The sequence below is a fragment of the Canis lupus genome, chromosome 29 (assembly GCF_011100685.1).
Source record: "Canis lupus familiaris isolate Mischka breed German Shepherd chromosome 29, alternate assembly UU_Cfam_GSD_1.0, whole genome shotgun sequence".
Lineage (NCBI taxonomy): Eukaryota > Metazoa > Chordata > Mammalia > Carnivora > Canidae > Canis > Canis lupus.
In genome coordinates, this window is record NC_049250.1 from 25802711 (window position 1) to 25874799 (window position 72089).

The 72089-nt window shown below is 33.5% G+C and overlaps 1 long non-coding RNA gene and 1 pseudogene across 1 annotated transcript; both read right to left on the minus strand.

Annotated features, from left to right (window-relative positions):
* Positions 1-15784: 15784 nt before the first annotated feature.
* LOC100682635 lies at positions 15785-17485 on the minus strand (annotated as a pseudogene).
* An 888-nt stretch (positions 17486-18373) lies between these two features.
* On the minus strand, positions 18374-28932 carry LOC119866681. The gene is made up of 3 exons (XR_005380889.1): positions 28799-28932; positions 25267-25542; positions 18374-19027 (listed from the first exon to the last, which is right to left on the minus strand). It is a non-coding gene; the product is annotated as an uncharacterized LOC119866681 (long non-coding RNA).
* Positions 28933-72089: the final 43157 nt, after the last annotated feature.

The window sequence follows — 72089 nt, forward strand, 5'->3', positions numbered from 1 at the left end:
AAACAGACACAGAGAACTAAAGACAACCCAAAGAGAATTGACAAAGCAAAAATAAAAGTAAAAAAATGATTGATGATGGTTGATATTCTTAAAAGGTTAAAAATAGTTTTGAAAATAAGTTTACTGTAGGATAAGTTGTGATGGGTTCCACTTAGAGTATACTTAGTTTCTTTTTTTTTTAAGATTTTTTTATTTATCCATTAATGAGAGAGAGAGAGAGAGACAGAGACAGAGACAGAGAGGTAGAGACACAGGCAGAGGGAGGAGCAGGCTCCATTCAGGGAGCCTGACATGGGATTTGATCCCGGGACTCCAGGATCACACCCTGGGCCGAAGGCAGGTGCTAAACCCCTGAGCCACTGGGGCTGCCCAAAATAGAAAATATTCTATTGCCAACTCAGACTCATGTGAATCAGAAATCTTATACAGTATCAAACTTTCCTAACAAATTCAAGGATAAAAATCACAGGGCACTGAGATTTCCAATGCCTGTCCCCAGGTTCTATCCTGCTGCATTAGAAGGCACTTAACCCATATTAACTTGTGAGATCTTTACTAATGCCTACAGTCACATCATTTACTCAGAGGCATCTTGGCCATGAAATCTCTCCATTTTATACTTAGTTACATGGCTTATATGATATTCTTTAGGGATCCATGCAAAAGTATGCCCCATGGATTTGCAGATTTTGGGTTGACTTACCATTAGCAATCCTAGCCAAGCAGGTATGTTCTGATTTATAGACAAGGATTCATAGATAGGGGTTCTCCTGTTAACAAATACCAAATTTTCTTTTACCAAGAGATCTATCATTTGCCTGTTTAAAAGAAGATTTCACTGTGTTGAATTCTTCTATCCTCAGGGCATCATCTTTACCTCCTCTTCAATCAGGAAGAAAATGTAAAACAGAGCTTTCTTTGAACCACTTATTTCGCCTAAGCAGACTGCTATACTCATTTCAAAGTATTCATATATATATACATTGGTAGAGGAACCACATTTAATGGTATAATGAGGAGTAGTTCCACTGGCAGGCAACAATGAGAAGGTGATAGAAGCTTTGTTTCTTTTTTCTCATTAAGGGAAAACTCTAGTTTCATCTCCAAATCATAAAGATCATTGCCTATAAATCATTGTAATGAAATCACTGATATAATTCATAAAACTATTATCTCATTACTACCCCTATGTATCCAGCATGAAATTAATGTAAGGTGATATGAAGAAAATAATTGCATCCAGTTAACATTTCTGTGTAGCTGAATAGAACCTGAGAGACAGGTTGTGTATTGGTTAAGGATCTAACTCTGCAGTCACACTGTCTGGATTAAAATCTGGTTTTACCCCTTAAACAATGTGATTTTAGAATAGTTATGCAATCTCTATTTGCCTTCATTCCTCCAATTACAAAATGAGGATTATAATTTTATTTTATACATAATATTGTAAGAGTTAAATAATATGTGGAGGGCTTTTAGAAGCACCTATTGTCAGAAATAGCACAATAGTATAGGCAGTTTTCTGAGTTTTGATTGTGCTGTAAGGGTTGTATTATTCAAGGGAGCTTGGATGACTTAGTTGGTTAAGCCTCTCACTCTTGATCTCCGCTCAGGTCATGATCCCATGGTCATAGGATCGAGCCCACGTTGTGCTTCACACTCAACAGAGAGTCTGCTTGAGATTCTCTTTCTCCCTCTCTCTCTATCCTTCCCTCTGCTCGTGAACTCTTTCTCTCATTAAAATAAATAAACAAATATTGGGGAATAAAAGACTTGTATTATTCAGTTTCCTGATTTTAACAGACAATTTTGGAGACACAATTATTCTCAGTTAACTATTCTCACATCATTTGCATGCTATTGTTTATGTTTCTTAAATGTGTTTTTTTATGTGGTTGTTGTGCTAATGTATAGTTCTTATTAACCATATAGGTTAATGACTCTAATATCTTTGATTGAAACATAATACTAATGATGAAAATACTAATATAAACATCAAACAGTATTGTGAGCTCAAATAAGAACAGACTCCAGTAAAACTATGGATTGTGAATTTTTGTAAGGATTGTACAATTAACATATATAAACTGTAATTTTATCTTTCACAAGCAGCTGAAAGACCCTAGAAACACAAATAACAAATACAAAATTAGTATCAAAATGCCGTTTTTTTAAATCAAACTAATAATCTGTCTACCCTCAAGGTTCAGGGTGTTTTTTGTCATAAAATATTAATTAGTTGCATCTTCACCTTCAAAGTATATTTCCTAGAGGTCTGAGGCAGCCCAGAATACTTTCAAAATAATGCTTTTTTTTTTCATGAAATGGATGTTGTCCAAAAGGTAAAGAAGAGAATAAAACAATAGCAACATCATTTAAAGTTGCATTCCTTGGAGCAAAAAAGACATATAGTAATTCAGAGGAGCTCATAAAGCTAGTGTCAAGTGGATGGCAAACATGACCAATATTCTCTGGTTATTGGCAAAATCCTTCCCAAGTAACATTGTTGTGCAATGCACAACACCAGTGGCACAGAAAGCAGAAAAGAACTGCCTATGGAGTGGAGGGAGTGACAGATCCACCCAAAGGTTGTGACTCTACTCATGTGAAGAGTAACCTCTCTTGGCAATTTGCCAAAATATCTGGGAGAAAAATGTAGTATGTGAGAGAATGACATTTTGTCCTTTTTCGACTGAAAAGCCTTAGTCTAAGAGATTTTTGTGGTTTTCTGTTTTGTTTTGTTTTTTAATTTCAGTAGAAGTGTGAATAATTATTAATACTTGCGTTTAACTTTGGAGTCATGATGCAGAGTGGGAAAGGCACTTGAATCAGTTCAATGAAGTGGCAATCACTGAAAACATCTGTCCCAATGAAATCTTTAAATTATCCTCCACACAGAACATTTGGAAAGTACCAATGGAGCTTTTTAACGTTAAAAGAAATAGTAAAGTCAATGAATTAGATATGGATGAAATTCCAGTCACAGCTAGTAAGAGAATATTTTTTAGCTTCCAGAAAGTTCAAGATTTTGCTTTTCCATTCTGAAATATGCATCTTATAGAAAATCCACATGCTACTGTGTAAAATGGATAGCATATAAACATTTATTTATGACACTGATATTGTTAGGAAATTCCATTTCTATAGTACATCCAAGAGACATAGCTCAATAATAAATAATAAATATAGCACCAATCACTCTAGGGTTAATATATTATATTTTTAATGTTGACAATTACATTTTGATATTTTATTTTATTTTTTAAAATTATATTAGGTTAGCATTTTAAGGAAATAAACAAAGAGCTTGATCAATGACACCTTAACTCTTCCAAAAAGTTCGTTCTATTTTTCAGTCTCTGGAAGAAAAAAAGAACATTTCATATGTATATATACAAATATATGTGCATATGTGTGTGTATGTGTAGTTAATTGCTACTAACAAATTACTACACACATAGCTCCTGCAACACACACTTATATCAGTTTCTGTGAATCAAGAGTCCAGGCAAATCTTAGCCGGGTTCTCTCCTCATGTTCTCAAAAGGCTACAAAAAATGATCAGCTGGGCTGTGTTCCTGTCTGGAGACTTGACAGGGGAAGAATCTGAGTTTCAATTTATTCAGGTTGTTAATGGAATTTGTTTCCATGTAGCTGGATGATTGAAGTTCTGGCTAAGTATAACACAAGCCAATATGCCTGACTACACTTCTTAATAATTTATACTTTTAGAACAGTTTTAGATTCACAAAAAATGTGAGAGGAAAGTACAGAGATTTCCCATATACCCCTTGCCTCCACACATGAAAATCCTTCTCCTTTATCAATATTCCCCCACCAGAGTGATGTATTCGATATAATTGATGAAGCTACACTGATGCATTATAATCACCCAAAGTCAACAGTTTACATTAGAGCTCACTTGGTTTTATAAATTCTGTGGGTTTAGACAAACGTATAATGACATGTATCCATCATTATAGTGTTTTACAGAATATTTTCACTTCTCTGAAAATTCTCTGGGATCTTTCTATTCATCCTTCCCTCTTTTAGCTCCCAAACTCTGATTTTTTTAATTGTCTTTATAGTTTTGCTTTTCCCAGAATATCATTTAATTGAAATCATATGGTATGCAGCCTTTTCAGATTGACTTTTTTCCCTTGATGATATGCATTTAAGTCTCCTCCATGTCTTTTTGTGGCTTGATAGCTCATTTCATTTTAGGGCTGGATAATATTCCTTTGTCTAAATTATCAGTTTATTTAACCATTCACCTCCTGAAAGATACCTTGGTTACTTCTAAGTAATGGCAGTTATAAATCAAGCTGTTAAAAACATCTGTGTGTAGGTTTTGTGTGGACATAAGTTTTCGACTAGTTTGGGTAAATAGCAAGGAGAGTGATTACTGGATCATATGGTAAGAGTATGTTTAGTTTTACAAGAAACTGTCAAAGTGTCTTCCAAATAAGCAGTATCATTTTGCATTCTCACCAATAATGAATGTTGCTCACTGTTGCTCCATGTCCTTGGCAACATTTGGTATTGTCAGTGTTCCAGATATTGGCCATTTTAATAGGTATAGTAGTATCTGGTTGTTTTAACTTGCCTTTCCCTGATGACATATGATATGCAGCATCTATTCACATGGTGATTTGTGATCTGTGTATCTTCTCTGGTGAGAGTCTGTTAAGATTTGAGCCCATTTTCTAAAGGATTGTTTTCTTGCTATTGAATTTTAAGAGTTTTTGGTATGTTTTTGATAACAGTCTTCTATGAAATGTCTTTTGTAAATATTTCTCCCAATCTGTGGCTTCTCTTCTTATTCTCTAGACATTGCTTTTCAAAAAACATTTTTATTTTATGGTTTTTGGAAGTTTTTAATTTTAATGAAGTCCAGCTTATCCATTATTTCTTTCATAGGTTATGCATTTGGCATTTGCCATAGGTATAATGCTTTTTGGTATTGTATCTAAAAAGACATCACCTTTCCTGAGATCATCTAGGCTTTCTCCAATATTATCTTCCAGGGATTTTATATTTTTTTTGTTTTGCATTAGGTCTTTGATCCATCTTAAGTTAATTTTTGTGACAAGTGTAAGGTCTGTGTCTAGATTCCTATTTTTGATGTATGTGTCCAGTTGTTTCAACACCATCTTTTGAAAAAACTGTCTTTAATCCATTGTATTGCCTGTGCTCCTTTATCAAAGATCAGTTTATTCTATTTATGGGGATCTATTTCTTGGCTCTCTTTTCTGTTCCATTGACCTATTTGTCTATGTTTTACCAATACCAGGCTGTCTTGATTATTGTAGCTTTATTGTAAGTCTTGAAGTCAGGTTGTGTTGATACTCCATTTTTGTCACCCCCCACCCTTATTGTGCTGACTATTCTGAGTCTTTTGCTTCTCTGTATAAACTCTAGAATCTTGTCATTTATGTCTACAAACTAACTTGCTGGGATGTTGGTTGAGATTGCTCTGAATCTTTAGATAAAGTTGGAAAAAACTGACATTTTGAAAATATTGAAACTTCCTATCTAAGAACATGGAATATATCTCATTTCTTTAGTTCTTTGAATTCTTTAACAATAGTTTTGTACTTTTCCTCATATAGATCTTATACAGGTTTTTAGATTTATATCTAAGTATTTCATTTTGGGGGGTACAGATGTAAAAAGTATTGTGTTATTAATTTCAAATTCCACTTGTTCATCACTACTTTTTAAAAGCTCAGGGAAATTCTGCTAGAAATAAACAAAATTTGTTACTTACTTCTTTTCCAAGTACAAATGACCATACACATAAGTATTCCACAGGTACATTTTTCATCTTATCCACATAACTCAAAATTAATAGCCAATGACACAATACTTTTGATAAAGTTCTGACTACTTTTGTTTTGTATATGGATCATTTTATTTTACAAGTCTTTTCAATGTTTTCTCATCTTTAGTATTGTACTCTGTGGATTCTTCTTCCTCACTATTAACAAAGTACATATTTTAAAACTCAAGATCACATGTACTGTAACTCTCCTTCTGAAGAATGTCTACAAATATCAACATATTGAATAGAATGTCTAAAATTCTTAGCATGACATATACGACCCTTCATGGCTTATGTTATTCTACCTTTTCAGACTTTATTCTTTTTCTCTTTCCACCCATGAAGTGGCAATGGTTAGCTTTCTTCTTTCTTCCCCTTTTTCCCTTTCTGAGCAGTCAAATACGTTGCTATGGATATAGGATCTGCTGCTCTTATTTTGCCTTTGTGCTTTTGTGCATATTTTCCTGAATCCCTCTAAATGTTGGTATGTTACAAAGCTTTTGGACCAGAGCTTCTTAAATAAGTTACTTACATAAAAGTACAAATGATATACTCCTCAAAGTATATTATCTTTCCAAGCTACCTCAATCATCACTGATATGAAGTCTCTGGCTACGCTTAGTTTATATTCAGGGAGATGTTTACAATCCATGATGCTCAAATCTAAGATTTTATCACCCTATTCCTTATGAAATGTTTAGAGTTGTTGATGGAAATAAGACTAGACTCGGTAGTAATAACAAAGTACACTAAGCATTTGCATAGAATATTTAAGTGTGTTTAAAAAATATTTACAATACATGGAAAACAAACAATTTACATGTTATCTAATACATAATTATAAACAAAATCATTTTAATAACATCCTTTTTGTATATTTCATTTGACTCATACTTCATTGAAAAGAATCAGGTCTTTCAAAGAAGTATAAAGTAAATTCTGGAGGAAAAAAAAATTATTTTGCCAAGTGATCTCTAGCTACACTTAATATTACTAAAAATGGTGTGCTTTCTTATTTTCTATACATTCACCTTTGTATACCAATGCCTGAGAAAATACCTATTGCATAATAGGCAATATATAAACATGAATAAGATTCATAAATATGTGGATGATTCAAATTTTGAAAAAAATGATGTCTCAGGCCTCCTTTTGAGGCTTTTAGTCTTCACATTGTCAAAGACATAATCTGGCTTTTAGTGATATTCAGCAGATTATATTCTGATTAAATCTTCACTGATTTAGTTTCTATTGATTGTAGTCTCTACATTTGAATTACTGTATTCAAATAAACTCAGCCTACTTACTATGAAGAAGATTTATATTAGAAGTTGTCCATCGAGTCTTTATGAAAACTATGGATATCATTCTCACTGTTTAAAGTTTCTTCTGGAATAAACATTATATCAGATTTGGTTAGACTCAGAGAAACCATTAGTAAATAAGTGGAAGCTGTTTTTATTTTTTTAAACATATTTCTGTGGTTTTTGTTTATGTCAGACAATGTGCTAATTATTTTGCATAAATTGCTTCTTTAAATTCATACAACAAAAATAAATAAAAATAAATTCATACAACATCCATAAGAAGAAGAAAATCACTCTTCATGGCTGTGGAAACTGAGGCTTAGAGTTGTTAAAAAAACAATATTTGGTTATAGATTAATAGGTAGCAGACAGGATTTGAACCCAGGGAATCTCTCTTTAGAAGTGATGCTTTAACTTATTACACTATGTTTCCTCCCTCAGGGAAGATACTTTATATTATTTTCCAAAGTAAATATAGACCCTATCATACTATCTGACACAGATAAGGTGTTCAAATAATTTGTTGGAACAAGATGCTTAATCTAAGGTGAAGTCTGTTATAATAGCAAATACCAGGAATACAAACTCATTTTTCATAGTAGGAATGATGTGGAATTTCTGTACGAATAACTTCAGATATTCTTTATAGCATCTTATAGATGTATAAGATTCACCTAATTGAAAGGTAAAATGGAATGGATTTATTATTATGAAATGTTTTAGTCTAATGCTATCTAGATGGATTATGTGATATCAAGTTTAAATATATGAAATATATTTTTAAAAATATATATTGCTATTATAGGGGAAAATAATAGAAATCTTTCATCCTGTAAGTGGTTTTCAAAGGTTTTGTGTGTGTGTGTGTGTGTCCTCCAAGGTGGGAAATTCTGCTACCAGATGTCTATTTTTCTAGTATGTATTTTTTTCCAACTAAAAAAATTTCTGAAAGTAATTGACACATTGCTGTATTAGTTTCAGGTATACAATATGATGATTCAATAATTCTATACATTACTCAGTGATCATCAGGATAAATGTACTCAGAATCCCCTTTGTCTATTTCACTCACTCTCACACCCACTCCCTCTGGCAACCACCAGTTCTCTGTATTTAATAATTTCTTTTTGTCTGTCTCTTTTTTCTTTGTGTGTATGTTAATTTTTCTTAAAATCCAAATATGAGTGAAATCATTATAGTATTTGTTTTTCTCTGAGTTATTTTATTTAACATTATCTTCTACCGTTTTTGTTTAAAATGGCAAGATCTGATTCTTTTTTATGGCTGGGCAATATGCCATTGTGTATATATACCATGCCTTTATCATTCATCTATGGTTGCGTCAATACCTTGGCTACTGTAGGGATACCTGGGTGGCTCAGTGATTAAGTGTCTGCCTTGGGCTCAGGTCATGATCCCGGGGCCCTGGGATTGAATCCCACATCAGGATCCCTGCAGGGAGCTTGCTTCTCCCTCTGCTTATGCCTCTGCCTATCTCTCTGTCTCTCATGAATAAATAAATTTTAAAATCTTTAAAAAGGAAAGAAAAGAAAAAAGAGATATGCCTACAAAGATGTTTGAACTAACAGACAATTATTTACTCTGACCCCAATTTTTTCCAGGACCTGAGACACCAGTCTTTAATCATCATAAACCTTCAAGTACAGCATTCATAAAATTTACTTTTTGAATATATAAATATTTATATATTTATAAAGTAAATATATCCTTTTTGAGGTGTGCAAATTTGCTCCAGATTTGTGCATATTTCAAATATTTGTCCTGGTAGCACCATATATATTTTTAGATCACACAATTATTTTATATGAGAGGCTACAGACACTCAATTTTTATTTTTTTTAAATTTTATTTATTTATTCATGAGAGACACAGAGAAAGAGAGGCAGAGACACAGGCAGAGTGAGAAGCAGGCTCTACTCAGGGAGCCTGATGCAGGACTTGGTCCCGGGACTCCAGGATCACGCCCTGAGCCAAGGGCAGACGCTCAATCACTGAGCCACCCAGGCATCCCAACACTCAACTTTTAAATTAAGAGGAGGATGATGGATCTTGCTACTGAAGATATAAATAGTAACCTGTCCATAAAAGATAATTCTGCTTATACACAATCAACAACTACTATACTACAATTAACCTCAGAAGGCATTCATAAAAATATTTATTTAAAATGAAATTAAAAAAAAATAATAAAAAAAATAAAAAAATAAAAATAAAAAAATAAAATAAAATAAAATGAAATTTAAAGCAAGCAACTACTACTCTGCTTTGTAACTTTCTTTTTCTTGGTTTACATTTTCCTTTCATTGTCTTCATCAAGATAGTTTGTATGTTTATTTTTTAAAATTAAGAGAAATGTAAGTTTTATCTGTCTTAGGTCAAGAGTTCCATTAAAAAATAGCCCAAGAGGTAAAAATTACACATATCTCTACACAGAGCTATTTTTGTTAGAAACAAATGTACTTAAATTGTGTAAAAACCATAGGAAAAATAAAAAAAAGAATAAAGCACTGATACATGTTAACATGTGTGAAACTAATAAACATTATGCTGAGTGAAGGAAGTCAGCCATGTAGAAACACATATTGTATGATTTCATTTATGTGAAATGTCCAGAAAAGGCAAAGCTATAGAGACGATACAAATTATTGGTTGCCCCGTGCTGAGGGTGGTAATAGGATGTGGCATAAACTTTCTTTTTAGGGTGATGGATATGTTTCTAAAATTAAACCATGGTATGGTTGTACAATTCTATAAATATATGAAAATTCATTGAACTATACATTTAAAGTGGATCAGTCATAATTGATTAATTATATCTCAATAAAAGACATACCATACTCTGCTCATCCTCCACCCCCAAGCTCTAAAACAAAGGCACTAGCCAAAAAGACTAGGACTTAAATATCATTTTCTCTAACCTTAGGCCTTCTCCATGATTCATGCTTGATCATATTCTCAGCTGGAAATGGTGACATTGAAATTATAGGTGAACACCTTGAAGCTATTGAGTAAAAAGATTGAATCTCAAAGGTTTTAAGGTGAAACCCAATATTTAATACAAAAAGTTAACTACCTGGTGTTCTTAGAAAGTACAAAACTATTTTTAAATTATTGTACTTTTCTCTCTTTTTTTATTGATGAAAAAAGCTTTAAAAATTTCGTTGTCCTCAGCATCAGTATGATAGTTGTGTTTTTTTATCTGTTGCCTGCAGAAAGCTCAGGATATAAGGGTAAAGAGAGATGCTGATAGTGCATGATATTGTACAAAGATTGCAGTCTACTACTTAGTTTGTGAAAATTCATATCCTAGTTTGCTCAGGGAGGTAAGTTGGTATAAACTTACTGAATTGGTGAACAGATGATGGAATGGACTAGTCAGTGACCAATGCAGCATATGAAGTTGTGAAGAAGGTAGCTAAGATAATGTTTTTTAAACACTTTTAATTTCTCAAACCAGGTGTCCCATAAATCTAGAGTACTGGATCTGACTGTATAATAATTCAATTCTATAGTGAGAAAATTGCTCACCAAAGTGGGGTGAATTATCTCTTTCTGAAATGCAAAGGTTCCAGTGCACTAATGTACTGGAAGTGATTATTTACCAAACGTCATTCCGATCCTTTGAAGTTAATCCAATTCACATGGTTAAAATCTGTATAACTAGTGACTATTTACATTGGATAATACCATCTTTTCATGTTAAATTTATATTTAAAATATTTGTGTTAGTGCATTTTGGTAGCTGCTGTTTTACAACCACTGAACGTATGCATAGTAAAACATGAAAAATGTTAATAATTAGCTAAGTTTTATCTCTTAATACTTTTGAAATGAAATTTTACACCAGACTTTAAAAGTTAGTTAATTGCTATTCAATAGGCAGAAATAAAAGAAATAGAAAAGCATAAAATGAAAAATATCTTCCATGAAAAATATCTGGTTACTTGTTCCTCTAGAAAATTTGCTAGTTGGGAGTGTCGATTGTGTTAATGGAGAGAGCAATTTTAAGCTGTAATCAGGATTAAGCCTCCATAGACTCTTCATTTTTCTTTTCCATTTGATGACAATTTTCTGTAATTAATATCAGTCCTTTTTTACATACACCAATTGCCTTGATATTACAAATAGAACATTGTGCTGTAGCTTTAGGTAAGGAGTAAATTAAGAACAGATGAATTCTTAATAGCAGTCCTCTCGCAAAACGTTCATGATTATAAAACAATATGAGTAAATAATTGCTGAGGATGTGAAAATATGCCGGAGAAAACTCATCTTAAAATGTTTGATTTTTCTGAAATTCCATTAATTTAAATTCATCTGAGCCTGTGCATTTGTATGGGAATGCCCAAGAATCTAAAAAATGCATTGCAATAAGGAAGAATCAAACACTTGCTCATTTACATATGAATATACATATGTATCTCTTAATATTAGAAATAAGATTTAAAATAAGCATTCAAAATCAACTGAACTTTAATTTTTAATGGATTGTTAGCCATGAACATGTAAAATTACCTTTAATACAATGAACTACACAGTCAACTAATATAGGGAGTTTTGAGAGGTTTCTTCATTTGCAGGAAGCAAAAAAAAAAAATGAAGCTTATATATCAAAATATTGCCAGTGGTTTTGTCTTATCAGAAAAAAAATTAAAATGTATATTCACTCATATAGGTTTTTTTTTTCTTTTACTCATCAATAGTTTCTATTTCCGCATAATACATACATTTTTGTGTGTATTTAAAATAAATGTATTCAAATAAAGCTTTGAGAATCATTCGTATTTGGGGAATTTACTTCGACAGTTTCTACAGGCACAAAAGAATAGAAATATGAGTTTTAAATTAAATAATTATTTTTTAAATCTCAGGTCAAGTAATTAATGATCCTAAAGTCTTTGAATAGATCCAAATGATTTTTCATACTGGAAAACATAAGTCTATCCTTTAGTGAGTAAATGGAATTAAAGCTATTAACAAATTGACTTTAACTAAAATAATACAAATGGAAGGATGAGTGATGTAAATATGAAAAATATCATATAATTCTAATTAACATCCAAAATATGAATATCCTGTCTGTCAATTTTCTTTCAGTCAAAGAAACTAACCTTGATCATTGACCCAGTCAACATCATACTCATTACGTAAAAAGTTATAAATTAGGGTAATAACCTTACAATTCAAACAAATACCCTTGGAACTACAGAATGAGTAATAAAATTCATAACGGGGGTGATGCTTTTTTCAGAAAACTCCACTTTTTCTATTGTATGTTTATATGAAATAAAACTATTTCTTTTAGAAAAGAAAAAAGTCACTTTGAAAAAGATGTCTTCATTTAATAATAAAATCTTCCCTCCATGCAGAGAGTAACGTCATTGCTTTCACACTTAAAATTTAATATTCCTGACAACATTGCTTATTATTATGTTCATTAAATAAGAATAATCACCATAGGAACAAAGGTGTGACCTGGTTACTTCATCATAGTTCCCGAATAAATGTTACCTTGTATAGTAACAAATCTTTAGAAAATGAACATTCACATGAGCACAACTCAATCTTTTATGAACTGAAGTCATACAATCCTTTTGGAAGTGACAATGATGATTCATTAGTTAAAAATCTTTTGTTTTAATTTATTTTATGGTGTCATCTGGTCTTGAGCCAAACTTGCAAAAACTATACTTTAAAATTTTGTTTAACCAACATTGTGAAAAACCTGCCAAGCTTTTTGTTTAAAGTATAAAGTGATTGTAAGTTTTTGTTTTTAGAATTCCTGAGGGACTACAAAAGGAAAAAAAAATCTAAACCTTTTAGTCTTATAAAAAGTTGAAAGTTATGCAGGACATATTTAGAGCAGACTCAGTTGAACAGTTTCAGGTTACTGCATGAGCTTAGTAGAATAACAAAATATTGCTACTGCAGAAATAAGTTACTCTGTCACTTGGGACCACTAGGAGAATCTACTTACATTTGAAAGAATATCAAAGAAACAAAACCCAGAGTTGAAGCACCAACTGAATAAAAAAATAAATAAATAAATAAGTTGCTTCAAGAAAAAGAAATAAATAGGTGAGAGGAAATAATTTAGCTACCATGTTTTTATAATAAATACATACATGAAATGAAATATTTGTATAAAGTTCACAAAATGTTTTTGTTTTTTTCAGTTCAAATAAATCCTATTTTAAGCAGAGAAACACATAGTATGGAATGAACTAAATACTGGAGTTGAATTCCAACACCTTTTAAAAAAAATTAGGTGGTATTTAGTAAGCTTTTAAAAGCATCAAGTGTACTCATTATTAGATGCAAAGCTTTGTTGAATAAATGTTAAACCTCTGTATAATCAAGAATGAATAAAATGTTTGTACATTCAGTTATACATTACCCTTTACAAATAATTTCAAAGCACAACATTTAAATTTTAAGGCTTTACATTTAAAATTCTGAAGTAGAACCAAAGATCATAAAGGTCACATGTCCAACATGTCCAATTTCTCAGTTTTTTAAAAATCAAGGTGCACTTCCAGTGCCCATGAGCTTTATTACTGAATAAATCCTTTTTCAGTTTTGTGTACTGATACACTTATGTCTCATGAAAGAAATATTTACATTTCTCTGTTTATGTATTTATGGAAGGAAGATTTCTGAGTTAAAGACAAACATTTCAAAGGCAATTGGAGTGAATAAAGGTATTTAAGTTATCATTCCTATGCAGGCATGCATATTTTATCAACACATTATTATTTCTCTTTCGAGATATCATTTTGACATTTGCATTCTGTTCTGTAAACACATTTCCAATAATCATTTTAGAGATTATTTCCAAGTTTAACCAGTTTCAATATCCATAATTAATCCTTTAATATGATGGATTTTCCATTCATTAGTTCTTTATTTTTTTACTATGTCAATTGAATAAGTGTATTAGTTTGCTATGATGGCTGTAACAAAGTACCACAAACTGTGTGTCTTTACAGAAATGTATTGCTTTATAGCTCTGGAGGCTAAGAGTTTGAGATCAAGGTGTTGGCATGGTCTGTTTCTTCTGAGAGCTGAAAGGTTCGGGTTTTTTTTGTTGTTGTTTTTTGTTTTTGTTTTTTTGTCTCTCTCCCAACTTCTGGTTATCTGCTGGCCCTCTGGTATTCTTTGGTTTCTGATGTATTGCTCCAATCTCTGCCCTCATCTTCACATGGTATCTCCCTGTATGTGTGTTTTGTGTCCCAATTTCCTCTTTCATAAGGACACCAGTCATATCGAATTAGGGGTCTGCACTCCTTCTGTATGATCTCGTCATAACTAACTACATCTGTGATGATCCCACTTCCAAATAAGATCACATTCTCAGGTACTGGAGGTTAGGATTTCAACATATAAATTTTGAGGGTGATGCAATTCATATTCACATATGGTAAGTATATTTTTAATTAAAAAAAACTATTGGTGGAGTAGTATGGGTAATATGTCCTTTCTAGTCTTTTTCCAGATGAGAATGATTTTTAGTTCTTTCATATGCAAAAAACAATTTTTCTGGTTATAAAATTTTTGAATCATCCTTTGGACAAGAAAACGTTAGGAAGATATTCCCGCAATGATCTGGTTTTGAAGCTAAACTGACTATCACTTTGTGGATATTTTTTTTTCTTGCTTATATATTTGAAGAATTTTTTCCTTATCATAGATATTATTTTTTAAATAAATTACCTCCCAAATAGTAAAGCAATTTAATCTCCAAAATCTGATGGCATCAGTTAGGATGATGGCTTTGCTATTGAAACAAATAGCCATAGTTCACAAGAGCTTATAAACACTCTAAAAGTTTACTGCTATTTTATTTTTTATTTTATTTATTTTATTTTATTTATTTTATTTATTCCTTTGTTATTAAGGTTTGTCTCCATGAAGTCATCGGGGCCCCAGACTTAATCTAGCTTGTTATTAATCACCCTCAATATCTAGTTTTTGTCTTCTGGTCTGAAATGCTTATTCCAGTTTTTGTCATTTTATCCCCATTCCAACTACAGAGAGAAGAAATTGAAAGACATGGTAAATTTGTATTAAGGGCACTGACTAGAAGCTGTACATAAAACCTCTGTTCATATACTATGAATAGAAATTAGATGCATAACCACATTTAGCTGCAGGTAATCTTGAGAAATAGAGCTTTTCTGGAGAGCCATGTGCTCAACAAAATTTTTTTTTCTATTAGTATAGAATAAAAAGCATAGATATTAAGGGCAATTAGTAGATGTGCTACAGCCTACACTTTACTCTCTTAAACATCCATTTGCCACCTTTTTCTCATTCACTGAAAATACTTGCATCTCCCACAGGGAATCAACCTCCATGTCCTATCCAGTTACTGTAACCTACTGAAAGTCTAGAATTTCTGGAAAATATGCAGTCCAACCTGTTAGGTCTGAATTTCATTTATCATGCGGCCAGGAACCTCTAAACTAAAAGAAAAAATTATGTCTTCCTCTCTCCCTCCCCCACCCACCTCCAACACACAAACCCAGTATGTAATAGAACGTGAACATACCAATAAGAAAACTTTCAGAGCTGTAGCAAAAAGACGCCTAATGGGCCTCAGCTGCTCCATGTATCTAGGAAGGTTGTCCTGGTGCAAAGTGCATTTTCTCTGTTAGGGGGGTGGTGGGTCAGTGACAAAGAGCAATGGTTTCCATGGCAATGAAGCAGATGTGCATCTTGCTCTTAATGTCTATTCCCTGCAAGATTCTTAGGAAGTCATTGAAAGTGACTGTCTCTTACACTTGACCATGCTCCATCTGCCCCATGCAGATGCTGGCTACCTCCATCATGGCCCCATCTGCAATGCTGTAGGCAAAATCCTCAAGACCTCTTTGACCACATTTTCATATTCTTCCAGGGTTATTTGGGCATTATTGACTAACTCATACATGTGGAACAGAAATCTCAGCTTTTTTTTCTAGCATAGCTGTACCTATTCTTCTTCCATAGTGGTCTGGGTAGGTCAGAAGTATGACATGATGGGTCAGGAAGTGCTCAAAGTTGATTTTGTGAGCCAGACAGATGGACCCTCTGCCAAAGTTCCTGTTGTCAAAGAAGTCATGGTGAATTTTGGATCACATCTGATTGAGCTCCAGGTCAGGGACTTTGTTGAATTCCTCAGAAATAGAGGGCTAGTCCATTTAGCTGCATAAGTCTCCACTTGAGCCACTGGATCTGGTCCAATGAGAATTCTGCATTGCCCACAAGCCCACTCACTTCCTCAGACTGAGTGGGCAGCAAATATGGTACCCTATGGAGTGGACCTTGAGGAACAAAACCCTTGAAAGGGCCTGGAATGGCGTTGGTTCTGCAGAAGCTGGTCAGAACTTGAACCCAACATGTGCAGACACCAGGGCTTGGTCTGAGCTGCAGGTCAAGCAGTTTAGGCAAGAAAAATAAATATGTTATCCAAATCAGAAAAGAAAAAGTAAAACTATCTATTTGCTGATGACATGGCATTTTCATGTCATGAATTGCCTGAAGATTCCACCATAAAACTAATAAAACTATTAGAACTAATAAACAAATGTAGTAAAGCTGTAAGATGAAAGATTAATATAAAATATGTCATATTTCTGTAATACTAATAATGAACTATCAGAAAGAAAAATTAAAAAAAAAACAGTTTGGTTTACAATTGTATCAAAAAGTATAAAAGACCTAGGAACAAACTTAATCAAGGAGGCAAAAGACCTATACACAAACTCTGAGACACTGGTAGATGACATTGTAGAAGACACAGATCAATGGAAAAAATATCCTTTGCTCATAGATTAGAGAAATTAATATTATTAAAATATCTATACTACCCAAAGTGATCTACAGATTCAGTGCAATCTGTCCCAAAATTCCAAGGACATTTCTTTTATAGAAATAGAACAAACAATCTTAAAAATTGTATGAAACCACAAAAAACCTTGTAAGGTCAAAACAGTCTTGAGCAAGAACAAAGCTGAAGGCATCACACTTCTTAATTTCAAACTATACTAAAATGATATAGTGATCAAAACAGTATAAGAATAAAAACAAACATGAAGAGCAATGGAAAAAAAAGTAGAAAGCCAGGAGATAAACCCACTCATGTATGGTCAGTTAATTTACAGTAAAGGAGCCAAGAACACACAATGGGGAAAGGAAAGTCACTTCAACAAATGGTGTTAGGAAAACTGGACAGCCATATACAAAACCATGAAATAGATTTACCATCTTTTGCCATACTAAAAATTACCTGGAAATGCATTAAAAACTTGAACATAAGACCTAAAACCATAGAACTTCTACAAGAAGACATAGATGGTAAGCTCTTTGAAATCAGTCTTGGCAATGATATTTTGGATTTATTATCAAAAGCAAGACAACAAAAGCAAAAATAAACAAGTGGGACCACACCAAAGTCTGTGCATGACAAAGGAAATCAACAAAATAGAAGGCAATCTAATGAATGGGAAAAAATATTTACAAATCATCTCTCTGATAAGGGATTAATATTTAAAACATATGAAGAACCCATACAACTCAATAGAATAAAGGAAGAGCCCCAAACAATCTGATTAAAAAATGTGCAGAGAGGGGTGCCTGGATGGCTGTTGGTTAAGCATCTGCCTTTGGCTCAAGTCATGATCCCAGGGTCCTGGGATCAAGTCCCATGTCTGGCTCCCTGGTCAGCTGGGAGCTGACAGATAAAGGAAAAAGTACCCAACCTCACTAATCATCAGGGAAATGTAAATCAAAAGCACAGTGAGATGCCATTTCACACCTCTTAGGAGGCTATTGTCAAAAAGACAAGAAATAACAAGAACTGAGAATGTGGAGAAAAGGGAATCCTTGTGCATTGTAGGTAAGAATGTAAATTGATGCAGCCACCATGGAAAACAGTATGGAGGTTTCTGAAAAAATTAGAACTATCATATGACCCAGGAATTTTGCTTCTGTTTTTTTTAATCCAAAAGAAATGAAAACACTAACTCAAAAAGATACATGCACCCCATGTTCATTTCAGCATCCTGTACAACATCCAAGATATGGAAGCAACCTAAATGTCTATTGATGGATGACTGGATAAAGAAAATTATATATAAATATATATATATTATATATATATATTATATATATATAATGGAATATTATTTAGCATAAAAAAAGGAGAGTTTGTCATTTGGGACAAGACAGATGACACTTGAGGGCATTATGCCAAAGGCATAACTAAGACAGAGAAAGACAAATACCATATGATCTTACACATATGTGCAATCTAAAACAAACAAATTGGAAAAACATCCAAAATTACAGACATAAAGAACAGATTGGTGGTTGCCAGAGCCAGAGGGTGGCAGGTGGGCAAAATGAGAGAAGGTGGCCAAAAGGTACAACTTTCCAGTTATAAAATCACTAAGTCCTGCGGATATAATGTACAGCATGGTGACTGTAGTTAATACTGTACTGTATACTTGAAAGTTACTAATAGAAACAGATCTTAAAAGTTCTCATCCTAAGAAAAAAAATTATAACTTTGTGTGATGATGAATTTTAACAGGAGTCATTGTGGTTATTTTACAATATGTACAAATATCAAATCATTGTGTCATACATGTGAAACTAATATATGTCAAGTATATTTCAGTAAAGAATATTTGAGATTGTGAAGTGGGGCAATAAACAAATCCCAAAAAATCCCAAAGCTATATAGCTTAGCATCATATAAGTTTTTTTTTTCTCTCATACAAAGTCCAATACAGGTGGCCTACGGCTTTCCTCCAGGAACAGAGACTTGTAGATCCAGGTTCATTTAATCTCGTGGGGCTGCCATTCTCAACACATGATCTCTGAGGTCACTCTGGAACAACAAAACAAAAACCCAAAAAGCTTTGCATTCATAATACTGAAGCATGAGGACATGTAGGTTTCCTTTTTTAGATCGTGGTAGGTCATTACTTCTGCAAAGTATCTCAGAAATCAGAGGTAAATTATGTGAAAGTAGAGATCCAGGTATATGATCGCTGTTCAATATAGGTAAATTCACCATTTCCTTCAGATTATTTAACCTGGATGATGTGACATACTGAACCAGTCTCAATGATGACAACATTTGTCAGGTTGACAATATTCAGTTGACAATTGTCAGCTGATAAACTAAAACAAGATCCCGAATTTATATGACATGATATAGATAACATATTTTAAGATGAAGAGATAAACAGCTCATAATCACAAATACTGCACAGAAAGTTATTTGATAATTTTCTATAAGTGATAATACATTTTAAATAAATATGAGAAATAGAAGCAGATTGCAAATGGAGTACAAAGGTATTTCTGTGTTGAAACGTAGAAATAGTTCACCCTTAAAAGGAAGATCTTAAAAACGCTATTTTGGAATTAGACTTTTATAAATTTTTATTTATGGATACTCGTTTCCCTAAGAATGGAGACCTCTATAGCTTTTTGTTTATAAATCATTTTGCTTCTACCTCCCTTTCATATTTTATGGCAACATGGTTAGGCCTCATCTCCTGAGAGAAGCAAAACAGTAAAAAAAAAAACCTAAAAGCACCGACTTCTCCATGCCATCAGTCTCTTTCACGTCTAGGTTCTAAGATTTCCTATCTTTGCAAACTTAGATGTGTTAATTAGTGTCTCCATGGATTGGAATGGAATACCTACCCTACCCATGCAGTCCGTTATCAGTCATTCTCAGACCAGCTGATTGGTACTGAACAACTCTTAGAGGGGCGAGCTGGAGGTAGGAGATGTTTCTTTTTGTATGTGTTCATGAAAGAATGGGTAACCTTATAAAAACTTCAAGCAAACCCACACAATCACAGTCTAGAGGTTGATTTTAGGGGACAGTGGTTTGAGAAATTATAAGAGGGAATTTCTTGCATTCCTAAGCCTCTTGGGACCAGTAGAAGTATGGGGACCCTCTGCCAGCTTCCTGAGTTTTGCCTGAAGATGGCATCCTAGCACTGGTTGGGGACAAGGACTGAATTGGTGACCACTGGCCATGCCTAGGAGCTGGGGCCCCCAAATAGGAAACCATTAGCCACACGGGCTGCTTAGTGCCCTCCCTGAGAGGGGCCACTATTTGTCTGGTCTGTCAGTATACTGCCTATGCCAGAGATGGAGAAGTGGGTCCTTCAGAGCTTTGTGCCGGGGCTGACTCCTAGTTAACCTCTCTTTTTGTTCCTTTGTGGCCGCACTTTTTTTTTTTTTTAAGATTTTATTTATTTACTCATGAGAGACACAGTGAGGGAGAAACACAGGCAGAGGAAGAAGCAGGCTCCATGCAGGGAGCCTGAAGTGGGACTCGATTCCGGGTCTCCAGGATCACATCCTGGGCTGAAGGCAGGTGCTAAACCGCTGAGCCACCTGGGCTGCCCCTTTGTGGCTGCATTTTAAAAAACAAAACCAAAAAACAAAAAAGAGAAACTTTATTTATTTAGTGCTTAAAAATCAACTATTTAACTCTTAGTCTTTGTGTGTCAGGTGACATATTTTGGGATCTATGATCACCTGATGACAAAATTACTTTGTTTATACATTTATTAAGTTTAGAATGCCATATATTTTCAAGTAATCTTGATATACTCATCATTTTCTATATATTTTTAAAAGTTTAAGACCATAGTTTTGTATAGTATTTTTTGTACATTTTCTCTAATAGAAAAAAATACATCGATAGAAAACTTCTTTCATTTACTTATGAATATCTATTGATTGTTTGTGTTTTTATATATAATAGGTGATCTTTATGGATGGCTTGACATTTGTTGGAAATGTTTTCATCTCTTGAATGGGTTGTTTTATTTTCATGGTAATTTTTTTTAGGTAAAATATCATTAGCTCCTCTTACTTGGGAGGTTCCAGGTCACACATTTGGGGTTTGTTGGTTTTGTTTTGTTTTACTTTAGATTTTATTTAGTCATGAGAGACAGAGAGAGAGGCAGAGACATAGGCAGAGGGAGAACCATAGGCAGATGCTCAACCACTGAGCCACCCAGGTGCCATCCAAGTGCTCCTCAGGTCACAAGGTTGTAAAACAGAAATCACACTATTTACATATGGCAGAGGAGAGAGGTAGAATTTGCCATGGTAGTACCTTAGAGTTCAATTTTCTCACGGGACTCTAAGAGCTGTCCAGCTGCATAAAACTGCACTTGAGCTCTCCTCAGAGAATCTCCTATGAGTGCTCTGTTAACATGGATGTTTGTGTCTGATCCTGAGCCTTCTTGTGTATCAGACATCCAAGAACTGCTGGAAAAACAGGAGACACTGGGGATCCTTTGCTAGGTGCTGCTGCTAAGAAAGCTATTGCTACAAGAGGCCATTACCCTTGACACCAGCCCTAATGGTTGCTGCAGAAGGCCTCTGGGAGTCAATGACAGCAAGGCATAAAGGCCAAAAATAAAACTGTCATGTAGGTAAGTGGAAGCTAGTATGGTGCTGCTGCTGATTCCCTTAGTCTCCTGTTTTCAAACATCTAATATCAAGGATCTGATTTTAGTTTTAATAAATTTTGCTTTCATTGTATTCTCATTTGAGTAACTTTTTCTCCATGAGGCTGTATGTAGGGGATGGAGGCATTCTGGATAAATAGAAAAATGGGGGGAGCACAGATCAGCAAATTGAGAAGTCTGTTTGAAAGTGTTTTGGCCAAAAGTGAGACCAACTCTACTACTAATCTCTTTTCCTTCTAAATTGATATATGGCATTGATGTTCACAATGTTATATCAGCAGCAATTTATGATGGAAAGATGACAGAATTTCAGAATTTACCCATCTTTTTATTTACTTATTTCACATGACATTCTTTTTTAAATTTAAATTTAGTTTGCCAACATCTAGTGACATTCTTCATGTATTATTTTAGTAGATTAACTTTAATCTGCTAGGTATTCAGTAGCATCCCCTTCCATGGAATCCTGTGATATATTGGGAAGACTGAATCTCTCACTACATATGGATTGGGAATTAATCAGTCATTTGAATCTTTAAAAAGTGTAAAATAAATAGAGATTAGAGTAACACTCCATTATTCACTTATTTATAAATCATACATTTATTGAGCACTTACTCTGTGCTGGGCATTTTAGTAGATGATGAATAGAAGAAGAAATATTTGTACTCTCGGAGAAATTGCAATTTATCCAAAACCTCATGATTAAAAAGTTTCAGAATAATAAAATCAACATTAAAACATAAATACTGTACTAGATGGATACTTAAATGAGAGAACATTTAATTCTGTCCTGGAGAAGAAGAGCTCAGAAAAATAGTACAGGGAAGACACAATACAGTCTATAATTTAAAATACCAACTTAAAAGTTAGTTTAATTATGTGGGTTTATACTCTCGAACATGAGAAATAGAAATATAATAGTTCTATAAACCAAAGATCAAAATTTTCTAAATCAAAGAGAGTAAAAATAGTTTCAAAAATTGCTATAATGAGAATGCCTGAATCATGGTCCTGAATTTAATTAAAGAAGAAAATGTGATGAATTCAGAAGGCCAATCTGACACATTTATGAGTTCACATTTTAGACATTGTAGAAAGCCTATTCAGAGAGAGGAAAATGGGCACTTTACTGATGTTATTTCACAGACCTTTGGTCTTCCATTAATTTTGTTAAGATATCAGCATTTAGTCGTATTTTTCTCCTTTACAGTTCATGTTTTATTTTTTCCCTTTTAGTTGTTTTTAATATTTTCATTTATTTATAGAATTTTGGGTATATTGAAGCTAAATATGATGCTATTTATTTATCTTGTTTTACTGTTATTAGAGGTTCTTGACTATGTAGGATGACATCATAAACAGTGTTGCACATTTTTAGACACTATTTATTTCCATAAAGTTTGTCTTTTCTGTATCTCTTTCCATTCTAAGATTCTACATTTTTAGATATTATTTATTTCCATAAAGTTTCTGTCTTTTCTATATCTCTTTCCATTCATAGATTCCAAATACATGCATGCCAGACATTTTCACTGGGTCCTTGATTATTAATGAATCAATTTATTTATTTATTTATTTATTTATTGGCCTACTTTCCATCATTTTGCCTCTCTGTGCTCCTATTATTTTCTAGTCCACTAATATTTTCTTCAGTGTGTCTAGTATGTTTTAAAGCCCATCTATGGAATTGACTATGATGCACTTTTCAGCTTCTAAAAATTTGTTGAAATCTCTTTACTCACTGACAAAACAGATCCTGTTCTCTTTATGTAAGTTTTACATTTATTAAAACTTTACGTAAGTTTTAGTCTTATTAAAACATAAGCTCTATAATGATATCTCATTTCCTTATGAGAAAAAAAAATTCATTCAAATGGCAGTATAAGGCTTTGAAATGATATTTTCATAGGTAATCTGGTAGTTTGTTGTAATGATATAAACAGTTTTTCTGTAATTCACTAGCATTTCTAAGCTTTCCATTGTCATTATTTCAATAGTCAGAAGTTGTATTTTTAACCTCCAAAATTATGTTACATTGGACATTGTTGAATAAATTATAATACTCTTTGTATTCTTTGTATTCTGTTTTGCATGTTTGGTACTAGATATGTAAAATACTCTTAGTAAATTTTAATGTTATCTAATAGTATAATATTGAAAAGTACTATTTTGTGTATTAAATTTGAAAGTCTAATAATTTAGATAAGCAACATTTCATATTTTTAAAATAATAATTTGTGTTTTTTTTTTAAGATTTTATTCATTCTTTCATGAGAGACACAGAGAGAGAGAGGCAGAGACACAGGCAGAGGGAGAAGCAGGCTCCATGCAAGGAGCCCAATGTGGGACTCCATCCTGGGACTCCAGGATCATACCCTGAGCCGAAGCAGGCGCCAAACCACTGAACCACCCAGGGATCCCCTAAAATAATAATTTCAGTGGATATGTCTCATTTACTTTTAAGATCTCTTCACATTTGTGCATATATATATGTGTGTGTGTATATATATATGTATACATGTGCATATATACACATATATATAATGAAGATTTATAATGTTAATAGCTAATGGAATCCATGGATAACCTTTTTCTTTCTGTTCTATTAGGAGAATTTGCTATTGTGCAACTTATGTACTCTTGGTCTGATCTAATCTAACACTTTCCTATCATTTTATCCTATGTATTTATTTCAACAAGTTTTCAATTTGAATATTATGTTTGAAAAGTCAAAGCATGAAGAAAATAAAATTTAGCGAGCATTGATTTAAAACAAAATGTATTATTTTACATTCCATTTCCCATTCCAATTCTATATAGTGATAGTAAGATAAAATCTAATTAAATTTGAAATCATATTTTCCCTCATTTACCACATTTGCGTAATAGTTGCACTTATTATTTAGTCTGTATTGCTCCAGAACTTTAGGAACTCCCTCTGAAAGGAGATTCAGAACTGAACATGTTGCTAATTAAAAAAAAAAAATCTGAAAAATTATTTTTTGTGCCACACTGTCTCTTAGATGTTATAGAAAAATAAGTCACTTTTCTTCTGACCACAAAGAGCTTACAATATGATTATGGAAATAAAACTGAGAGTGACAATAAAGTCAAAAAACTAATTCCAAAAGGATTAGAATCTAATCAGCTTCATTGTGTTTTAATTGTACTTCTATATTGGAAGAGCAAAATAGTAATACCAAGTCATATATTATAAGTATTAAATATATCTGTGAAGAAGTTGTGGGATTTAAACTTAGACCTTGCATTTCAAAAGACAGGAATTTATAATCTCGCATTATGTAGAAATCATATAAATCATAAAGTTAAGACTGGAAGGGGACAGAAAGTGAAAGATAAAATAGTCTAGGTTTCTCGTAGGTTATAATCAGTACTCAGTTTATGATCAACTATCAGAGTGAAAAAAGTGTATATATGAGAATGATTAAAGATAGAAAGGTAGACACTAAATAAAATAATAGAGTTGAAATCTTTAAAAAGGTATTTTGCTCACTTCTCCTTCTTGATACCTACAAGTAATTCTCTCTCCTTCCTAAAACTAAGTTAATGGCCAAAGGATGTCAACAGAAATGACTACTGTCACTTCTGGGCTGACCTGTTGGATTCCTGATGCAGACTCTTCCACGCTTTCATTTCCTTCAGAGTGGACCGTGGAGAATTGTGTTGAGAGGTAGGTGCCATAAGACTGAAGCAGCCTGGGATTCTGAGCTGCCACATAGTGAACAGCTGCTTTGGAGGGGTGCCCAGACTGTAGGGCACGTTGAACAAGAAATAAACTTCGTTGTGATGAGTCACTGCAAGGTTGTGTTCTTTAATAATGCTGTATAATCTAGCGATTTCTGATTGACACAAAAGAAGCAGTGGTTGGGGCCTAAGTAGAAGAAGAAATCTATTGAGCCTGTCTGAAGATTTAAATAAGTGTAGGGCTAGAAGTAATAAACAAAGCCACCAGAAAATGTATTAACATTCCAAATTATCAGGCAAACAACACAAACTTCCCTTAAAGTAAACAAGCATTGCTTATATTGTGAAAGATTAAAAAGAAGCACTGGGAAAAAATAAATGATATTATTAACCAAGCATATATATGATTTAAATAAATGTTTATGGGGGCTTATTCAACCATTTAAAATAAAAGACTCTTTGGGCATCTGGGTGGTTCTGTCAGTTACATGTCTGCCTTTGACTCAGGGCATGATCCCTGGGTCCTGGGATCGACCCTCACACCCTGCATTGGGCTCCCTGCTCCAAGAGGAGCCCATTTCTCCCTTTCTCTCTGCCTGCCACTCCCTCCTGCTTGTGCTCTATGCTCTCTGTCAAATAAATAAATAAAATATTTTTAATAAAATAAAATACTATTAGAAGAAAGAACAAAACCTAATAATATATTGTAATATATTGTATATGGAATACACACATACACAAAATAAACACAAAATATACACAAATACACAAAATACACACATACACAAAATACACAAAATACAAACATACACAAAATATACACAAAATAACCTGGAAGAGCCAAATATAAAAAAGATATAATTATTCTAGGAATATTATTACAAAACCCAGAAAGTTGGGTTAGTAATTTTAAATCAGCAGAACTTAAATTTAGGGCAAAAATAATTAAAAGACAAATAATAATAATAATAAAATTTATAATGAAGATTCAAGAGAATATTCATTCACAAAATAATACAGAGAGCAAAATCATCAAGAAACCCAGGGAGAAATAGAAACACATTTGTAACAGAAATGTTAAATTTTTATTTTATACTAAATTAAATGATAAAATGAAAATAAATATGTAAACAATCTAAACAATATTATCAATATATAGTATATTTTTTAAGTTTTTGTACACTGATAATAAAAAATACCCCTTTTAAAAAAGTGCCAAAATTTGGCCTTGCATAATTTTACAAAAACTTAAATCAGCTTTGAAAGGTCAAACTAACAAAGTCTATATTCCTTTTATTTAACTGAAGAAAACACAAATTAAAAAATAAAAAAAAAAGAAAACACAAATTATATAGGAAGATATAAAAAGTAAGAGAGTGCAAACCAAAAACTATATATACATTTAGCAACTTATTGAGATATATATCATAAAACTAACTCATTTCAAGTATACAATTTCTATGCTTTTTAGTACTTAATATAGACTGATGTAATAACTTCCATGAATTACTTTCACAGTATTTTTATATCTCCCCAAAAGATTCATGCCCACTTATAATCCATCCTCATTCCCATCCCCATTCCTATCTCCAGCCTCTGTATCTTCTAGTCTACTTTTTATCTCTATAAAATTTTGTTGGATATTTTATATAAATGGGACCATACAATATATAGTCTCTTGTGTCTAATTTTTTTTAAGATTATTTATTTATTTATTTATTCATGAGAGACACAGAGAGAGGCAGAGACATAGGCAGAGGGAGAAACAGACTCCCTGCAGGGAGCCTGATGCAGGACTCCATCCCTGGACCCCAGGATCACCCCCTGAGCCAAAGGCAGACACTCAATCACTGTGCCACCCAGGGCTTCTCTTGTCTCTAATTTCTTACACTTAGAATAATGTTTTCTGAAGTTAATCCATAATGAGTATAGCTAGTAATTCCTTCCTTTTTAATACTCAGTGGGTATTCTATTATCCAGATATACCACATTTTGTCTATCAACTTATGGACATTTAGGTTGTTTTCACTTTTTAGCCATTATGAATAATGCTGCTGTGGACATTCGTGCACAGGTCTTTTTGTAGACTTGTATTTTCATATATCCTAGGAACGCTGGGTCCTTTGGTTATTTATGTTTAACTTTTTGAGAAACTGCCAGTTTCCAAAGTGGCCAAGCTATCTTACAGTCTTCCAGAACTATATGAAATGTTTTATCTCTCCACATTGTCACCAGTGTTTGTCATTATTAGTCCAATTTCATAAAGTTCCTCTAATTGGTATGAAATGGTATCTCAGGGATCCCTGGGTGGCGCAGCGATTTAGCGCCTGCCTTTGGCCCAGGGCGTGATCCTGGAGACCCAGGATCGAATCCCATGTCGGGCTCCCGGTGCATGGAGCCTGCTTCTACCTCTGCCTGTGTCTCTGCCTCTCTCTCTCTCTCTGTGACTATCATAAATAAATTTAAAAAACATTTAAAAAAGAAATGGTATCTCAGTGTAGTTTTAATTTACATTTCTCTGCTTATCATCTTGTCATGTACTTATTAGTTCTGATATGTGTTTTTGTTCAACACTACCAAGCATTTAATCCTGACATCCTGACATCATCTACCTGGAGATAACATCAGATGCCAGAAGTTAATGGCTCAGTCTTATTAGTCTGATCTCTGCCCCCATTTCAGAGACCAAATGCAAGTCCATGTTGTCACCTGTGCCACTGACCAACCTGCTATAAATAAGAGGTTCCTAGGATACCCTCCTCAGGTTCTAATTTCCTAGAGAAGCTCAAAGAACTCAGAGAAACACTTTGCTTACTAGATTACTAGTTTGTAGAAAGATACAATTTAGGAATAGCTAAATGAAAGAGATGCATAGGGCAAGTTACAGTACAAGGGTTGAAAGAGGACTTCAGTTGCCTCCATTTTAATGTCAAACTTTCTAGGTGATTTCTCCTCTCAGCTGATCTCTTGGCTCAGGCAGAAGTCCCTGAGGACAAAGCATCCCTGGATGGGAACTGAAACTACCCCCTCAAGCAATAAGGACTGCCCTGAGCCGGCAAGATTTGCCCCTGACTGACTCCATGACAGTGGTCAACTTGACTTTTACTGCCTATCTGCACATTCCCACTCACTTGTGCCCCACATTTTCCTATATAAACCCGATGGTATATTCAGCATATTGGGAGATGGTTTTTGAGATGATAGTCCACTGTCTTCCTGGTGTTGACCTCACCGAAATAAATTCCTTTCTTGTGTCACCATCACTCATTTCTCTACCTTTGGATTTCACCAGTTTTGAGTGGCCAAATCTGATCTGTTTAGTACACCTGGAACCACGTGCTCTTGTATCCTTGTGCCCTGGCTTCCATCTTCTCTGGAAGAGATATCTCTATCATATCTATCATATCTCTAATCATATCTCTAATCTCTACATGTTCACCCACCTGGAAGCTCTGAAAATGCTTTTCTATTGGGTTTTTATAATAGCTTCATTACGTAGGCATAGCTGACTAAATCATTGACAATGGTGATTGAACTCAATTTCCAGCCCCTCTTTTCCCTCTCTGGAGGGAATGAACCTGCCAGTCCAACCCACTAATCACGTGGTTGGTTCCCCTGGCAACCAATACCCATCCCTTGGTTACCTACTGGCTTTCCAGAGTCACCTCATTAACATAACAAAAGATGCTTTTATTGCTCTCTTCTCAGGAAATTCCAAGGATTTTAGGAGCTCTGTGCCAGGAACAAGGAGTAAGAAAAATACATATTTCTTATTATAAATTACAATATTACATTACCTAATAATATATCTTTCTTGGTATGTTTGTGAATATGTTTTGCTCATTTTGAGATTTTATATATATATATATATATATACATATATATATGGTATATTAGGTATATTATATATATTAGGTATTATATATACCTAATATACCTATATATTAGGTATTATACATTATAAAATACATCACATGTCTTATACAGTATATTATACATACAAATAAGATGTGTAACAATTATGTACATATGTGTGTGTAAATGACAATGGAAAACAATTAAAATCTCCCTATCTAAATTTATAGAATAAAGCCAAAATGTTTTTAGGAAGAGAATTCATGGTCTAAGATAATGGAAAGAAAAGAGAGAAAATAGGTGAGGTAATTATCCAACTAAATAAATCAGAAATTACAAAATTAACATAAGAAAAACTGAAAAGAAACAAAACATGAAGTTATAACAGATAAATTAGTAGACCTAATAAATAAATGATATATTTTGAAAGAAAAAAACAAGACAAAATAAATTGTATTAATTATATTTTAAACTAAACAGGTGAAAATTGATAACATGCAAATACATGACATATACACTGATAACAGAAATAATCACGGATATAGGGATATTAACTAAATTGTGTGAGACTAATTTTCTCCATTCTATGCCAACACATTTGAAAACCTGGAAGATATGTAATTTTTGCTCTCTTTTAGTAAAATATAAACTGCCACTACCAATCACAGAACAGCTAGGTAATCTGAGTTGATAATCTAAGCCTTCAGAGAAACAGATATATCAAAGAGCTATACTCAAAAAATGGACTGTTTCCCAGAGTAATTTATTAAGAAATAGTTAATTTCAAAGCTATTTAAAATCCTCAAGAGCATAGAAAAAAGAAGAGAACTTACAACGTTTTTATGAAGGTGACAAAATACTAACACCAACCAGTGATAAGGGATACACTCTATCTGCTACATAGCTCCCTGCTAGCCAAACAAACAAATAAATATAAAGTGAAATCCAGACCAATCTCATCCATGGATACCAATATAGAAAAACATTAAATAGAATTTAGCAAACATTATTCAGAAGCATATTAATCAAGACTGGGTTTTATTCCATAGACGCACCTGTCCTGCTGTCTCCATGAACATGATGGCTCTAGTACCAACATCCACTACATTCTAGCATTTACATACTAGTTATTGATATCTGATGTTTATTCACTGCTAGTCATAGACTATTTAAAATACCCTAAAATACCCAGGTGACTCAGGCATCTTGAATAACTGTTAGGGGATCCCTGGGTGGCGCAGTGGTTTGGCGCCTGCCTTTGGCCCAGGGCGCGATCCTGGAGACCCGGGATTGAATCCCACGTCAGGCTCCTGGTGCATGGGGCCTGCTTCTCCCTCTGCCTGTGTCTCTGCCTCTCCCTCTCTCTGTGTGACTATCATAAATAAATAAAAATTTTTTTTGAATAACTGTTAGTCTTCAGTAAATGACTTCATGGTGAATGGCTGATTCTCTGATTCTTTTGAGAATCTTGGGACCGTCCAATATGATTTCTATATTACAGTTCACCTAAGCTTTGTTTTGTGCTTGTGAGAGAGAATAGATATTTTCCTAGACCAGAAATAATTGTTAGGTCCTTTGGTTCTACACTAAGTATTTATTTTTGTATATAATTTATTTAACCAAGCAGATATAAAGGGTTAGTTTTGCATTAACCCTTCAGGTTAAACTATACTATCAGATTCCTTTCTGAGGTCAATGGACAGCATTTGATCATCTTATGGATAGAGGTAAATGCCTGTCCTGTTTGAGAGAAAAAAATACCACCACATCATGCCAATATATCACAGTGTAATAAAAAGAGTATAATGTATGGTTTTTATATGCATTTTCTGTTCTTACTGAAAGAAAGTATGCGACCAGAATAGGTGCTGTGAAAGGGCACTAAAAATACGGGGGTTCTCTCTGGGCCTTGCCTGGACTAGCAAAAAGAAGCCTAGATCACATGGAAGCCAAGGTGTTGGCAAAGCACCTCATTAAAGACAGGTTGCCTAGAGAAAAAGAAGGGCACTGTGGCTTTAGAGCCGTGAAGTAGCAAGTCCAGACTTAGAGGAATTCACATACCTGAAGTCTGGAACCATCAACCCAGCTTGAGGCCATCTATCACCATAGCAGTTAGTGTCTGCAGGGGCTGTTTGAACCCTAGATTTCCTGGAGGGAGTACAATACCAGAGTGACTACATCACAGAGCTCCTGACCCTGAGATCCAATAAGTAGATGTTCATAAAGCAAGGATCAAGAGGTTTGGTTCTCCCTGGGCATTTGGCTCTGAGGGTGAACAGGCATTCATTAGAGAGATAAGGCTCAAGTTTGAGAGATAGGTCTTAGGTATTAGCGAGAGCCTCTCTGAGGCCTCCTAAAGCAAAACAGCAGGCCACCCACCACAGTGGAGAGGGCTCAGAGAAGGCACAGCTGTGGCCGTCATAGAAGGCTAGGACCAAGGCAGAATTATTGTAAATCGTAGTGATTCCAGGAAAATAAAAATGTACTAGGTGAGATAGTGTTAAACACCCTTTCTTCCTCTTCTAAACATATAATTTGCTTGTTTTTGACTGATTTGAGCACTATTTCATTTCTAGTGTCTCTAAAGAATTAGTATGCAAATTTTAAAGTTTATATTTTGAAAAACTTGAGCGCCAGAAAGGATTGTGGAGATAATATATTCCATCACATACCCACAAAAACCATTTCCAAATGAGAAATGTGACACTCTGGGAGATTTTCTAACTTGCCTACAGTCATGAGTGGTAATGAAAGAATTAATACTCACATTGCTGATTCCTAGCACAAACTTAGTTTCATTATTATGCAATATAGAATCCTTCTGCTAATAAAGAGTTAATTTGCTAAATAAAATTTCCAGTTTATTTCCATTTTGTAAAACATCAACAGCTAATAGTTTGCTAATTTAAGCTTGGCAAGAACACACATTCTTTAAAGAATAAAAGAAAAAGCTGCTTATGGATATAACTCACAGATGCTGACACCTTCTATATGATTATATAAAATCTATATAATGCCATTATATGCATTTTATATTAGGGATCTATCTATATCTTTCTAGAAAGATAAATGGATATAAAGATGTATAGAAAATATGGATATATGTAGCTTTATATGTAAGCAAATATATGTAAAGATATATGCATGCATATCTATATGTAGACATATACAATTAGTACATAGCTCTTCCTTGAAGATAAAATTTAGGGACATATAATTAGCCCTATTTCTTTGGAGCTCTCAGCTAGTTACCTTTACCTATTGGCTCAGCAGTTACAAACCCATACAGGAAGATGGTGCTGTAAAAATCATACCACACTGGAAGTGACATCAAATGCTGCTTGGTGTACTCCTTTTGGATCTAAAAGTCTCAGAGTATCTTTCATGTCTACAGTGAAAGTCCTGCTCCCTGCCTGCTTATCACTGAATCCACTCATATTGTTAAATAAATCATCTTTTTAAAGAACTATATATGTAGATAAGTAGAAAGATAAGGAGTGAAGTCCTTTTCTAGGAATATGAAAAAGGGAATGCCTTTTGCTTCTTGATAGGAGGTAAGAAGTTACCTCTCTCTTGTCAGAGGGTACAGAATTTGCAATTTTCAAAAGATAAAGACATGACATAGGGTTATATATCCCCCCACTCAGCATGATGGTGGAGAAAATGGCAACTCTGCTTTCCACAATGCTTTTCTGACAAAGAATGTTAATTATTATAATAGAAACAGCTTGAAAAATATAAGACTGGAAAATTATATTGTTTCCTAATATATGTCACCAAAAGTTGAGCAGTTTGAAAATTTGTCTCAACTACTTAGCAACCTATTTTTCCTATCTATTAGCATGAAATTCTATTTTTTATTTTTATTTTATTTTTATTTTATTTTATTTTTGGAAGACAACATAAGATTTTAGCATAATTTTTTTTATTTTTTATTTTTTTAAGATTTTATTTATTTATTCATGATAGACACAGAGAGAGGCAGAGACACAGGCAGAAGGAGAAGTAGGCTCCACGCAGGGAGCCCAATGTGGGACTCGATCCCAGACTCCCAGGATCACACCCCAGGCTGAAGGCGGAGCTAAACCACTGAGCTAGCATAATTTTTTTTTTTTTTTTTTTGAGATAGGGTAGAAAGAATCATAAGCAGGTTTCACACTCAGCCTGGAGCCTGATGCAGGGCTAGATCTTGCAATCCTGAGATCATGACCTGAACCAAAATCAAGAGTTGGACACTTAACTAATTGAGCCACCCAGGTGCCCCAGCATAATAATGTTCTTTTGATGTATTAATTCATTGTTTAATTACATTACTTTATTTTTATCTTTTAATTTTTTGTTTTATTAATTCTTTCTCTTCTTAGGCTTTGGAACAACACAGTGCTTCATAACATGCAGAAAGTAAGACTGAATATGTGTTGAGTAAAAAATATATGATTACCTAAAGTACCTTATGAATATGAAATCAATCAAGTTAGAAATGAGGCAAGTTTTCTAAACTTATTTTCTTTTTAGAAATCACTTTTTTCTCTAGGCTTTATCAATGATCAGAAATCTGTAGCTAAGTCACAATAAAACTACTTTGCATGGTTCTTAATCTTACAACTTCACCAAATTTCCTAATGGAAATATATAATAATAATAACAAAGGAATATATTAAAATAATAACTTTAAGAGACTTCCAGTTTGGACTGAAACAAAATAGCCTCTTCTCTAGTCTTACTCCTCATCACTTAAAAACTTGAGCATAATACCAGTAAACACAGGAAGACTGAATTATGGAATTATGGAAAGAAAAAGATGAACTGACCATGAACCATGGAATTTGAAGAACAAAAATCAGTGAATTCCTTGGTTTGTTTGTTTGTATGTTTGTTTTGCCTTGTTATGTGGCAGTATGAGGAACCAGGACTCAAAACCTAGAGCCACCAAAAGATAGGGACAAAAAAGACCTAAGGAAAGCCTACTTCATCTAGCCAAAGGAGAAGGAAATGGGTAGCCAGTAGATCAGGAAAATTTTTGACAATATTTTTAAATACTAGTGGAAAAACTGTTCCTTCTGCCCCCCTGGTATCAGGGGGATTGAATACAGAGTCAAATTTCCACCCGTTGGCAGCAACAGATAGTGCTCTGATTACCCCATCAGATTGTCCTTAGTTGGGCCAAGCAAAGTGTTAAACTTTCACCCACAAGGCAGCAATAGGGTAGAATCAGGCAGTGCAAGTTGGTGCCAATCAGCACTCTACTGCTTCATCTTTCCCATTGTCAGTGGGGCCCAGTGGAGGCATGAACCTCTACCCCACTGTCCTCCACCCTGTCAGTAATTAGGCAATATGAGGTGGTATGAGGTAGTGCTAGTGGGCACTCTGCTTTTCCTGATAGGGAAGTATTAGGGACCACAAGGGAGCTGAGTTTCTATACCCACTCAACAGGAAGAAGCTAATGCAATGCATGCTCTATTTTTTCAGGAGTAGAGTCAGTGGGGCCCAGTAGGAACATGCACATGCAGACGTGATTTCATTACACCAAACCTGTGTGCTACAGCTAAACACAGTGAATTGTGGCTGAAAAAGAAGATGAAATGAGCCTAGGATCTTACAACATATCCTAGATATCTAGAATGCAATCAAAAATCAAAAATCATTCCATGAACCAAAATAATTACAGCTTGAATGAGAAAAGACAATCAGTAGATGCCAGCAGTGATATCAAAATCAGGTTTTTGAATTATTTGGCAAAGTTTCAAAAGCAGAGCAATAATAAATTTGTGACAATAAGCTATTATGAACTCCCATATAATGAGTGAAAAAATAGAAAATCTCAGCCAAAAAATGTAATGTATTTAAAAAACAGAGAGAGAGAAACTAGGGAACTTGAAAAAAAGTAAATATAAAAAAATGAAAAAAATTCTCACCGGACCAGCTCAATAGTAGTTTGGAGATGAATTCAGTCTCAGATGCAGGGAAAACTAAGAATTTGTCCCCAACCTACCTACCCTTAAAGAATGATTAAAGGAAATTCTCCAAAAAGAAAAGAAAAGAATAATTTTCACCTTTTGTCTGTACTTCATGGCTGAATCACTTACAGGTTTATCAGCCTAATGCTATCCTAATGTTCGTTCTTTCTGTGGGAGTTCATTATGTATTTATTCATTCATTCACTTACCTACCACCATATACCAGGTATATGATTATGAGGCTTCGCCAGGCACTAAGGTAAGTACGTGGAATACAGTATTGAACATGATAAATTGCCCATGTGTACAGAGAATATACAATTTGGTGAGAAAAATTCACATTGAGCAAGTAAGGAGACAAATGTATGTGTATTTACAATTATTTCAAATCCTATGAAAAGGTACAGGACTCATGAGGATATATGTCAAAGGAGCCTACCTCTTCTACTGGATCCAGCAGGGAGGGCTTTCTAAGAACATGTGATTTAAGATGGTATTGAAAAAGGAAGGTGATAACAGGGCTGTAGGTGGCAGGAGCAAGGAAGAGTAGAGGAAGAGCATTCAAGGTCAAGGGACAGCATGTACCTGAGCCTGACAAGGGAAGGAAGAAGTTTAGGGCGTTCTAAGAACTAAAAGAAAACCAGCACAACTGGGACTCGGTGTTTAATAGGGAAAATGAAACTTTGGAGATTGACGGAGCCTGAGAGTCATGTGACCCATTTCAAGGATCAAACTTTATCCATGAGCGATGTGAAGCTGCAGCAGTGCTTAAAATGGGAGAGTATTATGATCAAAATGCTATATTCTGAATATGTCACATAGTTCCATATGCCAGATGGGCAAACTCAACTTTAATAGAAACCAATTAACATAGTCCGTGAATCAACCTATAAAACAACAGAATGTTTATTTTGTTTGTTTATTGATAGTGTTTTCCTAGAGCCTTTCATAGAGAAAGTAGGTCACACAGATAACTCAAGTGTAATTTACTAGTCACAATTAAGGAGTACCTAGGTGTTGACATTTATTTCTTTTGTGGAAATTTTGCCCTTTTTGTATCTTGACATCATTCTCATTGGCCTAGATTCTTATCCTCTCAGGACTCCATCACAACTGAGTAACATATTTACAGAGAATCAATCTCTCTTCCTTCTAGATACTATACTGTCCTCTGTATTACCACATCTGACTTAAAAACCAAATTCTGACCTGACGGTTTTATTGGGCTTTATCTCTTCCTTAATATCTGAACTCTAAAGGAGATCAGTGTGGGGTTAACATCTACTTCCCAGAGTTAAACCTCCCAAGTAACCAGAGTAAGCCCCAGTGCTTTCCATTTGAAAATAAGCACAAAATAGTGATGGCATTTCCACTCTGTCAAAGGTAATTTTTTATTAAATTGTGATTATTTCTTGATAATCTGACAGCTTGTTCTATAAAAATTCCACAGACTTCCCTTACCAGATTTGTTTCATCATTCTACAAAATATATTTAGGGGATGCCTGGGTGGTTCAGAGGTTGAGCATCTGCCTTTGGCTCAGGACATGATGCGAGTTCTGGGATCAAGTCCCTACCTGTGGGGAGCCTGCTTTTCCCTCAGCCTATGTCTCTGTCTCTCTCTCTCTGTCTCTCATGAATAAATAAATCAGAAAAATTCATTTAGGAGACATTTAAACAAAATTCAGAGAAATAATAAGATTTTAAAATATAATAATTTTTATACATGGTGGCACTATAATAATTTTCATAATTCCCTAAATTTAAATATACTTTTAAGATAAAAAATAAGCACCCAGTATAAAAATATTAATAGATTTTTTAAGTGTTCACTCTGTCAGAAATATACCAAATGTATTATTTCTTTTTATCTTAAAAGCATCTCTATGAGATATATATAATATGCTCATTTTAGAGTGAGCAAAATAAGACTTGGGAAGGTTTAAGTAGTTTAAGTTTACATAACTAATAAGTGGTGCAGCTTTGATGGAAACAAGTTGGCTTGGAAGCCCTGTTCTGGGTTCTAGTTCAATATGGTAAGATGTTAGCTTTTGGCATATATACTACACTGACGATTTTATGTAGCAATAAAAAAAAAAAACAAAAAAAAAACACTGACACAGAAATTCCAATGAGAATTAGTACTGCTTAAGGTTACAGTCACACACCTTGAATTTTATTTGAAAACACACATAGAAAACACTTTTAAACTCCTAAAGAAGCCTGGCTATGAATTTTTTCATTTTGTTTTTAAAAGACTTATAGGTTCTTGGAGATAAATATGATCAATCATCATGTTTGTTTTTCAGAATTAAGTAGTCATTTATTCCCATAAAATTCATTACATGTTTAAGAGATATTATACATTATAGCTGTAACTATAATTATTAACCTTCTTATTTTCCAGATTTTGGAAACTATGAATAATTTATTATTTGATTTGTACTATACAAATTCCAAATTTGTGAACCAGGTTTTGTAATACAGTCTCTTTATGGATATTTCTCCAAATACAGGAATTTGGTGTGTGTTTAACATGCTGTTATCACTATTATTATTGCTGCTGAAGACATCAATTCAATCCAACATGCATTTGTGCGCAAGTATTATATGTTAGAGCAGAGCAAGGGCCACTGAATAAAAATAAATAATATAGTCTCTGGCCTCAATCAAGTAATGGCTTAATTAGTCTACATTGTGTAGACTAACAGTTATTGACGGGGGTTCTTTTGACTCTCAACAATCAATAATGATCAGCTAAACTCCTGATAATAGGACTGGTTAAATTTATAATTTTCTGATTTTATTACATATGAAGCAGCAGTAAGTTTCAAGTAGAATCCTTTGCAACATGAGATTTAGAGGAAGCGCCACTTTTTACTTATGACCCTTGGTATTCACTGCCTACCATCTAGTAGCTCTTGATTTTAACTTATAATTTTTGGTGTTTTCTGCCTACAGTCTAATATTCTAAGATTTCATCTTACAATCTTTTTGCTAACTGCCTATAGTTCAGTTTTTCTGATTCTACTTTATGACACACAGGTCTGACTGCTTATTGTTTAGTATTCCTAATTCTTCAGGTCTCCTTGAATTAATCTCTGCTATTATGCATATTTCCATCCCTACTTACTGACTGACCAAGAACACAATCACAATATGGGCAAACTAAACACTAAGAGCTAATAGTGTTATCTGGTTTTTAATCATGATTGCATTTGTGCTTCTGAGGAAATCCTCCACTATGCACAACTGCCTTCTCTTGATGCAAATGGGAAAATCCAGCTGCATTAAAAAAAAAAGAGAGATTTATTTTCCATTGCAAAGCAAGGATTATTTGTTACTCAAAATAAGTGGAATGTAAAGAGTTCAAATTGCAATGCCAAAACTTTAGAGATGACTTCAATAGGTCATTATACTGATTTGCAATTTACATTGAGATTAGTATTATCATTACCATGGTGTATATTATGATTATTGTAATATAAACATATTTTTAATTTAAAGGTCAGTTTGTTAACGGGGCACCTGTGTGGCTCAGTCGGTTAAGCATCCAACTCTTGATTTTGGCTCAGGTCATGATAGCACTGTTACGCGATTGAGCCCTGTGTCGGCTCCATGCTCAGCAAGGCGTCTGCTTGAGATTGTCTCTTTCTCCCCCTCCTAGCTCATGATCTCTTTCTCTAAAATCAATCAATCAATCTGCTAAAAGGGTCATTTCATTAATTCATCAGTGTGGATCATAAAATTCAAATCACTCAAAAATAATAGCATGGTATAGTAAAAAGCACAAAGAATATGGAGTTTAGTTTATTTATAAAATGGAATGATAATACTTTACATTTACAATAGTGGTGAAATGAGAAAATTCATATGAAATTCTTTTTTTAAATATTTTTTCATATTAAATTCTTTTGTAAAATGCAATAAAAATTTTAAAGTAATTAAGTACCTGGTAATTAATTGTAAAAATAAGATATAAATTGACAAAGCATATCAGAATGAGTATACTATGATTACATAAAACAGGTATGTAGAATTCCTGCTTTTAGACTTGTTAGAAAAACATTATAGCTTTTTGATTCCCTAAGATGTGTAACCAGTGTTTGTGAAAGTACCCCAGGGCTGAGATAATTGGTTTCACTTTGCTATTCCTCAGTTTCTACAGTTACACTAGCTGTACTACCAGAGAGACATGCTTGTTTATTTTTTTCTAAGCTGGTCTATAATTATGCCCAGAGAATATAATGAACAGAATATATCTGGTACCATGAACATTAATTTCTCACTTTAACCATGATCTTAAATGCAATGCAAACATCGATGGAAGTTTAAGAATATGAGTAGATCACAGAGGAAGAAAAAGCCTCAACAGCTAATACATTTGACTGATATGTGGGGGAGAAAGCTGTTCTTGCAATTGAAATGCTAGAAAAGAGCTTGCAGTCATTGCATTTGGATGTAATAGCTACCCAACAGAAACACAAAGTGGAACTTGCTCAGCTAGAACAGCAGATAACACAGCTTGAAAGCGACTTTGCAGCCGCCAGGAAACTTTGTAGTTAGAAAGATCAGCTACACCCTTGAGATTGTGAGAAACAGGCAAATAGATATCTGTTCAGCGATCTCATTGCTATTGATAAGGAGAGGGAACTGGAAATATACCACTTCGTACATGTTTTTGTGAATTATTGAGAAATATCTATTTTACCTTAAATTCTGGGAATCCATCTTTTTCTCATTGTTTGTCTCTAAATCCAGTGTATCCCTTAAGTGTTGGTGATAGAAATGCCATCAAGTTTCATTTAGGTAGAGATTAAAACTGAATAAAACTAGTATTTGTTAACTTATGCCTGTAGATGGCTAGAAGATAAATCTGCCAAAACTGTAAGCGTAAATCCTTCCATATTCACGTTGTATTTCAGAGGCAAAGCAAAGGACACGTTTTTCCCAGTGAGGAATCATGTGTTTGACAGGTGAAATTAACACCATCTATCCAATTCAATTCAGTAGGTGCTTATTATATAGAGAGGTATATAAGACTTGGTGCTAAATACTGGCAACACATAGGTGGATAAATATCTACATGGAACTCATAGCCTGCTGGGTGCTCACAGAGTGAACCACTGTGATACATGGGCTCCTACTATGTGGTTCACTGAAAAGTATATTCCTGTTATAAAATATGTAATTTTTATTATTCATTGTTTTCTTTTTTAAAATATTCACATGAAAGCCAAGTATTTGAAATTGAATCAACAAGTATGTATTCTTTATGTCCCAGAATTTTTCAATTTCTAATTGTTCCAACATACATTCATAAAACATGAGTAGTGAATTCTACTACCTTAGACTTTTTAAACTCCTATTGTTTTATAAAATAGTGTTTTTCTTTTGAATCCAGATATTTGTAGAACCTGTTTAGAATTGAGGCCATTGAGAGTTCTAGGACCTTTAAGTTTTCCACTGGAAAGCAAACAAACAAAACTATGTAACTCTTCAGTTAGTAAGAACTTTTGAGGTGCTTCATTATCTAGAATTAAAGACATCAGCAATAATAATACCGAGTTTTTTGTTGTTGTTGTTTTTTGAGTCCGGTTTACAATTGAACAATTCACTGGGGGAAAAGCCATTTAGAATTGAATGGGCCTAAATCCATACCTTTTATTAATAGTGACAGAAACGATGGAATGTTGAAATCTATATCTATAAGAAGATATCACATGCCATTTATTAAGTTTTGTACACCTGAGAAAATATGTTAATATAAATAATTGTTGTGTTCAAATTATAGCCAAACATATCTGCAGGTTTTAAGCTGTCTAAAGTAATTCAACATTCTCAATGAATAATGTTTAACATTTGAACCAAAAACAGTTCGGCACGAATAATTAAAGGCTTAAGTTAAATACATAGACAGTCATTTAAATTTAGATCTGCAATAACATTTACTATTATTCTCCAAGGCTTTGACTGCTTGACAGAAACAAAGTACTCTGGGATTAATTTCAAGAAATGGTGCCAACTGTGCCGCAATTTGCTGTAATTAAGACATGAAAGAACACTAAATATTCAGATTAAAAGAAGCATGATGGAGCATGATAGAGAGTCAAGGTGTGGCAGAGAGCCAATAAAAAAACCCAGCCAGGAATACCATATTGATGGATACAAAATCAGCACCAGTAAAGTTTAGTGCATTTTACTTTAAGAAGCATATTCGTTTATCATTTTGTTCTTTGATTACATGTAATGTCTTTTCCCACCCAGATTTAAAGCTGAGACATGGTATGTTAAAAAGATAATAAAATTGAAAAAGAAAGTGACAAACATTGTATTCTTATAAAGCTAATTAGTTTAAGTGGTTTGGAGAAGTCATTAGGAGGGTATCATAATTATCTTTATGGTGAAGGGATTTCCCTGTGTCACATTAGTTTGCTTTAGAGCTAAATGAAAGAGCTACATAGGTATTAACTCAAAGAGATCAAATACACTTTTTGTATTCATTAAATTTTGCTTCAGATTTTAAAGAGAAAGAATTCATTTTGATCCAACTAGTCTCCTTTTTAATTCCCTAAGAATTATGGGAAATATTTTCTTTAGCTTTTGAACCTTTACGTATTGATTAACACTGCATTTAAGCTAATAGTGACTCTTCCTTCCAACTGACTTTTTTTTTAAGAGAGTCCCTTTAAGGTTTGATCCTAAAAGAAATGCGGATACTTGACCCAGTTGCTAATGAGGGGCTGTATAATCTCCAGTATCCTATAGCTCAAAATAGCAGGATGCAATATAAAAAGTACATCATAAGAGGCACTATTGGAATGCTTTTTGTCTTCACAGGCAATACGCAAAAGATAGGACTTTCTAAGAAAGTCAGAAGCTGGTCTCCTGCAGGCGCAGGAAGCCATCAAAGTCAAAGTGGGTAGGGTGATGAGCCTCGACAGTGTGGTCAGGAGACTGAAAGCGAGCATCCAGGACATACACAGGGAGGAAAGCATCCGAAAGAGCAATCTTTGTCATTAGATCAGGTCTGCAGCAGCCAGATGGGGACCTGCAGAATCTGCATAGCGCAGGGCTTTGTGAGAGAGACCAGTGTACCCCAAATTGTGAGCTTTGCCAGAATGTAATCTGTTCTAGGCTGATAAAAGAGAGTTTCACATTACAGGTATGTGATTAGAAACTCACAATAGGAAATGTGGATCTTTTCAGGCTTTGAGATAGATGCTGCAAAGAGTCAGCATCTTCAAGAGAACCATAAAAACAAAACTGAGTTGTTTCTACACACAGAGATCTTTGCAGAAAATGTGTAATGTCTGTTGAATGTAGACTGTACATCTTAGCCCTTTCCCTGACATTGCAAATCTTCGTTTGGGGCGGGGGGAGGGGAAGGACTTAAAATAAAAGGCTTAATATACAGTGCTCGTGAACAATTCTAGTTGATTCTCAGTCTAGAATTTTACCATTCTAGTAAAAAAAAAAAAAGTAGTTGAAGAGGCATCCAAGTATTTCATATCCACAAGTATTTATATAACTTAGATAAGATAGAAATACAAGAATTTATTTCATAGCATAATCAATATTGCTTATAATCTGTGGCATATTCACACAACATTGAATCTCTCTAACGTCCGTATGTTCATTAAGGTTTTTTGTGCTTCTTCCACAGAAACAAATGATATGAAGCCGTGAGCATTATTTTCATTATTACTTTTGAGCTTGTTTGTATAAACTTTTTAATGCAATACTTTTATGAAATAAAATATTAATGAAGTTACTGGGTACATAATAGACAGTGTTTGTCAACCCTTAATTTTTCCTTCCACTATTCACAACATTGCCAGATACGTGTTTCTGGATAAAACCCCCTAGAGGTCTCCTGCAAATTCTTTTTCAATACAACCAGATCATTGCAGATAATTGTATTACACAGTATATCGATCCAAAATCGTTGTGCACCGGAAACATCTGAAAAAACATGATTATAGCTTTCTGTTTATTGTTCGTACATCATATAAGCAGGCTTTTGTGTGAATCACCTGTAAAAAAGGCAAGGTGGAAACATCAGAGAAATTACCTCTTTACAAGAATCTATTGATCACTTTAAATCAAAGAAGTATGTTTGACATAAGATTACCTGCCAGTTTGAACATTAGGTACACTATGTTATAGCCTGGGGCAGTTGTAAGTCTGACAAAGGGATTGTAAATAAAGCATGCAGCTGCGAGCGCCTCTGGCTTGGGATCAACTCGGGCTCAAGTCCAAGGCATAGGTAAACTTAAAATAATTTACCCCCTTTAACCAGCACATAATGAATTAGAGTAGACTCTTAGGAGAACCGTGAGGCATAAATCTCTTAGTCATTTCAAAATCGGCAAACTTCATAGAAAATTCACATCATGCATTGTTGACAAAAGGTCTTTTCTGTGTATGTGCCACAAGGTGACTCAACTAGTCTTGAAGTCAGTCTATTGGTACAAGTAGATTCTTCAAAAAAGAAACTTCCTGAAGCGTTCTCATATCCATAATTTGTATGTGGCTTGATCGCTCGAAGTCCTTTTAACTTCAAGACTATTAACCTCTCAATTTCAATGTCTGAAAATTCTCCTGAAAACTCATTTTAAAAGTTTTGGTGTGGTTTTCTTTTTTCATAAGAAATATATATTTTGAAAGGTGAAAAAGCATGCAAAATGAAATACTTCACTCAAATTAGTTTTGCAACTATATGAATGAGGCTAAAAACATATCATTACAGAGGTATCAATTGTTTTCATTTGATTACATTTTTTATTGGTCAAGAGCAGGGAAGGCTAGAGTGCCAATACATATTTTTTTAAGCTTGAAGGATTTTTTTTTTTAATTTTGAAAGCAAACTCATTGTAAGTCCGTTATTGGATTTTCCCCCCACACTTTAACATGTGTTGAAATTATTAAACATTTAACTCATTTGTTCAGAGAGATTTCGATGTACTTGGAATTTAATAAAGATGAGCTCTGGGTGATGCATTCTTCCTTGTTAAATATTTAGCTGTTTGCGTTAGCTCTGTGGTTTCCTGAGGCAAAAATTTAAACTGTTAATATATAGCAGGTTTAAGCTATAAAAATAGTAGATGCTGTAATTTCTTCTGGGGCAAAACTGGTCATTTTGAACACTTGCAAGAAAACAAAGTGAACATGCATGCACATATTTATTAAAATATAAGCAGTTAATTGCTCAAAATCTATAAAGAGAAACTGAGAATCAGATATTCTTAGATCTAATTTATAAGGGAGACATCATTCAACTTCAAAGATGAGTGATAAATGCAGAATATTTATATAAAGTATCTTCTTTATGAGGTTGCCTGTAAAAGATACCTCTGATGTAAGACTGTAATACCTTGGTTTCTAACTTTATTGAAGCTTAGTATAAACACCACTTTTTTGGACATAAAATGAGACTCATTAAAAGAGAAGATGCTCTTTTTATAAAAATATGGCCTTCTCCATTTCTGTTTATATTGATTTGGAGATCTTAACAGTATTTCTCTTTATCTTCATTTTGGACTGATTTTCATAAAATATCATGATCTTTAATGCAATGGATTATACATCCAGTGAGATTTAAAAATACCTCCAAAAATGCCCATTATAACATAATATGTATACACATATATCCAAACATATGATTAAAGAAATTAAAGTAAAAAATCCTACATTTACATTTGATGGCATGCATTTGAGGCACGTAGGAAAAAAAACCAGATAAATATTTTTACAAAGGGGGAATATTCTAATACAGTGTACAGATCTATATCTCTAGGAATACGGTCAACAAAGAACAAAGGAAAAATGTCTTTGTCTTAAATCACTTATTTTTTGAGAGCTTGAAGCATACTGCCTAAGTCTGCTTTGGTCTAATGAAAGAGTGCCATCTATTGGATGACCTTGAAAAAGTGCTTAAATTTCATAAATATTATACATGAAAATAAATCAGTGAAGAGCTATCATTTTGGCATAATTTAGAACATATCAGTCTTTGTCTATGTGAATATATAAAAATATTCCTGAGGTTTATGTAAAAGAAAGAAAAGGAATATTTTGCATGAATATTCTGTTATAATACACTTATGTAGCAATAGAATTGTCACAATTAAAGGCAGCAAATTATTGTCTGATTAAGACATTGAATTTTTGAATTCAAATGTTTTATAAACTTGCGATTAAAGACATGCATCTTGTATTCCTTCATACATACCTTTGTTTACTTGTGCTTTTAAATAAAGGAATCTGAAAATTGAATGCATGATCTTGTATTTTGACAAGAAGGATCTGTTTAAATCTTCCTCAAAGTTGCATTGCATAAAATTTAAACCAAAAACAAAAGAAAAAAAACACATTAACTTGGTTTTTTAAAAGGCAATGTTCTTGTTTTATCTTTCAGCCCAAGAACTTGCCAGTCAAGATGAAAAACTTCTTCTAATGGAATCCAGCTTGAAAGCTACTCAAGAGCAGCTAACTGAGCAAATAGCAGAAACAGTTCGCCAAGAACAGAACAGTAGAAAACCCCAGGCAGAGCTGAAGACAGTGACAGAAGGGATTATTGCTTCTGAAGAAGAAAAAAATGATTACAAGTGAGTTGCTTTTTAGTATTTCAGAAAGTTTTACTTTACATACTAAAATCCAGTCAATCCTTTGACTTTCGTTGCTAAATATTTAACTCTATCTGTCTTGCAAAAGGTTCTGTGTAAATGTGCTAGCTTGTTCAATAAATTGTTGGTTCCAAAAGAGATAAACTTTAAATTTGCATCATTTCTTAACCGAAATGGCACATGCAGAGCATTGTAACTGTCCTATTCCGGTGCTAAATAATGATATGGTGGTCAACTTTCTTGTTAACTACCAAGAAATGTGCAAGGTAAGATGCAAGAGAAAGAATACACTGTGTTTCTGTAGCACCTATCTGCCAATGGCATTCTCATCTTTCTCCTTTTGGAGTCCAAAGGTTACATATGGCTCTTGTTGCCTTTCTTTTTTGTTAAAGTAGCAGCTCTAAGCAAGACACTGTTAAATTGAGAGACATTTAGAGTTAGAATTTTTTGGTCAGACCATTGAGGCATGTAAGGAACTATGAAGAAAAGTAACAAAGATCTGTGCTGTTTTGAAACATTCATGAACATTGTTTTAGTGAAACATCTTCCAGTAGTTAATTTCCGCTTTCATCATCTAAATCTTTATGTAATTATTATGGTTAATACTATGTTTTCAAATGTTATCATTCACTTTTCAAATAAACGTTGGTTTCTTTTTTGAATGTTCTGATAATTAGATTTTCTATCCTCTGTGCCTTTTGCTTGATTTTCTTAGCATTTTTCAAGAATAATTTTTAAAAGTAGCATAGCCCAGATGAATCCCCTCTCCCTCTTTTCCTCTCCCCTATCCTCCCCCCCCTCTCTCTCTCTCTCTATTTTTCAAAAATTGTTCTTTACTTACCGAACACTGGTTAAATTGAGTAATCACAGTTAGATAAAGCACACATAGCTAAACTTTTTTTTCTTCTTTTCATGTAACTTATACCTATGAGCACAATCCTGAGGCAAGAGCTAAACAGGCATTTGATATTAACTAATCTTTGTAAGCTAAATTCTAAACTTTCATTACTCATTGCATATCTTGATATATCTATCAATAGGACTTCAAAATATTGCATATGATGAATGCTGAAACATTTTTTTTGATTTATGGTTTATAAAGCTAACCAAAAATGCTAAAATGTAAAAGTAAAATTTTTGAAATTTATTCATGAGGAATTTATTTCTGTGTTTTAGTCCTATGGTTTAATATCAGAAGATACTAAAAATAATTTTACAATCTAGGATGACATTTTACAGGCTTCTAAATAAAATTAAACACTCAGATAAATCCTGTTTGCGATTAACGTAACTTTAGTCAGCTGCCAGAACTCAGACAACAAAAAAGCCACATTAACAAATATTGAAAGGTAGAAATTGGTACCAAGAATTAAAAGCACATTGGGCAAAGTTTCTTTGGGAATGGCTATAGTAATGTACTATTGTTGTAAATATTATGGTCTTTTAAAAAGCTGAATTGTATTAGGGGAATAATATACTTAAGATATATTTAGATAACAAGAAATATATAAAAATGTTTGTGAACACTAATATAAAGCTAATGATAGTGGTCCATGTGAACTTAATGTTATTAAAATAATGCCAACATTTTTTTCTACAGTTACATGCCAGATAAATGCATATTATTCAGTGCACTCATAGAAAATACCATTTTTGATCAGAAAACTGGCATGCTAAGATCTGCTTCCAATCTTGAATTTTAATAAGTAAATAAACCAAGCAGTGATTCGTCCAGTTAAATAACAATGAAAGACTAAACTTAAGTTCTATATACTTGATCTGTATTTATCTATCTTATTTTCCAATATAGCTTGATCATGAAATTAAGTACACTATTCTCTCTCAATATGAAATTGTTGGTAAGGTGTACAAATATCACCTAAGAGAGTATTTAAGATTGTAACTACTTTTTTTTTTGCCTATTTGGAATTTTTTTAGCAATTAAATATCTTAGAAATCCAAAAAAATTATAAATATTATTATGACATGTTACAAGAACATGTTGAATTTAAAGAGACTGACACATGATCATAATCAAACCAATGATTATTTCTTAAGAGAAGCAAGTTCATCTTTAAAAAATATATATAGACTCAATATACATAGTCATGGGGTATGCCTACATGCTAGACATGTGTCTTGACATGAAAAAATAAAACATGCTACTATTTAAATATAAAATAAAATCAAAGCCTTTTTGGCCTAGCCAAAAAAAAAAAAAAAAAACCATGTTATAGTTTATTTTGGGGCTCCACTCAATCGACAGGTGGCATGAATTGATCAGATTTACCAATTGATTTGGAATTGGGCAGTTCCAGACACCATTGTATTCACCAGCAAGAAGAAAGAAAAGTCACATCAGGTGTCATATGGCATGGGAACATTATAGTGAGTTCTCTTACCCAGTCATTCCTTTATTTGAAAGTCTTTGGATTTGACTAAGTGATGTAGGGTGAAATGTATAGAAAGTTAAGTTCAAAGACTTGCATAGTTTCTAGAGCTCTCAATTACAGTTGAATTTTGCTATAAAGAACAGAAGATCTCACCAGAGCAAAACATTCTGGGACCCTTTTTTTTCTCTTCTTCAAATGGGGAAACTTAATTCTGAAATCATGATTTTTTTAACCTCATAAAAATAGAAAAAAATAAAAACCTGAAACATATTTTTTTAATGTGCTAATTTAAGTCATAAAAACTAGAATGTAGGGATGCCTGAGTGGCTCAGCGGTTGAGTGTCTGCCTTTGGCCCAGGGCATGATCCCGGATTCCTCAGTTCGAGTCCCACATCAGGCTCCTTGCATGGAGCCTGCTTCTTCCTCTGCCTGTGTTTCTGCCTCTCTCTCTCTGTGTCTCTCATGAGTAAATAAATAAAATCTTAAAAAAAAAAAAACTAGAATGTATATTTTTAGAAACCTGTTACAATTTGAAATGTATGTCAGGTTTCTACATTCATCCTTATAGTGATAATGTATCCAAGTGCCTTTTTGATAAGTAAATATCTCATAATGATTTCCTCTATTCATTTACTTTAGAATAGTCATTCAGGGCTAGCCAGGTTCCAATACCAAGATCTATTACTAAGTTAAGTAATTTCTTAACTAAATGTGAAACAGTTAAAAAAAAGTAGTAAAACATTTGGCAATCAAAGGGAAGATTGTTTTTAACTTGAAAATATACCTTGTAAGTTATTGGTTCCATAAAGCTTAATGTTTTAATGAACATATAGGATTTAGATTTTATTTTTCTCCTCTCTTTTTGAACTAAATGTGAAGAACACACACCATATACTCAGTATAAGCCTGTTACACTTGAAAGATTTGTTCTGAATGTCCAGTGGGAACCTGGAAATCGTAATAATTTGTAGTATCGATTGAGTGAAGCTATGCAGCTGGGGCCTCCGGTGAATAGACAGGAATAGACATTTTATTGATTAACTTTTACAGTCATATTTTCAAGACTCCGCTGCAACATAATTTTCACTTCCCAGCTTTGTGTTGCTGCATCATGAAACTTGGATTCTTCTCTCTTAACATTTACCCACTTGAGGAAAAACGTATGGACATGCCTTGCCAGGGTTGTGATCTACAGAGATGCAAAACTTTCTGGAAAATGATTTCTCTTAAGTGCTATTCTACCAAAAACGGTAGAAAGGAGCTGGTTATAAGAGTTTTGGGGGAAAATCATTAGAGCAACTACTGGGTAATTAAACTTCTTTCCTCATTCTTTTCATGTTTACGCATCTTACTTTTCCTGTCCTAACATCATGCTATAACGATTAAAATGGATTATCTCGTGATGATTTTGTTTTTTATTCACTAACACTTTCTGTCTTATTTAATGTGAGCAGCAGAAAAAAATTAATGTACTAATACTCTCTAGTCTGAAATGAAAATTATTAAATATTAAGTCATTTTGGCCGATAATTTCAGAGTATGAAAATGTGTATATATACCTATTGGATATGCATGATTTTCCCTAGTCCTGTGAGAGTTTTTAAAAATCATTTAAGCAGAAAAATGTTGTATTTGTACAGGTGAACATATGACAAATACTCTGTATATAATCATATATTTATTTACCTCAGGTTCTTGACTGCTTGAATTTTTGGTCACTGGAGCAAACTGCAGATTTTATACTTTATTTTACATATGTGTAAAATATGTAACAGAGATAGTTAGACATTAGATTTGATTTGAAAAATGGGATTTTTAAAAAGAAGTTTACATCAATTCCTTTTTTAGCTCACATCTGCATTGCTTTTATTTGTTATCTTGAAAAATCATGTTAGAATAAGTTGATCCAAATATAAAATTCAAGAGATTCATGTGACTACATCAGCCCAGAAGATATAAGATGTAATTAAATTAGACCAAAAGTTTAGCGAGTGCTAATAGTTGTGTGTAATAAATCATACTCCATGACACCGATGCCTTATACAGTTAATTTTAGGAGTTTATTTTTCATTTAATATTACTGATAATTGCTATGGAATCTTGGTTCTAAGGTTCATAGATTTGATTTTAAAAGTATGCAAAGCATTTTAAGCTTCCAATTTACTGCTGTTTTAATCCAAAATTAAAAATTGTATAAAACTAGTATTGAGTGTATGAAACTGACAAATTTTTCTTATTACATTGAATATTAAATTTTTAAATTATATTCAACAAGTTTATAGTTTTTTTCTATTGATTTTCAAAGATGTAATTATTGAGAATTCTGTTTGGTTTTTCTTCTATGATGCTTTAATTTCTTCTGCAACAAGTTTTATAAACACATTGATGTGCGATATATATGTAAAAATAGTGCTTCTTGAAGTCCCATAGTTAATGTGCCACGATTAATGTGGCACATTAATGTGCTTCAAGATTTTTCAATTACTTGCTATACATAATTGTTTTTCTTCTGATGGGATAGGTCTTTATTTATAATGAAAAGGGATTTGAAGAAAATATCTAGGAATTAATTCTTTCCTTTTTCACATTAAAAGAATGAATAAAATAATGTATAAAGGATGCAGGTTATTTTTATCACATGTGGGGCTCTTAGAAGACTCTTACTTGCATAATTAAGTATGTGTTTTCAACTTCTTTGCCAAAATAAGGAATGCAATTAAGACAGATCAAGTAATAAACATAAAATACAAAAAGTCTGAATTGAGATTGATTTCAACATAATCCTGTAGAGGAATCCCCACTTATTGATCATTTTAAAGCCCATGCATAGCACTTAGAAAGATAAAGTAAGCAAGGTCAGATAATCAAAGCATTTAAATAGTAAAAACAGCAACTGCCACTGTAGACTGCTAAAATAAATCCATAATACAAATTGCTTTAGCAAAAAGTGGATGAGCAGCTGATCTTCCTATTGAACTCTGATGCCGTTCAGTGACCACACTGGGAAAAGGATTGGGAGAAATGCCTTAAAGATCAATATTGAGTGAGATGTAGCAGGGATTCATTTTGAACATGAAAGCATTACAGGTGTGAGAGTAGAGACATCTTTAGGAGATGTCATCAAGTGGAGATTGTTTAATACAGGTAAAAAATGCCATCTATGCCTGATATGGCCAAACACCAGTCACAGAAATGCTTTCTTAACTGTTTCAAGAAATTCTTTGAATGGGTTTTAAGACAGTTCTCAGATTTGAAAGTATAGAAAGCTGACTCTATGCTAAAATAGCAGTACAACTACTTACCAAAGTAAGTTAATCTCTCTCTGTAAACATATTCTACGCATATCACGAATGCATATTTTTGGAATATCAAATAATTATGTGATTGTAGTCTGCAGTCCTTGGTGGAGGTATAAAAATTAATTATAGAACAAGGCTGGAAGGTGTAGTTTTCAAATTGTATGAAAATGGAATGTACTTGTTGTGAGTCTCTTTTGGAAACTTGTTGCAATTTGAGGAGTCCTATTTTTAATGAGTGTTTGAACTCTACTGGCTAATTATATTCTTGGCTCCAGGGAAACTCCAATGGGAGTTTTCAGCATATAGATGTATGACGAGCAGAATTAGGTTTAACATATTTAATTACTTTTCTTATAGAATTTGAGTTTAATTTCTACTTAATGAGACACCTTCATGGCTATAATGAAGTTTTGTGGCCAACTGAATATGATTTAGCATAAGTACATGCAGTTTTATTGTATTTTAGAATAAAGTGGTTCTTCAGTCAAAATGGACAATAATGTGATTTAATTACTTCCACCTTTTCTCAGGTTCCCATAGGTGTCATCTTTATGTCATTATGTTTTCATAGCCTCTAAAGTCATCTTCATGTTCACTGCATGAATATTGTTGCCTTGATAAGTACACCAACAGGGTTTGCTGCACATATATTTCCAGCAGGTGTTTCTCATGGAAGATAACCATAGTCTCCTAATAATTTGAATGTAGTACTTAGAGTTTCACAGTATTACTGATTGATTCCATTTCATTTACAAAAACATTTCAATATTGAACTTCTCCATTAAATGGCATAAAACATTGTCTCATTTTAAGCTCTTTTTTTCCCCTAAGATAGAGAAGAAAGAACTAAAACGAAGATTGGTTACATTTAAGACAATTTCCATATCAAAACAAAACATTAAAAAAATGAAGCTCCAGGCTTAAAAGTTGCATAACTCAGGCTCAGTTTTCCCCATTCCCTTCTTTCCATAATGAATAGTTATTTACAACTATTGTTTAGTCTCCATGTTTGCTGTATGAATTGCTGATGGCAGCGATTTCAATGGTGAAATTGTGAAATAATATTCATAGTTGTCAGAAAAAGGTCATTCTATTTGCATTCATTAGGAACCTGGAGGACCGTGCAGTGTGTGTTTCCTTTGGGATGTTGCAGCTATTGATTTATACACAGCTGTAGGAAAAATTAATTAGGATTATATTTCACTTATTACTGCAGGCTGTGTAATAAGAAAGAAAAACATTTTTTTTGTTAGAAAGTTGAACAGAAAAACCTAAATGGAATCATTGTTTTTTAAATCACAACTACTTTATCATATAATTTTTCTTCTATAATCTGGTTAAAGGCTTAGTGCATTTATGGAAATTTAATTAGCACTTTGAAAAATGAGTGTTTTAGTACATATCCTATATTAATAATGATAATTTAAATTAGGCAAAAAAGACATTTTTCCCTTGCTAATTGAAACTTTCCTTTCTCTAAGCTAGGGCAGTGTGTATTGTCCACTATGAGTTTGCAGGTACTGGGAAGCTTTTGCCAAAAGAGTTCAATTAAACACTGAACAGGGACCAAAATCAGGTAGATTCTCAAGCTGAAGAAACAGATTACATTAATGAGAATTTTGGTAGTAAAAGGAGAGAGAAAAAAAAGTTCACTTAGTTTTTATATTTTCTGTCTAAGAAATAATATATAATTAGGTTCTTCTATAAATTTAATACTTCAAATAAACTAGAATGTGACACTGATCATATTCTCACTTTCTGTGATAACATTAGATTTCAAATTGTTTTACAAAATATACTTGGTTTCTTTCTATGAACCCCATGCATATTCTAAGTGAAAAAATATTGAATTCAGTTCTCCACATTGTTTATATGTGACACATGTTTGAGATTAATCAAATTGTAGTCACTTCTAATTAATAGCAGAGAATAATTTCGAAATGGGGCAGAAACAGATGACAAAAGATAGTTTGTGTGTGTTCAAGACATACTTTATGAATGGAAACACATGCCTATTGTGACATTCCTGACTTGAAAATTTTATTAACTTGCCTATTGTCTTTCAGATATGTGACATTTTAAGAGAAACTCACTGCGTGGCCCAGAGTGGACTTTGGTGTTGAATCAGTATTTAGGGAAAAACAAAATCAAAGAGAGATCTTTTGATGCCCTCATAAAACCTACAACTAAAGCATTAAAATCCAGTTGTAATATTGGAAGTTTTTAGCTCTTTTGAAAGGAGTTTGTTTATAGGAGGTCAACAGTGAAACTGAGTACAAATACAGGTTCTTTCTGTACATTTTATCGATTAACTATTATCTAAAAAATAATGATGAGGATTAAAAATGCATTACTTCCCACTCCAAAACTTTTAACTACATTAGGTATGGCCATAAGAATCTATTCCTTAATGTACTGAGTAGACTATAAATTGGGTAAACATTTTGTCCTCTTGCTTATCTGCTTCAAATGCTTGGGGCCCCTTTAAGAGAAAGCAGTTTTATCTTGAGTAATAGGGAACTTTGCCTTTCCAGAGTGATAAGCAATATTTTCCACCTTGGCACATTTTGTATTCTGTTGTAAAAATTATATGAGGTAATTATACTGAGATTCATTGCAAGCTGTTGGCTTTTGTAGTGCATCTAGCTTGTCCAGTTTGTTTTTAGAATAATGTTGTGTTAGGTTAATAATGAGGTAAGTAACTAAGACTTTTATAAAAAATCATGGGGGGCTAGGCTAAAATTTTGAATAACTTTCTTAACTAAAACAAAATGACCGGAACTATATTGCTTAGGAAAACTTATTGATCAAGCTATATGCTGAATTGGTATTGTTATACACCTTGTGCTTCCATGGCACCTAATGCATACTCGATTAGAATGTGCCCCTCTTATGTTATTTTACCTATTGGTATATTAATAAAGGCACATTTCCCCCACTGGATGTCTTTGTGTTCAATGATCTTCCAGGACCATTGGAGGCACTACCATATTTTACCTAGTTTTGATTAGATTAGGAAGAGATGAAGAGAATGAATTTAACTGTGTGTCTTGTCCAGTATATTATCTCTCACCTTGTGAAACATGCTGAGTTGCCAGGCTGACCCCTATTATCTAGTGAGAATATAGAAGTTGACCTTTATCAAAGTATAGTACCAAACTTGAACCCTAGCTTATGTCTTGTTTTGGACAACCCATTTAAGACTGGAAAAATAGGATGAGAAAATGGAAGCTTTCTTGAAATAGATGAGACAAGGGGTGCTACGTTATAAAAAATTTAAAAAATAACATGTGATTAGTAAGGCCAGTATACTCACAGTTTTACTTTCATCATCTGATGGTGTGGCCTGGATATTTGTATTCCCCTCAAATTCATATGTGGAAATATTATTCCCCAAAATGATGATATTAATAAGTGGGGTCTTTGGGAGGTGATTAGATCATGAGGGTAGAACTCTCAAGAATGGGATTAGTGCCTTTGTACAATGAGCTGAGAAAGCTTCCTTGTTTCTTCCACCATGTGAGGACATGTAGAAAAGCCATCTATATGCCAGGAAGTGGATCTTCACCGGAAACACAATCTGTTTCTTGATCTCTGATTTCCTAGCCTATGGAAACATGGGAAATAAATTATCACTTATAAACCATCCAGTTTATGGTATTTTGTTAGCACAGCCCAAATGAACTAAGGTGGGTGGGGAAAAGAAAAGGAAATTAAGAATGGTAAATTAAAAGAAGTGAGGAAGGAGTAGGTCCTGATGCCATATAGACTGGGACTGAGGATGCACAGAAGATGAAGAGCTAGTGGACATGGAGGATACAAGAAAAAAGTTGGTCATTGATAGGGCAAGGTATCAGATGATATACAGATGTTTATGACATGTAAATATAGACCTACAGACACTATAGAGTGTGGGTGAGTGATAGATAAAGATGTAGGGAAAATCTGAGGGCATGTTTAAAAAATGAGAACACTTTTGAAATACAATCATCTGATGGAATGAATATGATGGAGGTTTAGAGGACTGGGATCAGGACTATCAAAAACTATCAAAACCATTCAGCATTGTAGAATATAAGGGAGCATATACTAACGTGTGCTTAAGAAAAATTAAACACACACAATATAGAGATTTTATAGGCCAAGGATTACTAAGTATAAGTGAATCTGAAATGCCAATTAATTCATTTAACAACTATTTCCTTAGGTCCTACCGTAATGTGCCTAACAATAATCTAAGCCCTAGGTATAAACAGTGAATAAAATGACTAAGTCCCTGTGTTCAGGGAAGTCATATTCTAGTGGGAAGTTAGATAACAAAGAGTTAAAACAAATATTGCATAAGATTATACAATGTAGTTTGTGTCCTTCATGGATTTTATAGTTTTCTTCCATCACATTACAGAAGACTTGGATATTAGGGATGTGGTCATACTTGAATGGCACAGCTTCCTCTAGTTCTGGAAATATCCTTTGCCCAGGCATCCATCCCTTTGGGTTTTTTATTTACCTGCTTTCTGAAGACTGGAAAAGGTGATATTTTAATGCTTGCTTATAATAAAAGCCCTGAAAACTTTATAGTAATAACTACAAATTATTAGAATACATGCCCAAATAACATTTTCACTTGTATTGCAGACATCCGTATTCTTTCTCTTCTTTTAAGTTTGGCACAACTTTAAAATCAGGTCCAGGCTTTTCTTCTTTGGATTTTCTCTTTATCCTTGTTCTCATGGCCTCACTTATTGAGACAGATCCAAAATGTTAGAAGCTGGGGGCTATCTCACATACATGCCAAGTATCCCCCTTTCCTCACACTTCTTCCACTCCTGGTAGTTAACCTAATTTTCCCATTAAAATTATTCTATCCTTTATCAATTATTGCCACCAACTGTCTCTACTTTTCTGGGGACCTGAACCACTTTATTTATACTCCATTTATAGAACACTCAACCAGAGGTAGAATCAAACCAGCAGTGACTGCTATGTATCTAGATTATTCTTGATTTGAATTAAGGCAACAGATAAGCCAAGGTCAGTCTACCAGAGTTAATTAGACATCTCAAAAGAGCTCAGAAGAGTCCATCCAGAAACCAAGTAATTTAAGATTTCAAAATTATTTTCAAAAAATAAAATGACAAATACAAATCTTAGAAAAGTTTTGGACTTATTAACAGTGAATGTTTCTATGGTGTGGGGCCTAACTGACATACCTAATTAGTTGCTAATATACCTATTGTTGATGGAGAGAAATGTAACATTTTTTTTGTTTGTTTTGTGTTTGCTTTATTCCCGTCATGCTAAAGCCTGATATGTCCTTTTTTATGATTTTAGAGACTTTCCCAATTTTATCCAATAAGTCTCTGTAACCATTTGAATCCTTCAACTGGAAGTGAAACTCATACATAACTGAAGACCTTCATCGAGAGCATCATAGATGTCTTGCTTCTTTAAAATAGAGGCTGGGACCCTCAAGAATGAGTGAGCAAAACTGTGTGCCGTATAAGCTTGAAAATGTGAACATAATGAGAAATTTTGTGGTGCCCAATAATGAATCCGATTGTGGAAACAAGAAATATACTGACATCTCTTGGATAATCAAATAATCAGTTTCTTTTTAGCTGATGTTGTATCTAATTTAAGCCTGAACTCAGGTAAAATTATTCAAAATTATTTAATGGGAATTCAAAATACCATTATAATTAATGAGAATGCTTTCCAGTTTTTTGAGCACTAAGTATATACTAGAGTCCATACTGATTGTCTTACATGCATTGTTTCATTTGTGCTTTATCTCAGTTGATTAAAATGAATATCATTGCTATTACTTTCAAGGAAGGAAACTTAAGATGAATAGAGATGAACGAATTTGCTGGTATATGTATACCTGAGATTTAACCTTGTTATGTATATTATACATACGTATAATCGTATGTAAGGTATATTATACCTTAAACCTTATATTTCAACTATTAAATAAACTACATCAATTTGAAACTACAAATATACCTGAAGAATATACTGAATATACTGAAGAAGGACTTGGTAGGTGAAGATGTAGAATAATTTTTTAAATAGTAGCTTCTGGAGTCAGAGAATTTATTTCAACAACTGTGGGTTATTCCAAAAAGCACATACTATTGCTACAATTATAATTTATAAATATGGAAAAAAACAATGAAAATAATGTAAAAGTAAACTTTATTTTTTTTATTTTTTTATTTTTTTTTTAAGATTTTATTTATTTATTCATAGAGACAGAGAGAGGGAGAGGGAGAGACACAGGCAGAGGAAGAAGCAGGCATCATACAGAGAGCCTGACGTGGGACTCGATCCAGGGTCTCCAGGATCACGCTCTGGTCTGCAGGCGGCGCTAAACCGCTGCGCCACTGCGGCTGCCCTAAAAGTAAACTTTAAACACAAATAGAAAATTCCAGCATGTTGGGCAGCCCCATAGCTCAGTGGTTTAGCACTGCCTTCAGCTCAGGGCGTGATCCTGGAGACTCCGGATCGAGTCCCACGTCGGGCTCCCTGCACGGAGCCTGCTTCTCCCTCTGCCTGTGTCTCTGCCTCTCTCTCTTCTCTGTGTATTCTCGTGAATAAATAAATAAAATATTAAAAAAAGAAAATTCCAGCATGTCTATTATAAGATATTCTAGGAAAAAAAAAAAAAAAAAGCCTTAACAACACATTAACCAATCCTGGCCAATGGACCAGAATATGATTCAATTGAAAATGTTTTAAACCATAATGCCGGAACAGTTCCACTTGCTCAGGATATTTCCAAACAATAACTATTACTACATACCCACATATGTACTACATATAACACAATGTAATTTTAATCAGGGAAGTAATGCAGTTGTAGAAACTGAAGAATATGAATTTCACCTTGACACTGGAAATGGTTTGATATGTATTTACTTGGCTTTTAATAGAACTAAGACTCTATGATACTTTGAGAAAAATTCTGAAGATTTATCTTCTCAAGATTTCTCTAATTTTCTTAAGGCATCCATACATACATTTTCAAAACATAAAATATACATTAATGCATTTGTTTGCTAAATCCAAAAGGATGTGGGAAGACTTAAAATTACAACATTCTCAATAGAAATAAATGGCAAAAACCAAAAATATGGCAGAAGTGGGAATGAGCACAGTGGTTACAGCACAGATGCTAGCTGTTACAGCTCAGAAATCATTGCATTTGATTACCTGACATCAGCAAATTAACACTTGGGCCCAAATGCAATATGCCTGATGGCTGAATTAAGGACACTAGAATTTTACTGGTAAGAAGGGACCCAAGACAAAGCTGGAATACCAAGATGACAAAGACTGAGAAAAAAGGGAGATTCATCTATTTCACCATGTTGGCAAAAGCTGCCCCTCGTGAAGTTTCCATGGGGGCACACCCTGTTTTGGGAAAGGAACATAACTTCACTGGCACAAAGGGGAACAGAAACAGGATGTAAACGATCAGAATAATTGTGCCAAACCATTGACCTTCATTATTTTGAAGAAAACAAGTACGCAGGACTTTATTTTCTTGGTGCTCCCAAGAGAACCGTGCTACCTTTATGACCTTACAAGGCTGGGTTAGTTTGCCTGTCTAAAAGCATTTTTAGAAAACCTTGCTCTTATTCTCAAGTTATGCACTTGAATAAATATACATTGCTTGGCCCAGATATATTTTCCTCCTAATGAATTAGCCAAGATTTCTGGTCTGATGTCTTACTGTGAATAGCATTTTATTGAGAAACAAAAAGAAATTTGTGAAATCCCCCTGTAGGAATGAATGGTTTAGTTGTTATTCATGACACTTCCACTGCTCTCTGACCTTCTGGATACTTTATGCTGATAGAGAAAAGCATGCAAGCCCTCTGCGGCAAAGACAAGATATTTTGGGAGAACAGTACTTTCTATGGAACAGCTTTTACTTTTTTCCTTGATGGATCTGGAATTATAACTCTACTATTAAATTCAACTGTATACACGTAGACAAGGAAAAAGGTGCAACCGTGCAATGCCCAGAGTTAAAGGGGCACATATTAGCATTTAAGAAACAAATCGGCACAGAAAGAAGACAAGGAAGGAATAAGGCTGAAAAAATGAAATCAATATACCAACTTGCATTTTTTTTTGCATTTTAGTTTCACATATACATTGGAGATGTAATTTTTATTATTCTTATAGAAAATCACTATGCATCAATGATTTAAATCTGCAGGAATTTCCATCCACTTTTTTTCACTATGAAGGAATCAAACTAGAGAAATTCTGTGAACTACCTCATGTCTGGAGACTGGAAACTGATTTTCTGATGAATCTCAATAATTTTCTAATTAGGAGTTTATTAAATAAAGTCCAAATTTTACAAAAACACTTTTACCAAAGGATTTTGTATTTCCACTGCACTTGGCTTAATATGCATCTGGGGGTTGAGGTTCAGTAGATAAGCAGCAAGAATATAAAGTGCAAAACAATTCTTACCCTTAGGTGAATATTTCAAATATGTTATTCTTTGCTGGAGGTTAAGTGAAATTTTTGCTCATGCAAGAAATAAATTCTGCTTAGGTAAAATGTAGTGTATTATTTTCCTTCTTATAATTAATAAGTGGCCTTGAGGAATCAAAATCGCTGAGTAGTATGATAAAGCACTTGTTAATGGAGATACATTTATCCAATGAAATATTTGTGTGTTTTTTTTTTCAGAAATGAAAATCTCTTCAGCTAAATTGTATCATATAGTCAGTTCTCCTCTGCTCTCACAAATTTAAATATCAGACCATGCAAATTACACAATAACACTCAAACCTGATCTTGACGGGGCTCAGGAGAAATGTTGGCTTTGCACAAGAGAAGGTTTAAGATGTCTAGGCTCAAATGTTCTTGGATTTGACTGCAGCAGATAAAGAAATAGCATTCAACTGCTCTATAGGAATAGACAAAAGATGAACAAATGTGTTGTTTTTTTCTTTCTAATAGTAGTAAGAACTATTCTTAAAGGATTTTTACTGGATATAATTGTAAACAACATGTACGGTTAACTCCACATAAAGTTCAGTTTGGCTTATAGAAATGATTTAAAGTTAATATGTTGTATGAATTACTTGTTTTTCCTTAAAAACAATGGAAAGCTCAAATAATAGAACATCTTATAATGGACTAGAGAGTCAGATACACTTGACTTGGAATCCTTATAAGCTATTGCCACTTTGAGCAAATTACTTCTAAGACTCAATATTTTCATCTCTAATTTGTAGATAATAATATCTTTCTCATAGGGATGTTATGAGAAGGTAGACAATTTTGTAGAGGTCATGCACTGGCCTGACACAGTCGTGGTTTTCAATAATTGGTAGACATTGTTGAATTAGAAATAAGGTTTGTTTCATCAGATAAAAGATGCTACAATTTTTTTAATAACAAAAACTCCACCATTGGGACCTAATGGATACAAGATTAAGCAGATTAATGTATTTAGAGCGTGTATCACGATAAATGGATATAAAGTCGTCCCTAGCAACCCCCAAATGAAGATTTTTTTTTGATGAGTTTCAACTGCACATGGATTATTGCCTGGCACGAGCCTCAAGAACACAAAGGATTTTCCTCCAAAGCCCAGCAGCATCATATATGAAATATTATTAATCTCTTTAGAGAAAAAGAAAAATCTGGTTCTCTTAGAATTGTATATAAGTATTCCCTTTAAACTTGCAGTCTCTTCAAATTCAGCATTTTGCAAACTATGTTAGATATAGCTTTAACATAACCTTTGTAAGAAGAAGGAGATTGATTAATTTGCTGCTGACAAGAGTTCACATTCTTTTTGTTTTTCTCAGAGGATGCATCTGCTTCCTATTCTGAACATGGTTCTACTTACAATCTAATTGCGCTACCCTACACTGCCCTATTATTTTCTGAGTCTGAGCCTACATTTTAGGCCAATCATCGAAGAGTACAGGAAGAGAAGACTTGGAAATTGAAGGCTACACATATACATACTAGTCTCGTTACATTTATCAGTATAGCTCCTTCAGATTGTGTAAGCATGCAGTTCTATGCTTTAGGCTTGTCCTCACAATTTCCTGAGATAGGTCAGAATTATTGTCTCCATATGAGGTGTGAGATTTGTCATCTAATGATAAATGGTTGAATGATTTAAGCACTTACTTGGGCTTCATACTTATGTTGTTCCTTTCACTGGGTCTTGGGCTGAGTAGTTAGAATATTTTGTCCAGATGTATAAATGGAGACTTTGAAGAAAAAAAAATCATTCAGGTTTTATTAAGCTTAACTCTTAAAATATCACCGTGTATAGTAATTAAATTAGTATCCATGAAGCACTATAATAAACGAGGTACAATTTAAAGAAAAGATTGCATATGTAAAAGCTGAATTCAAATTAAGGTCTCCTTCTTTCCGTGTTAACTTAGTGAATTTAAGCTTTGTTGCAGTGCCTCATTCCCTAGAAAGCCATCGGGGGTATTCAACCCAATTTTAATAATATATCTATTCCATCATAAACTTGAGTTAGAAGGTTTTGGGAGATTGACCTCTTGGAAACAGCTTTATGTTTGAGCTTGGTACATATGGTTGAAGTCTTGAATTTCTGTTTTTTTTTTTTTCTGTCTACATATCAAATCTTTAATTAGAAATTAACCCAATCAACTCTGCTTAGCATAAGAATATCTACTGCAAAGGTTAGTACAAGAGATGAATCCTACCTCACAACAGAATCATCAACCTAAGGATTACAGAGGGTAAAATCATTCACTTACCCTGTCAAATGGTCTTTTCTGAATACTGATTTAATCTATTACATTTCTAGTAATATACTAGGGATGCAATATTAGATATACTGAATATATTATAAACTAATATATACTAATTATACACTACACTACAATTATATACTAATATATACTAATATACTGAATATACTAAGCATTGGCAATTTGTTATAGTATAATGTTTAGTATATTGACACTGAACATGCAATACTGAATATTTGTTAAAATAGATACCTAACATGTTCTAAAAGAAGGCTATTGGAAATTTTATACATCATATATATAATCCCAAAGCCATCATTTTACAACTGAACCAAAAGGGTCAGAGAGATGATTTAATTTGGTGATGTCACATGGCTAATAAACTCCAGGTTAAAGTTTTAAATCCAGGACTTCTAACTTGAAGGCCAGCATTTATTCAATTATGTTATGCTCAATTCTTTTTTTTTTTTTAAGATTTTATTTATTTATTCATGAGAGACACAGAGAGAGAGGCAGAGACACAGGCAGAGGAGGAAGCAGGCTCCATGCAGGGAGCCCGACGTGGGACTCCATCCGGGGTATCCAGGATCATGCCCTGGGCTGAAGGCGGCGCTAAACCGCTGAGCCACCAGGAATGCCCACTCAATTCTTTTAACACTATTAAGGGTTAATAGAATTTTTTTTAAAAAAATATGTTTTCTCATTAGTCTTGATTTTCCTCCACCAGTAGTTAAAACCAATGATCCACTTATTTAATAATACTTTCATGAACAATGACCATGCCTTTGCCTCTGTATATTCTCAGCATCCAGACCAGTGTTCTGCGTGAGTAAGTGTCCAATCACTGTTGACTCAGATGGGTAGAATTCATCCCCTAAACCAAACATGTCAAACCTTGGATGGCTGTTCCCATCTGGCATATCTAATTTTCCCAGAAATACAAATGTTCTTTCATTCTATTGCAAGAATGTTTCATTTTAATGTATCAGGTTCTTTTTTTTTTTTCCTTTTTAATTATCATATCAGGAAATTCTTTGGCAAAATACATTAGAATCCCTCTAGCCATAGAATTTTTTCCATGGGTTACAATTTCTTATTTTTCCCTTTACATTTGGGGATTTAATTAAGAAAATATTAATAAAGCTACAGTAAGACATCACAGTACAATAAATAATAAAGAATACTTATTTGCACTGTATTCTATATAGTATAGAGTCCACAAAATGGAAAACTAGAAAATTAAAACTCATATAACTTTTATAGAGAAAATATAAGGGATACAACTGACAAGGTAATCTTTACTTTTACAAAAAATATTCATATAAATTTCCATAGTATTATTTTAACTTAATGCTAATAAATCACCAAGAAGCTTTTAACATAGGTCATTCTAATGTTACCTGAAGACATTGTAGTTCCTGATGATTATAAAAGAAAAAATCCAGTTCATGCATGAACTGCTAAACAGAAATACATTCTACTTTGTTTGAATGTGTGGAGATTGAATTTTTTTCTATAAATACAGATGAACCACATAGATTCTTGAAAGTAGTTCATTCACAATACTCTCTTCTCATTGATATCTATATGAATACAGTTGTACCTGTTTATCTGTATAAGCACACACACACACACACACACACATATGCGTATGCTAAGTTGATGAACTCATCAAAGAAACAGTAACCCCCTATTCAAATAAAGAAAATAAATATACCCATTGACCACAATTAGGCTCCCTAGATAGTACCCTCATGGTCCTGTAGTGGTCCTTTGCTTATACTCTGTTTCCTTATATGGACTTTGTATTATATTTTTAAGAAACCAGGTGGAGTACTTAACATTGACTTAGAACTCAAATATTTCTGAAACTGTTATTTTTCCCATGTGTCTCTCTTCATTCTTAGTATGACATTTTCCTATAACTTTCATAAATATATATTCCTATTGTATGATATATCCAAATAAAATGTTTATATAAACAATATTCATTTATTCATTCAATGTTTTATTCACCCAACAAATATTTATTATTATTTACTGTGTACGAGGTACCTTTTAATAACAGAAGGATATAGCAGAAAAACAGACAAAAAATATTTTTCCTAATGGAGCTACATCAAACTGAAGAGACAGATACAAAATAAAACTATCTATTTTTACTTGTGATGAGTTTTGCAAAGGAAAAACACATTGTGCAATAAGAGTGTATATAAAAATAACTTAAACCCCAACCAAAGTGTCTCCTTTAATTAAAAAAAATTCAATAACGGTTTGGTTTGCAAGCCAAGGTGTGTCATGTGACTTCAGGTGTTTATTCCGTACACTGCTATGACACACATTTCCTTTTTTATGAGGAGATTTTTGGGAAACTATTGTCTCACATCTGACAAATTTTTGAATTTTGGGATATTTGTTTTAAATAATAAATTTATAAATAATATCACAGCTTATAAAGTATAAAAATGATTTTCTGATTCCTCCCTTTCTTTAATAGAAAATAGAGCCTCAACAAGTTGATTCTGCACAGATTTGCAAGTGTAGGATAGAGAGTATTTCTAAATGTGAAATATCAAGAAAAGCTTATGAATGTTCATTTAGAAGCTTGGTCATATAGGTCAACTCATGTTTGGAACAAATGGAACACATAGAAAAATAAACGAATATATTAGCAATACAAGTCAACAACCGTCTGATAGGAAAGATTATATGTAGCCTTAACACATAATCATTACACAAAAGAAACAGTACCAAAATTTGCCATGTGATAAATATGTAGGAAAGCATATTATTTATTTTTCTTTTTTAAATTATACAAGTGCAATGTGTTTGCCACCAATTTAAGTCAATTACTCATAATTATATCTTTACAGAAACAGCTGTCTTAAATTGAATTCCCTGAAAAACAGGTTCTGAGGTGGAGAGTTCTGGGTAGAAGTTCTAAAGAGGATCCTCTTGGAAGATACAGGAAAGCAGGAAAGGGAAGGGATGGGTTCGATGTTCTTTGTGTTTATCTTGCTTACCTCTGGGTGTATAATCCACTAGTTTGGGTCAATTTTTCAAATACTGATTCTGACTCATTCTCTCTCTTCTCTTTCTGGACATCATCTACATGCATGTTAGACTAATTGCCTGGGTCATTTATAGGTCTTATACTCTCTTCTATACCTTTCTTTTCCCCCCTGTTTTCAGTTTACATATTTTTTTTTTATTTTTTGTTGATTGAACCAAAAAACCCTATCTTCTATTTTTCTCTTGTTATTAAGCCCATAATTGAGGTCTCAATTTCATTTATTTGAGTTTTAGTTCTAGAATCCCTTTTGATCATTTTTATAGATTCTAGTTTTTTTTTGTTTTTTTTTTTTTGTTTTTTTTTAGATTCTAGTTTTTGATGAAATTCTCCATCTTCTAATTTTTTCGGTTCTGTTCCTCTATATTTCAAATATATGAATTGTTATTTTAAAATCCTTGTCAATAACCCCAATATCTTAATCTCTTTTTATTTATTTTGGTCTTTGGCTATTTGGTTTCATTTCTTGTCATTCCTGTTGAATGATTAGACTGGCAAATGACTTGTAAGGACTTCAAATGACATACATTTTGTTTAAAAAATGGATAGGCTCCAAATAGTCTTACCTTCCTCTAGGTAGCCAGATGTGGTAGCTATTAACTTAATCAAATCAGAACTTTTGCTGATTCAAATCCAGCCTGCAGGTTTGGTATGGCTCTCTGTCTACCTTAGGTTTGTCCCATTCTTCAAGCATAGCTCTCCAGAGTTCAGATGAGAACCTGATTATTTTCACCATGGTCCTTCTGACAGCATGACTTGAACTTTAATGTTTATTTCTCAACAGTGAGAATGCCAGATAGCTCTCTTTGCTCTTCAGACATTTTGACTCAGATTTTTAATCTTCCATCCCATACAACTTAAGAATTTGGGCAATTCTTTTGATAGGGAATCAAGCTATCAGCTTGAAACCCCTCAAGACTGGAAGTTTGTGTTATTGTCTTTTTCTTTTCCATTGTGAAACTGCCCAAAACTTGGTTATTTTTCTCTGTTTCCACCAGCAGAAGTCTTCAACTTAGATTACTGTTTTCTTGCTTACAGGGAAAACTATTGTAGTTTCGGCCCATAGGCAACCAACCTTCCCACAATTCAATCCAAAAAGGAAGGGTAAAAATGATTTAATTTGGGGAGTTTATTATTTGATTACCATGACAAGGCAATTTCAAAACTTTGAATAGTAAAGATGAACTTGTTTAATCATTTCAATGATAATAGAGCCCAAGAAATAACTTTAATTAATAGAGTGTCTGATATTTATACATCGAAATTATACTAATTAAAAATAGCTATATATTTCCAAACATATTTCATCATTTATTAATAAATAGTTTGGAGGAGACGCTTATATTTTGGGAAACAATTATGTCACCTTTGTTAGTGCATCATTTTTACTGTATTATAGGAATAAAAATAATATTTATTACCAACAACCACATACTAACTAGTTCAGCAAATTCCTTTTCCAGAACAAAACTATCATCACTTTTCTTTTTTTTTTATGTCAGCATGGAGTTCTGCTTAAATGTATCACACAGTGACCCAGGCTTAAAGAGCAACCACTATTCATATTATTTTTCAACAAGTTACATATTTCTGTAAACCTTTGCCTTATTTATGGAATAAAAGGATATCACAAGATAATTTCTGAACATTTTATCCCTGATACAGTATTTGGCTCTATGTCCATTCAGGAAATGTTTTTCCTGTGTTAACTGCATACATTCACACTCTCTTGTTATTGTTTATCCACAAGATAATTTGATTCAATGTCATTCAATTCAAACCCTAAATTTCATTTGGAAACAATGACCTGTGTGTGTGTGTGTGTGTGTGTGTGTGTATGTGTATGTATCAAAACACAAAACCATGTCAATGTCCATCCTTGAAAGGTTAAGTGAGTTAGAGATAAATTACACCTATTGCAAACTTCCAGTACAGTATCCATTCCCTCATTCTTCCACTTTTACTTTGAACAGCAATATCTGAATGATGAATAGACCCAATTTATTAACTATTGCTCATATCACAAACTTCCTCCAAATACCTTTTCTCTTTCTCATGATGCTTCCTAAAACCTACTATTAGTCTTTAACAATACCTATGAAAGAGCCAACAGGTTTTTTTTTTTTTTAAGATTTTATTTATTCATGAGAGACACACAGAGAGAGGCAGAGACATAGGCAGAGGGAGAAGCAGGCTCCATGCAGGAAGCCCGATGTGGGACTCAATCCCAGGACTCCAGGATCACACCCTGAGCTGAAGGCAGACACTTAACCGCTGAACTACCCAAGCATCCCGAGCGAACAGTTTCCAAAGTGATTTTTCCCTTGACTCTCCATTTGGTGTGCCCCAGCAATACAATTGGGCAACTATTTTACCCCAAACATCGACATCCATTTTATATTCCCCATAACAATAATTTAAACACACTCATTTAATTTCTACTTTGAACTTCCCTTGAAAAAGCAGAGCATTCCAATGTGATATGAAATGGTTTTAGTCAAGAACATCCTGCTCACATTTGGTGACTATGATATGAATTGTTGCTTAACTGAATCTAGTGTGATATTTCTAGTTTGTCCACTCATACAATGATGGAGTTATATTAAAGAATAATATGATTATATATTTATCAAGATACCCCAGAATACCTACTATTCATCTATTTACTCCTCCTTTCATATATATACCAAAAAAAGTAACATAAGCCTTTACTATGGTCTAGAAGACTGGCCCTCGAGTTTATATTTCAGTTGAAATTGGGTCGAGTTTATATTTCAATTGAAATTAGACGAGGAGAACACTCTTTCAAGGCCAACAGACTAGTCTTTCTCCTAAACCAAACCTGAATCCATAATTAATTGACCACTCCAAAGAGAAAATAAATTAAATACATAAAATAAATAACTGCCAGCATCACAGATAAAGGATGAGCAAGAGACAAAAATAGGATTTGTGTTAGGTCTTGTGCTGATCAGATCTCAGATGTCCACCACAAGAATTTTCAGGCTAGGACTGCCTCTTTGCATTCCACTGTTGTGTTGAAGGAAGAAGTTCCAAGAAGACAAAGCTCCATGCTTGGTAAATAAAAACAGGGAGTCTTCTCTCCATTCTGACTGGACAGGTGGAAAAGATGATTTACCCTTTTTGCATTGAGTTTTCACTTTGAAAACTCTTCTCCTTCAAAATACAATCTGTCCATTCCCTCCAACCTCAGTAATGCCTTTTATCCTTTGAAGGTGGTATTTCTCCCACTTGATTCTGATCAATTCCTGGACTTTCCTGTGGGGAGGTTGTCAGGCAGAAAGAAAAGAGGTGAAGATGAAAAATCTTTCACTTACCTTGGTGGTGAAAAATATTGATTTATAACTTTAAAGCTAAAATGTCGCAGTAGTTTTTTATTTGCTTTATTAAATGGCGGGTGATATATGTATGTAATATTGTATTACTTGACTTAAAAGACTGAGGTGCTGAATGGGATTTGCATCAGCTACCTCTAAATAGCAATTTACCTACTACATCAGAAATACAATGCCATCCATAAACATAATAAAAAACATGATATGTTTATTAGTAAATTGAGACATACCTGTACATTTGGAGATATTTATATTATTTAGATATGAAAATGGTAAAGGCCATGTAATTAACTTTGAAACTTGTTTCTAAAGTGTTAAGAATAATTTAGGATTCAACTGAAAAGCTTGGCTGTTTTTGTCTTTGTAAATGTGAATGAATATTGATTTGCTTTAGAAACGAGTAGAAGAGGATTTATTTTTGAGATGAAAAAGATGGATTTTTAAAAATTATGGTAAAAATCACATAACAGGGAACCTACCCTCTTAAATGTGAACTTTGTTAACTGTATGTACATTGTTGTACAGCAAGAGCTCTAGAACTTTTCATCTTACATTACTGAAATTCTATATCCGTTGAATAGGAACTCCTCATTTTCCCTCTCCCCCATTCTCTGACAACACTCTCCTACTTTCTGTTTCTGTAAGTTTGTGTGAGATATCTCACATACCAGAAATCATGATGTATTCATCCTTGTGTGAGTGGCTTATTTCATTTAGCATAATGTCGTCAAGTTGCAACCATGTAGTACCTTATGGCAGGATTTTTTTTTCCTTTTTGAAGCTCGAATAATATTCCATTGTATATATTCTACATTTTCTTTTTGTATATATCCATCAATGAACATTTAGGGATTTTCCATCTCTTAGCTATTGTGAATAATGCTGCAATGAAAACAGAAGTACAAAGATGCTCAATATCATTAACCTTCAGGAAAATGCAAATCAAAGTCACAGTGAGATGGTTAGGATGACTGTTAACAAAAAAATCCAGAAAATAATGGTTGGTGAGGATATGGAGAAATTGGAACCCCTGCACACAGTTAGCAGGAATGAACACTGGGGCAGCCTCTATGGAAAATAGTATGAGAGTTTCTCAAAAACTGAAAAGAAACTGACACATAATCCAGCAATTTTATTTCTGGGTATTTATTCAAAATAATTGAAAAACAGATCTTGAAGAGATATTTGCATTTTCATGTTCAATGTGGTGAATTTGATTTTACATTCAAAAATATTAAATGAGGGGCACCTGGGTGGCTCAGTGGTTGAGCACCTGCCTTTGACTCAGGTCGTGATCCCGGGGTCCTTGGATCGAGTCCTGCATTAGGCTCCCCGCGGGAATCCTATTTCTTCCTCTGCCTATTTCTCTGCCTCTCTCTGTGTGTCGTTTATGGATAAATAAATAAAATCTTAAAAAAATAGAGACTGGGAAAGACAGTGTCTAAAATATGGTGAGAGATTCCTTTTTCCTATGAGTCTATAAGAAAAAGACAGCACCCCAAATATAAAAAATGACTGAGGAGTTCATAGAAAGTAGTTTGTAGACAACTCCCAGTATCTGAGAAGCTCACAAAGAGATGCAAAAATCATTAGTAATCAGAAAAATGCAAATAAAACAACAAATAGTCGTGTTATGTATGTTAGAACAGAAAAACTGACATTGGCATAAGGCTTTGTGTATCAAAGAATGGTTTCTGGGTGTGCATATCCTTATTTCACTCCAAAATGTCACTCTGTCCTCCAGGATGGCTCCAACTGCTGGAGCCACTCTGTCCTCCAGGATGGCTCCAACTGCTGGTGCACAAGGATTTCTCCAGCTCCACATCCCACCTGGCAGCAACCTGTTACCCATGTTTCCAGTCTAAGAGCTTCCATCAAAAATACTTTTGTTTCAAAGACACAGATTAATGTCTAAAAATTAAGTAAAATGGTACAGTGTTGCAATAAATAAATAAATAAAATGGTTCAGAAGATAGGTGGATAGAGATGCCATGATGAAAATATAAATTCAATATAAGTTCTAATTTAAGAACTAAATATATGTGCAAAAACATTAAATAAAAAGTGTTATTTTGAGTAAGCCATTTCATACAGGGGGGCAATGTAATAAAAAGCCATTTCTCACACTATCTTTGATCTAGTACATGGTTTTTTGAGCATGAAATGTATAGAATAATAAAGACTTATATGGCTAAAAATAAGTATATTTATTTTTAAAACATTAATATGTAACAGACCCAGGGATTTAAAATCTGAAAAAGAAGTCAAGATTTTAGACATTCTGATACTGTTGTATTTGGAGTCTATAGAGGAAGAATTATGCTTTATTGCTTTTTATGCTTCTTTGCAAGGGAGAAAAGAGAAGAAGCAAAAAAATACATTTGCTGGAAAAAAAAAAGTTGAAGTCAGTATAATAAAAAAAGCCACCCAAATATCTGTCTCTTTTTTTCTATTAAAAAAAAAGTATTATTTTGTCTGAACCTGGGTGATATTAACACAACCAAGGTCAAAACTAATGACAATTTTTCTTTGGCCAAATGAATATTATTCCACTCAAACTGTGCCCTTTCTCATTCATTTTACTTCTTGAGGTGTTTGGGAAATTTCTTCATTATCTGTTGTACCTCAAGACAATGACAACAAGGATAGAATTCAGTCTATACCCACAAGAACTCATTTATTCCTTCATTAAAATAACACTTATTGCTGGGCACTGTGAGAATAATCGAGATCCTAATCATACTGCTGGAGGGAACTGAGTGCCATTGAAGCAACCAGAAGGTGTGTGGATGTAACTTCAGGAGAAAATAGGGAAGATTTCTTAACAAAGGTCATATAAAATTGTTAAAATTCCTATGAGGAGACTTGTGAAAATAACATTTATAAAAAGTAAAACCTTCTTCTCCAAGTTCTCATATTTTCATCTCTCATTTTCCTCCTTTCACACGGGGAAATGAGTCTATTCTCTCGTAAACCCATCTGTCCCATTATAGCTTTTACTCCTCCAAAACCTGTACCATTAGTTATCCCTTCTTGAACAATTTTCTTATTGCCACTTTTTATCTTCTCAATTACAATTATTTTCAATAATTTCCATGCATTAAAAAAAAGCCTGTCTTTCAACCTCTTATTCACTTTAGCTACTACATCTTGTTATTCATGGGCAAACTTCTTTTTTAAATAAATATTTTATTTAAATTCAATTTGCCAGCATATAACATAACATCCAGTGCTCATCCCATCAAGCACATGGGCAAACTTCTTAAAGATGGAAACTCCTCCCACTGGCTTGCTCAGGACTATACCAAAAGACCCTTCCTAAGGTGGACAGATATCTCCTCCTTGCTCCTTCTCTCTTCAGAACCTACTTGAATACTTATTATCTTTGAGGACTGCC